We start from the raw sequence: 72089 nt of genomic DNA on the forward strand, positions 1-72089 counted from the left end.
ATGGTAAATTTTACGTTGTGTATATTTCATCACAATGAAAAAAAAAAAGAAGGCAGCTCTTGCTTCAGTTTGGATCTGCTGAGTAATAAGCATCGTTGAATACTTTGATGCTAAAAAAAAGACTATTATTTCAACTTTATGCCTTTATGACATAAAGCGTACATGTGTATGCAAATATAGTTGTGTGTACTCTATGCAAATACTGCTACTACTACTAATGAAGATAGCTAACGTTTATTGAGCACTCACCTCTTGCCAGACTCATTAAATGCTGCACATGTATCATGGCATTCCAAGTTCACAGGAACCCTGCAAAACAGGTACTTGGATGACCTGCTTTGTTTCATATGTATCGCCCTATAACGCATTAGAGTCCAGTCACCTTTTTTCCTTCTGTGTGGAGATTCCCTGGAGAACTCCAAGAACAAAAGACTGTAAAGAAAACGGATTCGAAGCAGAGGCTTGTCCTCAATAAATTTTTGTTAAGTGAATAGCCACATGACCCAAGAAGAGTTCCTCGGGTTTTCTGATTATATTCCTTAATGTTTGTCATCAGAGGTTTAAATAAGAGGAAGTGAAAGAAAAAAAAAAATCACAGTGAAAATTTCTGCCAAAATACATTCTGATATTTTTACCAAGTAGAAACATGACTAAATATAGTCTACAAAAGCTGGCTATATTTAGAAATGGCCTTTTTTTTTGTTTGTTTCACCCAAAGTGTAGTATCGTAAAAGGTCTCAGCCTTTTCAGATGAAGGAAATTTCATGAAATGATTTTGGGGGAGTCTGCCTATTGTTTCTGTGGGTGATATTATCGTCCCTCGCTACTCTCAGCCCAGGCTCCTTAGAAGCAGGACCGTCTACAGTTTGACCACAGGGCATTTTTAGTTCCTTCTGGCACGACTGGAACTGGGTTAGGATAGTCAGCTAATAGTTCTAATTGTCACACTTACTGCACAGAAACTAGGGGGGAAGAAATATGATTGAAGCTTCAGTCACAATCCTCCTGGAAAACGTGTGATGTCTGTCAGCTCTTCAAGAGTTAAGCAGCATATCTTGCACTTTCAAAGCCCGTTGTTTTGCAAGAAGTCTTAGGTGCAAACAATGAGACAAAAGCACGCTTTGTGAAAGACAATGACATCCATTCAAATGCCTCTCATTATATGCTCTGATTTTGCAGAGCCTTGTATCCAGAATTATCCTGTTCTATTAACTAGTCTGGTATAGTCTCAAAAAAAAAAGATTTTTTTTCTTAAATGTGGAGTTAGTGGGTGGAGAAAAAAATTAAAGCAGAAAGATATCTCTTTCAAGTCATTCAGTTCCACCGTTCACTGGTCTTGTCACACGTCCCTTTTAGCTCTTTATGGAAAGAGCTCAGATCTCAGAAGCGTAGATCCCCAAGTGCGCACTTGAAGTTTACAATAACTCACTTCTCTACAAATGGAGTAATCCCCACAGTAAGAGACAAAGGGAAATGTCTGTGTCTTTTCTTCCCTCCTTCCATCCTTTTCTCCTTTCTTTTTCTTTCTTTCTTTCTCTGTCTTTCTCTTTCTTTCTTTCTCTCTCTTTCTTCCTTTCTTTCTTTCTTCTTTTCTTTCTGTCTTCCTTTCTTTCTTCTTTCCTTCCTTTCTTTCTTTTTTGCTTTCTTTCATTCAACTTGTTGAACACGTTTTGTTACAAAAATCCTGGAAATTGGGGAGGAAAACATCTCATTAGTTCTCTGGTCCACTCTGTTTCTGTCTCCTTCAACACATTCCTCAGAGATGAATTCCATCAGATCTTAAATCTGGTGAACAAAGTCATGCCCACCACTTCCCAAGGAGCTGAGCCAACAATTTATGAGATTCTGTGGTCAGGATGTTTAGGCTTTTGGTCTGTGGTTCAAGGTTATTGCAGTTCAAGTTCATAGGGCTCAGGGTGTGAGGGAAATGGATGGCAGGAAGGAGATCTCTGGGCAAAGCTGAAGGCAAGGAGAGGAGGCGGGGCGGGACTGGCTGATCACTGGCTGGGGGCCTGGGTTTGGGTGAGGGGAATGATGCTCCAAGGCTTCCTGGATGGGTGGGGGAGTTGGCTGCAGCCTTTGGGATGCACCTGCCAGTGGACAGCCCATCAGACTGGGGAACTCTGAACTCAAGGCCCTTTACAACAGCGGTCCCCAACCTTTTTGGCACCAGGGACCGGTTTCGCGGAAGACAATTTTTCCATGGACCAGGGGTGGGGGGATGGTTTGGGGATGATTCAAGCACATTACATTTATTGTGCACTTTATTTCTATTATTATTACAATGTAATATATAATGAAATAATTATACAACTTACCATAATGCAGAATCAGTGGGACCCCTGAGCTTGTTTTCACTTGCCTCTCACTGATAGGGTTTTGATATGTGTCTGCACGCAATTGATTTATTATGGTCTCAGTGCAGTCAAACCTCTCCGCTAACGATGATCTGTATTTGCAGCTGCTCCCCAGCGCTAGCATCACCACCTCGGCTCCACCTCAGATCATCGGGCATTAGATTCCATAAGGAGCGCGCAGCCTAGATCCCTTGCATGTGCAGTTCACAGTAGGGTCCACGCTCCTATGAGAATCTAATGCTGCCGCTGATCTGACAGGAGACAGAGCTCAGGGTAATGCAAGTGATGGCGAGCAGCTGTGAATACAGATGAAGCTTTGCTCACCCGCCGCTCACCTCCTGCTGTGTGGCCAGGTTCCTAACAGGTCACGGACAGGTACCGGTTCATGGCCCAGGGGTTGGGGACCCCTGCTTTACAAACTTCATCAGCAGGGGCAAACATAAGCAAGCAACCACAAAACAGGAAGCTCTGTGTGAAAAGGCCCAGGTTGCTGGGCCACCTGGCCCTGCCCATCACGGGGGATAGTTTCCTCCTGCAGTAACATCTTTTCACCTAAATAATTAGAGATTGTATTTATCTATCTAATTGCTGTGCCCTGGTTTCACCAACCTGCAAAAAACAAAAGAGGTCATATTTACAATTAGGCCTAAATGACAAGGGCTTCAAGCCCCCGTTGCTTCCAGCAAGAATTCCAGTCTTTTCCAGAGTAGCTTTCCAAATATTTCAGAACTTCTCCAGAGCTGTCTGCACGTATCCATGAACAAGTCTTCATTATCATCCCCGGGCAGTGGCTGCAGAAACCCAAACAGAGCCTTCTATGCCAGATTCCCTGATCGCTGGCCCACTCCGGGAGCCTGCTCGGCCAGCATTCCGTAATGCTACGGTTAATGCTGTAACCGTAAGGCTACAACCAAGCTACCTGTTCACTGACCCTCATGCCTTGCTGTCACCACTGTCACCATCTCCTCCAACACACCACCACCCCCCTTCACCAATCCCAGGGTAGAGCTTTGACAATTTGCCTGGCTAGTGTGGTCCCTGATGATGAGTGGAGATGCTTCTTCCTGTTGTTCTCTCCAGAGCAGACCCACAGCACCACTGCCTGGGCCCCAGATATCACAGCGCTTCGACTGAATATCACAGCTCTTTCAGTTGCCATGTTTGCAGCCATTTCCCCAAAGCTCTCCCTCGGCACCAGGTGGCTGCTTCTGCAGAGCTGCTAGTATCTTTCCCGGGATCAGCCCTCACAAGGTGACCAGCTCACCTCTTCAGACCTGCCCTCCCTATGGTGAGCCTCTCGCCAGAGGCCCTACTATCCTCTCCCTCAAACTCATCTGGGACGCTGCAGGCCAGCAGTCAGTTTTATGTCTTCATTTCTCCTTTGTAGAGCCAGGGGTAGGCCCCTCCATCCCTATGTAAATTTGTGGTGGGACAGGGCTCAAACACAAATGGCTATATTGGGGGAGAGATAATGCTTTTAGCATCTGAGCCCCAGACCCTGAGTTAGGTCACATTATCCTGATGTGAACACAAACTGAATCAGATTCTCTCTGTGCCCGCTCAGACTGAGGTGATCAAATGTCTATGGCCATTCATTCACCCATTTATTGATCCAGCATTTATTGAACACCTCTTATGTGCCTGGCACTGTACTAGGCTTTGGAAACACAAAGATAAACAAAACAGAGTCCTTTAACTCAAAGCAGTCTATGAAAAAAGACAGATACATAAGTTACTTACAATGTAATGTTGTAATGTTCTCTGTAATAGGGCTAGTCCATGCTATGGAGAGCAGAAAAATGGAAGATTCCTTCTGTCCGGCAGAATCAGGGATCTCAGAGGCAGCTTCTGAGAACAGAAGACATTTAGGCTGGGTATTGAAAGATGAATAGGAGTGCTTTAGGAAGGGAGGTGTAGCGAATTGCAGAGATAGAGCTGGTAATGAGCATTGGCCGAGAGGCATGGAATTTCAGGGCTTACTTAGGAAAGCATTGGAATTAGGTGTGGTTACGGCACAGGGACAGAAGAGAGACTGAAATAGCAAGAAATGAGGCTGCTCAGATTCACTGGGGCAGCTCACAGAGCAGTTAGTATGCCCTTCTAAGAACCTGTGCTTTTGTTCCATTCAGAAAACATTTATGAAGCACCTACTAGACACGTGACCTGCTGGGCACCAGGAGTGGAAAGATGACTAAAGCACGGCCCTATCCTTTAGGAGGTTAAGTCACCCGGGGAGACAAACTTATAGAGATAATTTCAATATGATGCTAGGGCATGCATAAACATAGGGTGCTCTGGGGCACAGAGGCTGGAGGGAGAAGGGGTGGGAGCATGTCGGGGGTACACTTGCTGAAAGCGTTATTGCTGAAGTTTAATCTTGAAGGATGAGTGGGTATAACCCAGGATGAAAAGGGAGGAAGAGCTTTCCAGGCAGATGGAAGAAACACAGTGAGCAAAGGCATAGGGACACCAAACAGCATCATTTATTGTTTTTATTTACTTTGGAGGAGGAGATAAGCATCTCATTGTTGATGACATAAGAAGTGAGAAGTTGGAAGTGGCGGGAGGTAAGGATGGGGAGAGAGGGAAGAGCTAGGACACTGCGGGCCTGATATGCCAGGCTAAGGCCTTTAGACTGTGTCTTGTAGGAAATAGGGAGCTATAGAAAAGTCTTAAGCACGTAGAGAATGGACTTGAGGACACAGGGAGGGGGAAGGGTAAGCTGGAATGAAGTGAGAGTGGCATGGACATATATACACTACCAAATGTAAAATAGCTAGTGGGAAGCAGCCGCATAGCACAGGGAGATCAGCTCAGTGCTTTGTGACCACCTAGAGGGGTGGGATAGGGAGGGTGGGAGGGAGACGCAAGAGGGAGGAGATATGGGGGCATATGTATATGTATAGCTGATTCACTTTGTTATAAAGCAGAAACTAACACACCACTGTAAAGCAATTATACTCCAATAAAGATGTTAAAAAAAAAGGGAAATGTAAATAACAATAAAGTGGATTTAAATTTTTTTAAAAAGTCTTAAGCAGAGGAGGGATGTGATCAATTTTGCAATTATATAGATCACTCTAGTGGCAGTACAAGGCTACTGTAATGTCCAGGCAAGAAATGAGAAAGCCCTGAAGGAAGGGAATGCACAGGGAGATGACTTGTTTGTTTGTGTTGATATCTTCTATTGAGCTAATTTCTAAATGACGCTATTAGGCTAAATGTGACACTTTAGGTCCCTATCTGTTGTTAGATCCTATCCCCACTGTGTAGCTCCTAGACAGAAAGAAAATGACTGCCTTAAGAGTGAGTCTAGAACCCATGTTCAGAGCTGCACTAGTCACAATAGCCAAAGGTAGAAGCAACCCAGGTGTCCATCAACAGATGAATGGATAAAGTGTGGTATATACACACAATGAAATATCATTCAGCCTTAAAAAGGTAGGAAATTCTCACACATGCTACAACATAGATGAACCTTGAAGACATTATGCTAAGTGAATAAGCCAGACATATAAGGACAGTATATGATTTCATTTATATGAGGCACCTAGAAAGTCAAATTCATACGGACAGAAAGTAGAAGTGTTGTTGTTAGAGGCTTAGGGGAGAGGGGAGAATGGAGAGTTAAATTTTTAATGGGTACCGCATTTCAGATGAAGAAGATGGAATTTTTCTGGAGATGGATACAGGTGATGATTATACAACAGTGTGAATGGACTTAATGCCACTGAACCATACATGGTTCAAATGGTCGGATTTATGTTATGTGTATTTTACCACAATTGAAGAAAAGAACACTGAAAAGAAGATAAAGCTGTGCAATATTTATGGTAGGTATCGATGTTTTTTCAAATAACTAATAGAAATGAAGAAAATCTAAGTGGTAGGATGATACTGGCTGAGTAATCCAATTCATGGAAAACCTTCTCAAAACCAAGAATGACCTCTGACATCTACCTTGAACTGTGAGATTTACTAACTCTAAAATATAATCTCGCACTAATTCTTAAAAAAAAGAGTCTAGATCAGCCAACCAGATTTTTTTTAAATTAATTTTGATTGGAGTAGAGTTGCTTTACAATGTTGTGTCAGTTTCTACTGTACAGAAAAGAGAATCAGCTCTACGTATACATATATCCCCTCCCTTTTGGACTTCCTTCCCATTCAAGTCACCACAGTGCATTCCACCTGTTTTTGTAAATACAGTTTTATTGGGACCCCATCACACCACACCCGCTGTGTTATATATTGTTTGTGGCTGCTTCTGCTTAACCACAGCAGAGCTGAGTAGCTGCCACAGAGACTGTCTGACCTGCAAAGTCAAAAATGTTTACTATCTGGCCCTTTATAGAAAAAGTTTGCTGAACCCTCTTCTAGACATTTGAATATGGATTGTATATTGGATAACAGCTATTGGATAATAGCTTTGTGCCAACGTTAAATTTGTGGTTATTGGTGAGAATACTGTTGTTCTTAGGAAAGAAATGCTGAAGATATATAAGGGAACATTCCAGTGGTAGGCGATAGACAGACAGAGAAGCAGGCACGCAAGCAGACAGACAAACAAATAGAGACAGAAAAAATATGACAAAATATTAACACTTTGTGCATTTTGCTGAAGGGTGGAAAAGTGTTAATTGTATTATTCTTGCAACTTTTCTAAAGTTTGAAGATTGTCACAATAGAAGAGGAAAAAAGGAATTAATCTACCTCTAGAGCTGAATTCCTTCTGTCCTCTGCAGCTTCTTGGACACTGGTGAATTTATGACTTTATAGGACTGCAGATTAGAATAAAGTGTGAAAACCAAGTACAAGATCATGCCCTCTCTGCCTTGTGAGGGGTGTACACCAACCAGTCACAACCCATTTGTTCCTGGATTCTTTCTGGTGTTAATTTCTTCTTCTTTTGGATAATTGTGTTTTGGACTCTCCACATGCCGTACAAGTCATGCCAGCAAATCCTCTTGTGGATGGGCTATAAAAATAGCAAGTAAGTGGCATAATTTCCCTACTTGTATTTCTATAGTCACACAGAAGTGGAATGATTCTTCTTGTGTTCCACATGCCACTTTGAGTCTCTACTTATCCCAATGTTGGACCTGATTTCTCTTTGCTATTTTTTGTTTTAAGATCTAAAAGTTGACCCCGTAGCTCACAAGCTAATTAGGGATATACAACACATACCCAGAAGGAGATACTGAAGAACCATTAACAAGGAACATACAGTTTCATTCTCTATCTTAATAATTCCACTCCTTGAAACATAGCCTAAAGAAATTTCCAACACAAGCTACAAAGTGACGTGCATGGGGGCTTTCTTTGCAGTTGCTGGTGGGGAACTGAAGGTACTCTGGGAATCAGTGGGGGATTGAATAGGTAAAATGCGTAAATGCCCACCTTGGAGCATCCTTAAGAAGCACAGAGTAGATACGTGCATAGCAACGGGTGCAAAGCAAAAAAAAAAAATGGTGCTTGGTGAAACAAATGTGAGAAACAGAGTGATAAATAACAACACAGAAGTACATGCACACAGACTAGTACACATTTTATAAGAATACTTAAAAGCTAAGCAATACACATTAAATATTTTAGAACAGTTGCTAGTGGAAGAGGGAACTAGGGTAGAAGAGAATATATGATTAAACTGAACATTTCTTAATTCTTAAAAAGAGAGAAGGGCATGGCAGCACCAATGATGACGTTTAAGGAAAAGAAAAAATAACTTCTAGGAAGAGCCAAGTACCAACATGCCATATATATGTGATGAATGCATGAAGCAAAGAAGTAACCAGAGCGGGTGGTGATGGGGAAATCTTCCTGGAAAATGTGACTTTTAGGCATAGTGCTTTATCTCTCACCACCCCAACACTTCTTCTGTTCATCCCACAAAATACTGCCATCACATAAACTAATAATACTTAAGGATAACACTAACCAAATTTGGAACATTCAAAACACAGTAACAAAATACAATTCTAAATAATTTACACACATTATTTAATTTAACCTCCACAAAACTCTTCTGAGATAAGGATTATTATCATCCTATTTCACAGATGGGGAAACTGAGGCTTAGATTAACTTGTCCCAAATGACATAGCTAGAATGTGGCAAAACAAGATTGATATCCAGTCCTGTTTCATTCCAAAGGCTGTGCTCTTAACATCTTTTCTGGTGAAGACACATAGCAGACACTCAAAATAATGTCATGACACACAGCAAACTCACACACAAAAAAGTGTTGCTTAATGCCAAACCAAGGAAGGCAATATCGTTTTTAGAGCTTCCTTTCAAATTTGAAGCCACACAAATGGCAGCCAAAACAAATTCCTGTTAATTAACATGCTTGTTACAACATGACAGGTAGCCCCAGCCTTGGATCTGTCCAGGTTTACTCATTCATTGAAAAATTTTGATTTGATCAAGAATCTGTATTGTGCCAGGCACTGTTCTGAGGTTACAGCAGTGAACAATTCAGGCTAGCTTCCTGCTTTCATGGAGTTACACTGTAGTGGAAGGGGACTGAAAATGGACACAAAAATGAACAAGAAAAGTTTCTGAAAATAGCTCAGAAATGAACAGTTAGTGGTAAAGTCCTATGAAGAGAATAAAACAGGGGTGGGACATGTCTTGGGGGCTGCTTAAATTGGCTGGTCAGGGAAGGTGATGTCTGTGCTGAGATTTGAATGACAATAATGAATCAACCGCGAGATAATGGGGGAAAAGAGTATATCATGTGCTCTATTAGGTGATGCAAAGTCTTAAAGCAGGAACCTTATTCAAGGAAGAGAGAGAGAGAAGGCTGGTGTGGCTGAAGGTGGAGAGGAGTTCCAAAGATTCTGACGATTGCAGAGAAAGGCAGACCTTAGGTCGTGGTGGACTTTGTAGGCTAGAGTGAGTGTTACGATCCAACTTAAATTTTTATGAGACCACTCGGTTCTGGGTGGAGAATAGATTGTAGGGGCATGACTGGGGACAGAAAGCTCATTTGAGGGCTTGTTAAGAAGCCCAACCAGGCTTCTAGTTTTGCTATAAAAGAGTAGCTGATATTGTACTCATCCTCCTACCATAAACAGCTATAAACCCCGAACAAATACAACAACTCTTTTCAGACATTGGATGGCAACTAATACAGAGAAACACACAAAGTGCATCTAACATTCACCCTAAGAGCACTTTCCAAACTGGCACCTAGAAATCAAGCCCAAATAGAAATCAGTGATGGTCTCTCAGGGTATAGGAAATAACAGATGGAAATTTGAGGCTGCTGGAATGGCCAGAATTTGAGAGGTACTGGAAAGGACCTCTCACACAGAAAAAGAGACTTCAAAATTTGAGTGATGATTCCTTACGTTCTTAGTTGCCCCCTTGTGATGGTTAATTTTACGTGTCAACTTGTCTAGGCCATAGCACCCAGATATTTGGTCAAATGCCAGTGTAGATATTGTTGAGAAGATTTTTTTAGATGAGGCTAACATCTAAATCAATAGACTTTGAGTAAAGCAGATTACCCTCCATAATGTGGGTGGGCCTCAACCAGTCAGTTGAAGGCCTTAAGAGAAAATAGACTAAGGTCCCTGAGGAAGAGGGAATTCTGCCTCCAGACTGTCTTGGGAATTGAAAAGCAACATCAGTTCTTGCCTGGGTCTCCAGCCCGCTGGCCTGCTCTTAGATTTTGGACTTGCCAGTCCCACAGTTGTGTGAGTCTCTTAATCCCTCTCTCTCTCTCTCTGTCTCTCTCTGTCTCTCTCTCTCTGTCTCTCTCTCTCTCTCTCTCACACACACACACACACACACACACACACACACACACACTACTGGTTTTGTTTCTCTGGAGAACCCTGACTAATACACCTCTTAAGCTGTCCATGCACAAGGTAGCAGATATGTAATAAGTCTAGAGAACAACCAGTCCAGCTGGAGCAGAAAGGAAGGAACTATTAAGGATTTTCCAGATAAATAATGGAAATAAAGATTATTCAGATGGTCGAGCCATATAGAAACTATAGGAAGTTGTAGGGAAATTAATCCATCAAGTTCAAAGAAAATGAAGCCAATGAAAAATTGAGGCAATTATGTTTAAATAAAAGAATGTAGCTTTCTGGGGCTTCCCTGGTGGCGCAGTGGTTGAGAATCTGCCTGCCAATGCAGGGGACACGGGTTCGAGCCCTGGTCTGGGAAGATCCCACATGCCACGGAGCAACTGGGCCCATGAGCCACAATTACTGAGCCTGCACGTCTGGAGCCCGTGCTCTGCAACAAGAGAGGCCGCGATGGTGAGAGGCCCACGCACCGCGATGAAGAGTGGTCCCCACTTGCCGCAACTAGAGAAAGCCCTCGCACAGAAACGAAGACTCAACACAGTCATAAATAAATAAATAAATAAATAAATAAAAGAACGTGAATTTCTAAAAAAAAAAAAAAGTTAAAAAAAAAAAAAGAATGTAGCTTTCTGACTCAGCAGCGAAAAATAGTTACAAAGTCATAAAATGAAAACACTAAATATGGATTTAACCATAATTGTAATACAAATATATGGGGGAGGTGGGAGGGTAAAGGGGTTATATGAAAGCTAAAACTATCATCTGCCATAGTAAGTCAAAAGATAATTAAAAGTATTAAGAGGTAGCTATATACATCTATTATTTAAAGGAAACATACAGGTAAATATCAAAAGAAGCAGCTAAAAATATTTAATATAGTTGCCACTATAATTTAATATAATTGCCGCTGCAGAGTGGGATTGGTCTGTGTAGTGTATGTGGCAGTATTTTTTTTTCTAACCTTTTAGTATCATGTGAAATTTTAAACTGCACACTTGCATTACTTTATTAAAACAAAACACACAACAAAGTTACCATTTACCAAACCAGGAAGGACTTTGAAAGATACAGGCAGATAAGACAAATGAGTCATGCTTTTTCCAATTTATTCAGAACCTTGAAGGTGTCAGAGAAATACCCCCTTCCTCCAAGTGTTATATCACAAAATTTCAGAGGATTTACTGTCTATTCAATAGATAATAAAAGGATTTGAGGCCCATGATTTCAAGAAAAGTTGGGAAAATCTGTAAAGTCATAAAGCACATTTGCTTGCTATTTGGATATTTACCAAAAAAAAAATGTGTGTTCACAAGAAGCCACATTTAAAGAATTTTTAACTAGTTCAAATCACTAACTACCAACAGAGTTAAATTCAACAGTCACAGGTGAAGTTTTGCAAACACAGGCAGGAAGACTAAATAATACTGATAGGTTACACAGAGCTAGCTGTATATTAAGAATGACTGGGGAAGATCTCAGATTACTTTAGATATGAAAAAGAAGATTAAAATCAAAATTCAAGTTCACCTTTTAAAAAGAACCATGTACAAAGAACATAACATGATGGAGGAAATTGCCCATGGTTTATGTGACAATTACGTGAAGCCAAGTAGGCCTGGTGTGCGTCAGACTCTGACACTGATGCATCACCTGCCCTGGACTGTTATCTCAGCTAAGGCCGGGGGAATAACTATAAATTTGGCAGCATTTACCACTACTATTTTCCGGATTCTTCTGTCTCCAACTTCACTGTCATTATTTTCTGCCGTAATATTCAATTACAGTACTTGATTTGAGGAGATTCTAGAACATTTGAAGAAAGATTCCAAGATGCTGACAGTTGGGTAAATAATTCCTAAGAGAAAAACTAAAAGATCTTGATCAATGATGTCAGAAGTAAGATAAGAGAACATACACATTTTTTTCTTCAGTTTGTATCCAGACCAACAAAAGAACATAGGCATGTGTTCTGTCAACATGAAACTAGAGGTCATTAATTTTTTTTTTTTTTCATTAATTTTTAATTAGTTAACTTTTGCTGCTTTGTCCTACTCATTTCCCAGACTAGGTTCCCAATGGCTTCCTAATAAGTTAGTCCTAATGAAATCAAATAAATTCTAAAAGGAACCAGTCTTCTCTCTCCTAGGATTATCTCTAGGTCATTAAAGACAGTTGACAGAGAAAAATCATAGGTTACTTTCAAGATTTAATCTGTATCAACCAGCTCAAATATTATTAGTTTTCAGGTATTACATTTCCCTGAACAAATAGCACTCACTTTCTCGCCATCTTAAAATTAAGCGATGCAGGCATGACTTTGAACTAGACAGGGGATTTCCACATTTTCACCATCTTCACTTTTATAAAATTCCTCAGCTTTATCCAGCTGTACTTAAAAAATCCATACTCTGACTCTAAGAAAGGAAAGAGTAGAGTATTCAGTAGACATTTAAATTAAAATTTCACGTATTATAGGCACCGTTCATAAAACTACATATGAATTTTAGAACTTTAATTAGTTTATCATTTATCAAAAAAGTTGGAGGAGAGGGAGGAGTAGGAAGAAGAAACAGATAAGGCTAGAGATCTGGTGACTTGAATCAGGATCTTCGGAGAAATAAAAATTGAAAGCATCCAGTATATGTTTTGGAAGTCAATGAATAATAACAGGTAGCAAGATGATGGCAAGAGAGGTGGCAAGGATGATTCCTAAGTTTTTAGCTCAAGTGACTAGAGAGTTGGGGTGCCATTTACAGGGATGTGTAGACTAGGGTCAGGTGTAAGGCTGGGACCATTTTAATTTAGTGGGCATTTTAATTTTAAGGTGTCTAGTAGACTTCCTAATGAAGATGGCAGGTAGGATGTTAGATACGTGACTTTGGAGTTTCTGGGCCAGGTCAGAGCCACTGGTACAGATTTGGGGTTCACGGATATATAGACAGTATTTAAAGCCATAGGTCCCAGGGAAATTACCTAGGAACACAGTGTAAATATAAGAGGACTGGGACTGAGGACCTAACCCTCAGACATGTCACAGTTTAGAGGTTTTACAAAGAAGAGGCAAACGAAACCAAAAAGTCGTGAAGAGAGAGGAGGAACACCAAGAGTATGAATGATGTCACAGAAACTGAGAAAAGAAACTAACACTTCCTGCTGAAAGAAGTGGTAAAATGAGAAAAGAAAATGACCTCTCACTTTGGCTACGTGAAAGTCAGTAGGTCATTGGTGATCTTGACTAGAACCTTGACATGACTTCATGGAATAGAGGGGACAAAAGCCTGAACGGAAGGTGAGGAAGTGGAAATTGTGTCTGGAGTCAGATCTTTCAAGAAGTTTTGCTGGGAAAGGAGACCCAGAAACGGCATAGTGGTGAGAGGGAACTGTCAGGCCAAAACATTTGCTTTGTTGATGCTGTTGTTTTTACTTTTCACTGCGGATATTTTCATACTTAACGTATGCAAAACCAGAGGATAAATATTATTTATGTGCCTTCAGGAACTCATCACTCAACTTCAACAATTATCCATTTTATGCTTGTTTCATCTAATGCCCCATTTTAATTTTTTTAAAACATTAAGATATAATTTACATATACTAAAATTCACTCTTTTTGGTATACATTTGTATGAGTTTGCATAAACACATACAGCTAAATAAACACTACCAAAAACAAGATATAGAACAGTCCTACCACCCCTAAATTGTCCCTCATGCACCTACGTAATCAAGCTTTCCTTTCACCCACAGACTCTGGCAACCACTGACGAGCCTGTTTCCTGCCACCATAGTCTTGCCTTTCCAGAATGCCATATAAATGGAATCATACAGTCTGCAGCCTGTATGATCTGCCTTCTTTCACTAAGCATAATGCATATAAAATTCATCCATGTTGCTGCATGTATTCGTAGATTGTTCTTTTTTATTGCTGAGTAGTATTTCACTGTATGGATGTGTCACAGTTTGTTTTTCCTTTCAACAGTTGAAGGACACTTGGTTTGTTGCCAGTTTGGGGCCATTATGAATAAAACCTCTATAAATATTCATGTACAGGTTTTGGTGTGAACATGTTTTCTTTTCTCTTGGTTAACAGGTAGGAGAAGGATGTCTCGGTCTTATGGTAAGTATATATTTAAATGTATAAGAACCTGCCTAACTATTTTCCAAAGTGGCTTATCATTTGTAATCCCTCCAATAATAAATGAGAGTTCTGGTGCTTGGCAGCCTTGCCAGCTGTTGGTAACGTCATGTTTTTTTAAATTGAAGTACAGTGGATCTATTATATCATATTAGTTTCAGGTGTATAACATAGATATTCAAAAATTTTATAGATTATATTCCATTTAAAGTTATTTTAAAATATTGGCTATATTCCCTGTGCTTTGCAATATATCCTTGTAGCTTACTTATTTTATACATAGTAGTTTGTACCTCTTAATCCCCTACCTCAATCTTGCCCCCTCCCTTGTTCCTTCTTTCCATTGGTAACCACTAGTTTGTTCTCTATATCTGTGACTCTGTTTCTGTTTTGTTGTATTCATTTATTTGTTTCATTTTTTAGATTCCACATGTAAATGATAACATACAGTATTTGTCTTTGTCTGACTTATTTCACTAAACATAATACCCTCCAGGTCCTTTCACATTGTTGCAAATGGCAAGATTTTATTCTTTTTTATGTCTGAGGGTAATGTCTTTTAAAAAAAATTTTACCCATTTTAATACATGTGCTTGCAGGGGTATCACATTGTGGTTTAATTTGCATTTCTCTAATAACTAACGAGGCTGAGCATCTTTTCAAGTGCTTTTTTTGCTGTCTATGTGTCTTCTTTGGTGAAGTATCTTTTACCCATCATTTATTTGGCTGATTGTTTTCTTATTATCAAGTTCTGAGAGGATTTTTGTTTTGTTTTGTTTTGTTTTTACGGTATTCTGGAAAAAAGTCCTTTGACAGATATGCGTTTTGCAAAAATAATATCTCTTGACATGTGGCTTATTTTCCATTCTCTTAACAATGTCTTTTGTAGAGAAAAAGTTTCAATTTTGATAAAATCCGATTTGTCAATATTTTCTCTTATGAATCATGCTTTTTGTGTCATATCAAAAAATAGTTGCCAAACCCAAGGTCACAAAGATTTGTCTCTATGTTTTCTAAGACTATAGTTTTAGATCTTACATTTACATCTATGATCTACTTCCAGTTAATTTCTGCATAAGGTGAACGGTATGGGTTAAGATTTTTTTTTTGCATATAATGTTCAATTGTTCCAGCACCATCCATTTGTTGAAAAGCTTATCCTTTCTCCATTAAATTGCCTTTGCACTTTTATCAAAAAAATTAACCATAGATGTGTGGTCTCCTTATACTGTTCCATTGATCTATTCATCTATCCTTCCACCAATTTGATACTCTTTTAACTACTGCAGCTTTACACTAACTTTTGAAATAAGGAAGTAGGGATCCTCTTTGTTCTTTTTAAAATTTTTTTAGCAATTCTAGTTCCTCGGTCTTTCCATATAGATTTTTTTTTTTTTTTTTAGGATTTTCTTTTTTATTTATTTATTTATTTATTTATTTATTTATTTATTTATTTATTTTTGGCTGTGTTGGGTCTTCGGTTCGTGCGAGGGCTTTCTCCAGTTGCGGCAAGCGGGGGCCACTCTTCATCGCGGTGCGGGGACCGCTCTTCATCGCGGTGCGCGGGCCTTTCTCTATCGCGGCCCCTCCCGTTGCGGGGCACAGGCTCCAGACGCGCAGGCTCAGCAATTGTGGCTCACGGGCCCAGCTGCTCCGCGGCACGTGGGATCTTCCCACACCAGGGCTCGAACCCGTGTCCCCTGCATTAGCAGGCAGATTCTCAACCACTGCGCCACCAGGGAAGCCCCAGATTTTTTTTTTTTACCATCTTTATTGGAGTATAATTGCTTTACAATGGTGTGTTAGTTTCTGCTTTATAACAAAGTGAATCAGCTATACATATACATATATCCCCATATCTCCTCCCTCTTGCATCTCCCTCCCTCCCACCCTCCCTATCCCACCCCTCTAGGTGGTCACAAAGCACCGAGCTGATCTCCCCGTGCTATGCGGCTGCTTCCCACTAGCTATCTGTTTTACATTTGGTAGTGTATATATGTCCATGCCACTCTCTCACCATATAGATTTTAGAATCAACTTGTCAATTTTTTTAAAAGCCTGCAGATTTTCATGGGGATTGAATTGAATCTTTAGCAGTCCTATGACTTGCACTTGAGAACTTTTCTTAAGTGATAAGGATGGTGATCCAATGAGCCAGAGCTTTTCTGTGACCCTTTGGAGACAGAACCATGTCCTGTATGCAGCCAGGTCACTAGAAGGCATAAAAGACTTGAGTTATTTTGTAGCCAAGTTCACATACCAAAAGCAATGCCCCCGGTGGAAAATCGTACTAAAGTTGCTTTCGTCTTACTATTCAGTGTTGCCCTGGATCACCATTCAGAAAAGGAACTATTTAAATCAGTTCTGGATTGGAACACAATGCTTACTGGGAGGAAACAAAGTAGATATATTGCCCTGAAAGAAGAGAAAAGAATGAAGACATGGGAAAACCAGGAATCCAGGAATGTAGTAAATAGAAATTATAAGAGAACTTAAATAGGAAAAAAAAAATGAATGAAAGAAAATAGACCAAACCATTGAAACCAAATCAGTTTGGTTTCAGACAAGGAGAAAGTGCAGTAAAGGAAGTAGGGAAAGAAAAAATTACAGACAATGTACTACACGGTTTTTATTGCTCTGCTTTATGTGAAGATTTTCTGCCAAAATATTAAACACATGCAATCATGATTTACATGCTGTGTATAAAACTAAATAAAATATACGTAACCTGCAAATAAATGGTCATTATATTTTACTTGTAATCAATAATGCCCCGTTATAGAGGCATCTGGAATACCATATTTAGACACTTTTTTTTAAAAAAATCAATTTATTTTATTATTTTATTTTTTGGCTGTGTTGGGTCTTCATTGCTGCGTGTGGGCTTTTCTCTGCTTGCGATGAGTGGGGGCTACTCTTCATTGCAGTGTGCGGGTTTCTCATTGCGGTGGCTTCTCTTGTTGCGGAGCGTGGGCTCTAGGCACACGGGCTTCAGTAGTTGTGGCATGCGGGCTTAGTTGCTCCGTGGCATATGGGATCTTCCCAGACCAGGGATTGAACCCGTGTGCCCTGCATTGGCAGGCGGATTCTTAACCACTGCGCCACCAGGGAAGCCCTAGACACTTTTTGAAAGCAAGAAACAACAAATGTTCTTTGACATATGTAGAACAGATATTAGTGTATTACTCATATAAGCGTGTGATTTTAACTTTCCACTTTATTTTATTTCTGGGGCATTTTCAAGTATTGTCCTTAATATACCTCTTACATGGTGGTAGGGAAATACAAGCTGTTTGAGAATCAATTGTAAGAAATTAGGGGGAGTGAGTTATATGGAGTGGTGCTTAATTTTAGCTTCTCAACCCTAAAACTACACATCTGATATTTAAAAATGAAAATCAAATACAATTCTCTTGGATGCCTGCCTCAGCTTCTGCCTCACATGTGATCATTTTGGCCACAGCGCTGCTCTCAGCATGTCTTTACATGACAGGTTTTTTTCTCCCTGTTTTCAAGCATCACCTACTTCCCCACTCTCTCTGGACCCCTCCAGGCATATTGTGGTCCAGCCCTCATCTCACGCCCTATAATTATGTTGTGGGCAGGAAGCAGGATGGAAAGGATGGCAACTGTAGACTTGTCTGCCAGCAGATGAGTGAAAATGTGTCTTCACTTGTCTTTATGCACTGGGAATATCTCTGATAGAAAAGAAAACACACACACACACACACACACACACACACACACACATATATATGACCTCTGTCATGCTGTCAGGGCAGCCAAACCCATTGTGATCTACTATGTAGATGTCAACTCCTCCACTTTCTAGTGCCTGGAGACAGACTTAAGCTCAGGAATCAGATGCAATCTAAAGTCAGCTCTCTGAAATCTAAGTGAAATGCACCTATTTTCCTCCTTTCTCCATTTATTAAGATTATCTGGAAATTTTCATCTGTTTCTATTTATAGAACCTCATTCTGTATTTTATCATTTTGAAGTTTCCCCTAATCACCAGGCAATGGCTCAACATAATATTGCTGTAGCTTGAACAGTCACTTCTAGCAAGATGATTTGTCACCTTAATGATCCTGTGACCTTTAGGAATAAGGAATATATAAACACTCACTGTTTCCATTAGAAACAGTGTTCCCTTCCACCTTAAAAAGATATATATATATCATGTTCATATATTGAGTATAAGGTAATAGAAACCCCATTCTAAACTTGGAAGAAACTGCCGTACATTTGTTATTATAATGTCTTAAGTTATCCATTGAATTTACCCATAAAATTCTCTGTGGCTGCAGTGGACTAACCCGCATGCTCTCTGAAAATACACTGGTATAGGGCTTCCCTGGTGGCGCAGTGGTTGAGAGTCTGCCTGCCAATGCAGGGGACATGGGTTTGAGCCCTGGTCTGGGAGGATCCCACATGCTGCGGAGCAACTGGGCCCGTGGGCCACAATTGCTGAGCCTGCGCGTCTGGAGCCTGTGCTCCTCAACAGGAGAGGCCGCGATAGTGAGAGGCCCGCGCACCGCGATGAAGAGTGGCCCCCGCTTGCCGCAACTAGAGAAAGCCCTCGCACAGAAACGAAGACCCAACACAGCCATAAATAAATAAATAAACAAATACTTAAAAAAAAAAATACACTGGTATAATTTCTAGTAAATATGGTAGATTTAACTGACATGTTCAGGCCAACTTCCTACTTAAAACACCTAGATGAAATAAAGGTGGATGAAATAAAGCAAAAATTATTTATTTAATGCATAGTTGAATTCAAACTAAAGAACGTTTCCAGGGGCTGAAAAAGAAGCAGTCACCAAAACCTACAGTGGTAAGAATTGTAGCCAACAGGCCCTGGCATGGACTTTTTGGGGCTTGAGACTAATATTTTAATGCCTTTACGGGAACAGAAGAGTCAAGGCCTTAGACTATTGAGAGGCAAGGTGGGGGAATAGAACACCATTTTTCTCCAAGTCATCTGTGAAGTAAGACCCTGGCCAGCTCCACCCACAAACATGAAGAAGCATCTCCTATGTGTTAGGTAAAGAGAATCACCTGTGAACAGTCAAGAGACCTAGGCCACTGGCTGTGGTATCTGAATGCGCAATACCAGCATGGTATAGGAATTGACAATAATTGGTCCAAGACAGACAAGAATCCTAGGGTCTCTGCAGAGGAAGACATAAAGACAACCCAGCTCCAATGAGGCTGCTCAGAAAAGAACTTGGAGCAGTGACGTTCACAGTGAAATATTACACTCACAGAAGTAAAGAAACTGCCATGAGGGCATGAAGAACCAGGAACCTAAGGTCATAGAGCAATCCAAAAAGGCTTATAAAACAAGTATGATTAAAATATTTAAATAGAGTTTAAGGGTGACATAGAAAGCAATTGGCTAAGACTTTTACTTGTGATGAACTAAGATGGGATGGATACAGGTGGAAGGGGATACAGTAGCTGGTGCAATATCTCAGGCCTATGAGGGATGTGATAATTACAAGGACTGTGGAATTGGGTGGATATTGCTAAGTACCACTGATTCATCAAAGAGAGAAATTGACAGGTTCAGACTTATTAATCAACAACTTAAAGCGCTAGAGTTCGGGGGGTTCCTCAGCAGCCTTTAAAGAGACTCTGACTTCATGCAATCAGAGGGCAGATGCAGCAAAGAAACAGGTACAGGGTTTAATCCTAAGAGTAACAGGATTTCAGGGAAGGCTGAATTCTCAGCCTTGGTCAGTCTCCTGTGCCAAAAGCAGGGCCCTGATGGGGAATGAGAGGAAGCCTGAGAGTTGGGATGAAACATCTGGATAGATTCGGTTGAGAACCTTGAATCTCCAAGTTCTCCTGAAACCTCTGGAACCATAGAAAGATTGAGTCCCCCTCCTCCTGCTTTCTAAAAAACTTCACAGAAGCGCCAACCAAAGCAGGAGCCTTACACGACAATGCTTGCCCTCCGGGATCTGCTCCCACCTCTTCTCCTGGCCACTGGATCCATAGTTGGGTGTACAGACACATGTAGTGGTCATTTCCTTGGCTCCCACACATACATTCTGAATGGACTTACTTAGAACTTGGCAGAAACCTGACATTTGTTTTTTGACCCATAGAATAGAGCTCTGGGCGTAGGAAAAGCCAAGTAGAAATCCCTGAAACTGTCCCTTGGCTAAGATAGTAAATAAAACAATATCAGTACTGGAGGGGATGGCAGATATTACTGTTGCCCCCAAAACTTAGAGGATCCAGGGTGGTGATCCTTGTTACATAGCCCCATCTAATTCACCAGTCAGGCCCTACAAAAACTGAATGGATGAAGGCCCCTGACAGCCAACTTCTACAGCTTAAACCAGCAGTGCCCTGACAGCAGCTTCTGTGCCCAATGTGCTATCTTTGCTATAGCAGATGAACACAGCCTCAGGTACATTGTATGAGGTCACTGGTTTGGCATGAAGAAGGATCAGAAACAGTTTGCGTTCGCATGGGACAGACGACAGTAGACACTTATGGTTTTATCCCAGGGCTATGTTAACTCTCCTGATCTGTCACAATATAGTCTGAGGCTATGATGTTAGGTCATGTGGAAGGCTGCTAGCTTTGAGACCAAGAAAGGGCTCTGCAGCAGGTCTTAGCTGCAGTACAAGCAGCCTTGCCACTTGGTCTGTGTGACCTAAAAGATCACTCATTACTTCAAGTTATCTGTGGTAGAGAATGCCTGTGTGTGGAGCCCGTGGGCAAGTGTTAACAAGAGACTCATAGGGTTCTGGGGTGAGACCACGCAGTCTACAGCACAGAACCATGGACCATTTGAAAAGTAGCTCCTAACATGCTACTGGGCCCTGGTGGAAACTGGTTTCTGACCATGCAACCAGAAGCTGGATAATATCAGACTCAACAGGGCCTAAAGTTGGATGGGCCCTGACACTCCATTGTAAAATGGAAGTGGTATATCTGGAATAAGGCTCAAGAGGGTCCAGAGGGCACAAGTATCCTGCATAAGAGGGTGAACAAGGCCCCTATGACACCTTTCTCTGTTACATGCCTGCCCCTCCTCAGTTCATACCTATGGCAACATTTGAGGCAGGGGTCCCCTATGACCCGCTAATGGAGAAGGAAGAGTTTGAGCTTAGTTCGTGGTGGATTGGCTTGGTATGAGGGTACAAGATGAAAATGGAATGCTTCTGCACTACAGCCCAATGCAGGGTATCTGAGAAGGACAGTTGTGAGGGAAAATTGCTCTGATGAATAGATTCAGACGATGTACTTCATCACCCACTTTGTGTAGAAAGAGAAGAGTCCCAACATAAAGATATACATGAACTCATGGGCAATGGACGATGGCTGAGCTGATTACTCAGGGTCCTGGAAGGATTAAGACGGAAGTATTGGCCAAAGGAAGACTGGGAAAGAGACATGTGGATTGACCTGCATGAATAGGTTTACAAAGTATGAAAGCATCCACTTCTGTATGAGAAAGTACACCAAAAACAAGAGACAACCAACAAGTTGGAGGACGTATTTGCAAATCGGTAGGCCAAAAACACTTGGAAAATCCTACCTTGCATGCCAAGGCTGTCAGATATTTATTTGCCATCTTACAATTCTTCCTTCCTCTGGGAGGAGATAAAACACTGGCACTAGCATTTTTAGAAGCACTGTACACAAAGCCCTCGCCATTTCATTCCAGGAGGTAATTCATACAAAATACAAGCAGGGAAAGACTAAGGGCATGTCATTTTCACATCTCACTCTTTATTCAGAAAAGTGGTGTATGCTTGATTCTTTATAATATATTTTCTATTAATGAGAGCCCACTTCTCAGTGCCCTTAATAAGAAAAGAACAGTTATAATTGGATTCCATATCTGCCAATCATTCTATCTTATAAAAAAGGCATCCAGACACCTTCCCTGACTAGAAACAGTTGCAAGGTCATGTCCACAGAATGACAATGTTTCTTTTAATCCAACTCTTTTAAGATGAGTTGGGGCAGAGGGGCTGGCTCTTAAGTATGCAGAGTTTTGAAATACAAGAAGGAACCTGAGTAGCAGAAGCTGAGAAAACATTGTAGTTAGTAGCTGTTATGATCTAATATTATCTTGGTTATAAAACAAAAGAGATTTGTATGAAAAACCTTTGAGTTGACATTTGTCTCCTGTGTTAATTTGTATCTCACAGTTTTATAAAAGAACCAACTAATTAATTTGTGTCTGACATAGAGAAGGGCATCATTCCTGCTCTTGACAAGTAATCCTAAAATATCCATATAACCAACAATGTATCACTGCCCAGAGTACTTGAAGATCTCTTACAAATAAAGAAGATTAAGAAAATCCAAAAGAGAAGATGGGAAAACAATTCACAGAAGAGGGAAACCTGAATGATCAAAAAAACACATAAAGGGATATTCATCTTCAATAGTAATCAGAAATGGAAATTAAGACAGTGGCAAAATGTTACTGATACTTTACTGAGTATTGGCAAGGTTGTGGGGAACGAGAATTCTCATAGTTCTGATGGGTATGCAACCACCTTGGAAAGCAATTTAGTAATAGCCAGAAAGTGGAAGCTTTGTACACCACACTAGAAATACCATCGCACAAGTGCGCGAGAAGACATACACAATATTTTTAGTCTCATTGTTGTCATAGAATAAAAAATTGGAAGCAACCCAAATGTCCGTCAGTTGGGGAATAGAAACATAATTACGATGCATTCCCAAATGGAAAACTCTGTCGTAATTTAAAATATGAATGAACTAGTTCTACAAGCATCAAAATAGGTAAATCTTGAAAACACCATGTTGAGGGAAAACAGCAAAATACAATTTATGTAAACATTTTAAATACCTGAAACAGCACTATATTCAGCGCTGTTTGTGAATCCATACGTATGCCATAAATATGAAAGCAGGGACAAGAAACAAGAACCAATTTTAAGAGAGTGGTTCGCTCTGGGAAGGGAGAAAGAGATTTCCATTCTGTATGTAATTTGTTTATATCTTAAAAAGAAACAATCTGAAGCAAATAGAGCGAAATACCAACATTTGTTAAGTCTGGGTGGTGTATACTTTTATGATGGTTTGAAATGTTTTGTCATTTAAAAAATAAACATATTTCAGTGGATTAATTAAAATCGGAAATAAAGCAGAGGAGACTCCAGGCCTGTGCCAGGGTGACTGTGCAGCTCACCCTCGGCCAGAAGACATGGGTGGAGCTCAGGAGAGCCAGGCCCCCAGCGCAGTGTGGGTCCAGGGCCCCGGCTGCAGCCACAAGTCAGCCGCGGGCAGCAGGGGACCTGGTGGGAGTAAGGCGCCTGGGCTGGGTTGGGTCGTACTCAGTTGGAGGAGGACAGAGATGGGCCCTGAGTCTTGGGCTCTCCGGTCCACCTGAGTCAGCACTGGTGAAAGGGATGACATTTGGGCTGAGTGTCAAAACCCTCCAGGGGAAGGTTTGGGGGCTGACTCATGGGGACACTGCTCCTCCCCCGCCCCCTCCCCCTTCCTGCATCTCTCTCCTGCCCCCTCGCCTCCCCATCCTCTTCCTCACTCAGGAACCCTCTTTCCCTTTCTCCAGGTCTCCATCATGGGCACCTCTGTTTTGCCTATGCTATAGCATTGATGTCTATATTAACGTATTCGCTCTATTTAGTAAGAAGCTGAGGTTCCTCGTGGTAACTTAAAATAAATTGGTTTAATTATTTTCACATCACTAAAAATTAAAATAATTTAAAAAATTTTTGTGACTTCTAATAGACAGACCCTCACTCTAGCCCTGCTCAGTGGCCCTTGAGGGAAAAAAGGGGGGTTTCTCTCCCAGTATACTTCATTTCAAGTCTTTTCTAAAAATAGTAATCTGTTAAACATCTACTGCGTGCCAACCATTGTGTGGGCTCAGTGTTTTACATGAATTATTTCATTTAATTCTTTTTAAAAAAATCCACAAGCAATCCTATGAGGGAGCTAATCCCCATGTTACAGGTTATTTCCATCTCATAAATGTGAAAACTAATGTTTGAAGAGCTTAGCTAACTTAGGTAAGTTCTAGAAAATGGCCCAGCAGAAAGTTAAATCCAGTCAGCTTCCAGAGCTCAGGCCGTGAGGGAAGAATTGTCCCTGATGGGAAGTCTGGACAGCACCCTTGAGCATACTATTTCCCTCAGTATTATAAGTTCCAGGAATTCATGTTTTCTGGTAAATTTAGGACTTTGTGCCTTCTCAGTGTAAGTGCTCAGATGATTCAATTTTCAACAACAAAACAGAATTTTATTTTGAGGGTGTCACATCACCCTCAAACATGGAAAGCTATATTATAAAATAAATATCAAACATCTAATTTGGGACTTCCTTGGTGGCGCAGTGGTTAAGACTCCGAGCTCCCATGGCAGGGGGCCCGGGTTCAATCCCTGGTCCAGGAACTAGATCCCACATGCCTGCCACAACTAAGGAGCTGGTGAACCACAACTAAGGAACCCTCAGGCCGCAACTAAGGAGACCGCCTGGCACAACAAAGACCCGACGCAACCAAGTGAATGCATTAAAAAAGAAAAAAAAAAAGACTCTGGCCTTAGTGATGATGAAAATGATGATGATCGTCATCATAGTTGAGGCACATTATTAAGGTCTCACATTAAAAAAAAAAAGCATCTAATTAAAAAACCCATTTCTCTCTGTCACACACACACACACACACACACACACACACACACACACACACATGCACTCACCTTCAAGCACCCACACTTCTGGATCGACTAACCTAAATCAGCAGGCTAAAGGGTTTCTCAGACTCCCCTCAGCATGGAGGTTGCTAATTGCTACCCTAGCAGCTACTGGAAGATCAAAGAGCTGCCCGCAGAGCAGAGCTGCGCTGTTTCATCTTCCACAGACCAAACGCTAACACTGCCCATGGCCCACCATCCATCTCCCCTCCCGAGCTGCCACACTGGACCAATTCCCCTTCCCCTTCCCCACATGCTCTCCCCGACCCTAAAATAACTGTGTCAAAAATAAACACTCCGAAAAATGCTTGCGGAATGAATGGAGAAAGGTCACTTCACTATCATTGTTTCCCTTCTAATTACCATGGTTTTGTCTAAGGATGTGCTTGCTTGTTGGTGGTAGCGATTCAGAAACCCACCACAGGGAACCCTGCCTGGTCTATCTCCCGGGAGCTGGGGCAGGAATGCTGTGGCCTGTCATCCCACCGGCACTGAAGGCTCTGGACCCAAACCATGCGTCACCATCCCATCACCCTGCCCCTGGTCCTCAAGTGCGGCATGAAGTCAGGAGGCTTTCACTCAGGACAGTTCTGCATTCTGCTGGCAAGCGGGGCTAGGAGAAAGGGTCCCCTTTCTGGAGCAAGACATCCCCCCTTGGGGGCTGGCACAACGGAAGGGGTCTTCGGTCACGCATTGCAAAGTGGAGTTGGAACAACCAGAGAGATTCGATCCCCCTCATGATGCAAAACGTCTGACCTTGAGTGGATGAATGAGGCCCTCTCCACACTCTCGGGGCCTCCAGAAAAGCTGTTCCAAGTTCCCTCAGGAGGAAAAATGAGATGCGACTATATAGCAAGCCAAGGAGCCCGTCGGAGTGGAGTGAAGAGAGAGAGAGAGTCTCAGGGGAGGGTCTCCCTAGGGAGCCTGGGTCAAGGTGACTATGAGTGAGGGGTCCCTTGTGCATCAACTCATCAGGTGCCCCCAACCAAAGATGGCGCCCTGTGCACCGCAGTGGACAACTTGAGTCTCCAGGGAGATGTCGTGTGGCACCGAAATGGGTCCCACTCATGCAGGGATCCGCTTCCTCCTCACCCTCTGGACAAGGGGCCTCTCTCCACTGCCATCCCAGGCAGGCAGGCTCAGCTCCTCCAGCTCCAGGCACTAATGGATCCAGCCCACGTTCACACTTGGGTCCCTGCCCTGGGCTCCCAGAGTCAGCTGAGCCCCGTTCCCAGCCCTACCTCCTCTGCCAAAATGTGGGCTTCATGTCCTGGAGCCCCAGGTTTCCAGGCCCTCCACACCATGCTTAGTTTTCTTACTCTGTTCTGGCCTGTAGAGATTTTAATGTTATTTTTCCTCCCTCCCTCCCTCCTTCCCTCCTTGCCTCCTTCTCTCTTTCTCTCTTCTTTCCATGGTTTTCCCCCAAAGAAGTGCTTCTAAAACCCATCCCCACCTTTCCACATCTGCCTCAGTCCCTCTGGTTTAGGGTTTGTCTCCCCTGGACCCATCAGTCTCCTAACAGTTCTCTGAAGTCTATTGGAAACCATGGCCACGTTCAATCTTCTCTAAGCATGGCCTGTGCATTGCACTCCCTTGCTCAATGCCCTCAATGGCCCCTATCAAGACTTTATTATTTATGCTGCATCAAGGATCCCTGCGTGGTGGTGTGTAAGGGAACTATCAACCTTGAGTTCTAACTAGTGCAGTCTTTCTATCTGGGCAGCTGGGCCTGGCCCACAGAAGTCCGAGCTGCAGAAAAGTCCTAAGAGCCTGAGAACAAGATACAGACTAAATGACCTGGTGCTGGCTTTTGGCCACCAAGATCGAGACCCCCCAAGCTGTTGCTGGGTAGGAAAAGGATGTACCCCGGGGGCTAGAGATTCAGGACGCACATGTTTGTTCTGGGAACAATGGTTACAGGATATGTGAATATATACAGTGCAGAGTCACCTAAATGGTCTTCCATCCAAAATTCCTCATCTCTACCCTCCCTTCTAGCGCCAGCTTCCTGGGATAAAAAGCGAAGGGAAGATAGGATGAGAAACGGGGCAAGTGCAAGATGAGAAACAGCTGAGCTGCTGTCACAGACGCGATCATCTGACAGGACCATTCCTTCGCTGAAGTCAGCGAGAAGGCAGGGTAGTCAAGTCCTCACAATGGAGGTGGCAGCCTGAGTGACAGAAGCAGCCATGAGTGGTGACATGAGCACTGCAAGCCCAGGCCACTCAGAGAGTCACAGGAAAGACCAAGGCTTAATGTTGAGCTCCCATGTGACACACCCCAGGGATCCCTTGGGTGGAAAGGCAAGAGTATATGGAGGCCCCTCTCCAGGTGGGATCTGAGTCAGCTCCATTAGAGTGACAGCCATCCCTCACTTACATACTCAGCCCAGTAACCTGAGGGTATGTTGGTTGTAGTTGAATAACTTGTAAACTGAACAAAGAAAGTCCCTTTTCCTTAGCTAGCATTCACTTTTGGTCCCTAATCCACAGACCAAATATGAACTGTTCAACCCTCATTGAACACACCCGAAACATCACTGCTGCCATGCTTTTGTTTATGCTATATTTGGTTGGGGTGCCCTTCCTTCCTCCACTTCTCTGGATTTAGTTCTTAAAATTTTATGCATCCTTTAGGGCCCAATGCCACCTCTTACATGAAGTCTTCCTTGATTACCTCAGTTCTAAGTGATTTTTCTCCACTGAGTTCATATGGCCATTTCTACTTGCATGATGACTCATCACATCCCACTTTGTGATGGAGCTATCCGTGTGGGTCTCAGGTCACAGTGACTCCAGGTGGTTAAATCCCATGGGCATTTTTAGTTGCCATCTTACTTGACCTTTCAGTAGTATTTAATACTATTGAATATATTCTCCTTTTTGGAATACTCATCGCTGTGGCATCTGTATAGACATCTGGGGTTTGCCTGCCTGGCTTCTCTGCCTTCTTCAGGTAACAGCACCCTGATTTTCTTTTCAGGAACTTTCTGGCCACGAGGTATGGGCAGGATTGATTCCAACCTCCAGCTCAGAGACTAACATGTAACCTGAGCCGCACCAACAAGAGTGATACCTGGTGTCTTGCTGAGACCAATAAAAGAGAGAGGTTTTCTTCACCTTAGGTAGGATGTAAACCTGAAGTTTCTGGCAGTGACCTGATCAGGCCACCACATAGAATGGCCCACTCAGCAAAGAACTGAGCAATGGAGAGAGAGGCAGGTTCCTGAGGACCTGTTTAAGTACTTGGATCCAGACACATCTGGCTAGTCCCGAGTTTAGTTTATAAGAGTCAACAAATGCTTCTTCTGCTTCTCCTTCCTTTTTTCTTAAATCAATTGAAGATGGACTTCAGTAGCACATATTTGAATATTTGAAAGCGTCTAGTTCAGCCTCCAGGACAAAACACCCTCTTGGCTTTCCTCCTGCTGGGTTATTCCTGCTCAGTCTCCTTTGCTGATGAATCCTCCTCTACCCAGACTTTAAATGTCACAATCCATCAAAGACTGGTCCTAGTTCCCCTGTTCTTCTGTTCTTTACGTCTCCCTTGGCAATCTCAGCCACACCTCTGGCTTCAATCACCGTCTCAAATTTGTAGCTTTAACCCAGGTCTCTCTTAGGACTCCAAATATATAAATTCACCTGTGTACTCAGTGTGTCTATTTGAATGCCTCAAAAGCATCTTGGGCTGGTCCCATCAATCATGAATTGTGACTTTTTCTCCCCAAATAGCTTCCCTCCTCTGTTCCTATCACAGCAAACAGCACAAGACAAAAAGCTGGGGTCATCTAATCTATCCTCCACACTTTAGCCAAAGTGATCTATTTTTTTTTTCTTTTTTCAAAGTGATCTTTTTTTAACACAAATTAGATCAAGTCTCTTTTGCCTAAATGTTTCCAAAACCTTCCTATGGCTCATGGGATATGTCCAGAACCAGGAACGTGGAGCCCGAGGCCCTGCCCAGTGTGGTTCCCGCCCATCTTGTCTTTCAATGCTCTTCGCTTCCTCCCCGAGCTCCCTCACTCTGCCTCTTATCACTTCCTCAAAAGTGGCATGCTCAGGCTCCGTCCTCAGGGCCTTTGCACTCACCCTTCCCTCTGCCTGGAACCTCTCCCCCATCTCCAGCAAGTTCACTGCCATCATCCTCAGGTCTCCGCTAGAAGATCCGAGAAGCCGTGCCTTACCCGTCCAGATTGCATCAGGCCACCGTAACCCACTTTCCTAGCACCCGGTAACTTTCACTCATCATACTCATGATATCAGTTTTAGTCTTTAATTCCCCAGGAGACTAAGCTGCAAGGGGCAGAGACCGTGTCCATTTTTCTCATTCATGTTTCCTTAGCACTCAGGCCTGCTGAGGGATGGCCAGTGGGCACCAACGAACATTTGGAGAAGAAAGCGCTGGATCCTTGGTGTCTCCCGTTACATGAATAAGGTCTTGGAGACAATGAGGAAGCAGGTGGGTATGCAGGCGGACAACATCAGAGCAGTGAGACCGATGGTGATGAGGAAAGAGCGTGGAAAGGGGAATTTCCAAGGGAAATAGCACCCCAATGGGTAGATAGAAGCCTGCAGAGCAGCAGGGCGAGACCATCCTAATTAAAGTCATGCTGATAAGGGGAAGTAGGATGAGACACTATCATGGGACAGTGAGTTTGTAGATACCTATTTGCTTGGCTGCGCTGTTTAGTTGAGAATGGAGTGGAAAGTCCCAGGTGACATTTTCTAATACAGATGCATTTTGAGGATAAGCATGTATAACTTAATCAAAGAGTTTCTAACATGTGTGTGATGTGTATCATGGATAAAATTAAAGACGTGGTGTGGGCTTGTCATGGATCGTTCTGTGATGTAATTTAAGGTGTGTGATGTACACGCTACCGTCACGTGTTAAAACCTTAGAAGGAAATGTGACCTAGCACTGCTGAAAAATTCATAGGCAGGGGCAGAGAAGCATCACTCTCTATAAACTCTCTGTGCCAGGAGATTTTTCTGTGCTGCCAAACAGTGCATGTCACCTGGACACGGAAGTCAAGAACAAAAAATGAAAGGTTCATTTTTTAAAATTTAACAAAAATGTGTTGGACACTTAATTTATGCCATTTCTGGGACTTCCTAAGTCTATGATCTCATTTAACTTCTTTGCGCCTCAGTAAAATTGGGACAATAAGGTCTGTTAGGAAGAGCAAATAGATAATAATACATTGAGGGTCTTAAAAACAGTGCCTGGTCCAATATAAAAAGTTAGCTGTTATTATTTTCTAATGTTTTATTATAACTATATCTGGTGTCCTTTCTAAGAACTGAGGTTACAGTTGTGAAGAAGACAGATGGGACTCTCATGAAGCTTCTATTCCAGTTAAGGTGGAGGCCAATTAGAAAGTAAGCTAGTGAACAAGGTCATTTCAGAGAGGGACAGATGCAAAGAAGGTGAGGGGGTGGGGCAGAGGCCACTTTCAAAGGAGCCAACAGGAAAGGCCTCTTTGAAGAGGTGACATTGGAGCTGGAACCCGAACAGTGGGAGACAGGAGAAGAATCCTAGCAAAGGCAGTCCAGGCCAGATGCACAGCAAGTGCAAAGGCCCTGAGGCAGAACTGAGTTGAAGTATGAGAGGCAGGAAAATGCAGCGTGCCTGGGGTATGGTGAGAGAGGAAGAAAGTGGTATGAGATGAGATCAGATGTGATGAGATGGAGAAAACCATCAGCACCAGGCTGGACTGACCAAGGAACAAATGGCCAGAATCATGATGGAACATTCCTGCTTGTAGGAGACTACAGTTCAGCAGAGTGTGACCCTAAGGTACCCAGGAGCCAGGGCCCTGAGCTTAGAGGAAAGAACGGCTGAGGCAGAGCCTTGCCCCTTGCCACAGGTCTTGGCCTCCAAGGAACCGTGGTCTCAAGAAGGCAGGGCTTCTCTGCTGGCCATCAATCTCCCTGCCTACCTGTTACAGGAAATAAAGCGAGTTGCTTAACCTGTGTCCATTCCCTCTCCCTTCCTTATTGGCACAAGTTTGATTTTGCTCATGGCAGCAACAGTCCATCCCCAAGTGAAACCGGATTAGTCTAACCCGGTCAAAACCAGCCTGCAACTTGAAGCCTGTGGTAAAGGGGTGCTTAGAAGCCCAGCCCCAAGGAAGCTTCTCTCTTAGGTCTGAGAACCAAAACCATCTCTCCTCCACACCCAACCTAGACACAAAACTGCAACTACTCCCTGGGGTCTACACTCACATAACTTAGCTATCCCACTGTCTTCCTTAGAATGACTGTACTTTTCCAGGACTATCTCACCTGAGTTTCAAGATTCATGAACTCTTCAGTGGAAAGGATCAACAGTACTCACCCTAAGCTTCTTTCACGCCTTCTCTCAAAATCCTTACCTTGCTGTTTCCACTGATCTTACCTTTAATCAACTTCTAATTCTCAGTAAAATCTGATGTCACCTTCCCTGCCCTGAGATACTGCCCAACCTCTGTCGAGGTGTGTTTTCTGTTATCAAAAGGTGACGTTGGTAATGCTCGGGAAGCCAGGCTTTGACAAGCCTGTCGGTCAGCGGAAACGCTGCCTAATGTAACCTAATGCAAGTAAACACATACAAGTTATAGGTGTATTTCAAAAGCTAAAGATTTCCAAGGGGATAAAGAGGCCTGATTTAAAGGAGTGCAGGTAAACATGTATCAACTTTTGGATATCCCTCTGAAATTTGTTCAGATGCCTTTTACCAGAAAATCAGTTTATAAATCTAGTGCAGTTTCCGGAAGTTCTCAATTAGAGACCAGAGGCCACAAGTCCGTTTTAAAAAAATATTTCCCTTAATGTTTGAAATCATCCATTATGTAAGCTCTTATCTTTCTTACTAACAAATAAAAGATACTACATAATTAATTGATCTTTATTATTTTCTGTGCTATTAGGATCAGAAAGCATGATAATATCCTATTTTTTAAAAATCATTTCTGTGTTTGGAGTTCTGGACAATGGTTCATTATTATTACCTATATATAATCATTCTTTGGTTGATAAGTAATTCATTAAATTGTTTGATTTAATCAATAGACCAGGCTCCACGGTGAATGGACTTCGCAGGTTTTACATTTCTTTGTAAAATGAAGCAAATTGTCACCTACTGTTCTGTGAAAACAAAAAATTCAAGAGAGAAGTCTTGACAACTGCTTTTACAATATGCAACAAACTCACATCTTTGAGTGTTTTACTCTGCGAGGCAGACTCACGAGTGAGGGCCTGGGGTGAGGGAGAAAGCACGGGAGACTGTGGGCCGAGGTGCAGTCCTGGGGCTACCGCTAACCAGGGGCCAGAACCCAGGCAGGCGACAAGCACATTATTTAGATCATCTTATCACCAACACTCTGTGAACTAGGTACATGCTACTTAATGTGCCTTTACTGAAGAAAAAATTTAGGCACAGAGAAGTTAAATAATACACAGAAGATCACACAGCCTCGTAAGCACCAGGACCAGAATGCAAGCCGAGGCCATCTGTCACAGCCTCTATGAAATAACACCTGTTAGTGGAGGTGCCCTGGCAGAGGCAGAGGAGAACAAGAGAGAGCCAAGTGAGGCAAGGCTGGGAGCCTCTGGGGAGCCGGTGAGTAGGCTGGGAGGATCGTATTACACATTGCATCAAACTCGAGGCCAAACTCGAGGAGCAGAGATAAGATCCTCCCTTGTTTCCAGCTGTGAGACTTGGGCCAGACCCAGAAGCTGCCGCCCTTTCCTGTAGCAGTCTCATCTTGAACATTCAATGTCAAGGAGGTCTCGTTAATAATGCAGGCTTGTAACACAGGGCAGGATGGCAGTTTTGAAGAGATGCCTGCCACTGCCCAGCTCCCCTCTCTGAACACGGGCAGAGGGAGAATGACAGCAAGACATCCAAGATGCTAGATGAGCTGAAGGTAGCCAGCCAGAGAGTGAGCTGTGGATTCCATTAGGATGTAGTGAAGAATAAGGTCCAAGGAAATTGAAAAGCTGAGGACATGAGGACGTGGCAGAGATTGCAGAGACATGTCAGTCAGAAACGGGCTGCCTACTGAAATGAATTAAAAGAAAAAGGCAGAAGAGAGAGCAGTAGGTAAATACAGGGGAAGGAACATGAAGAAAACAGTGTGAAAACAGACGATCAGGGATCACAAGAGGTGAAGTTGTAATGGAGCAGGACGCTAAGGGGCCTTAACGGGACAGACCCCCCCCCAGGTCCTCTGCCTGCCTCTTGTCTGTAGAAAACCTTCAGTTAAAGAATAAGTTTAATCAGAGAAGTGAGAAAATACAGAAGCAAAGGGAAACAGTCAAAGAAGACAAAAGGATAATAGTTTAGCCATCAAACAAAGTCAAGGACATTTAGTTCCTCCTCAAGGGCTATAGATAATATTCTGAGCCATGTCCTTTGAGCTGTTTTGCAGATACTGAAACCCACACCAGGTGGAAGAAGTTAACTACATGATGACCAGACTGTAGCCATGACATAAGCTGCCACAATTCTGAGAACTGGCTTCAAGGAGATGGGAACAAACCCATCCTGGAACCGAAGACTAACTGTACTTAAAACCATCAAGATGTTGCTGCTCAGACCACGGCATGACCAATTTCAAGATGACTGTCTTGAAAGATTCGAGGAGCAGAGATAAGATCCTGTCTTCAAGATGACTGCGCTATTCTGCAGGTAGCCCCTCCCTCCACCTATACACCCCTAAAACTCCCCTTTGAAAGCTCTTGCCCCCTGAAGCATAGTGGGGAGTTGGCTTTTGGACATGAGTCTACCTTCTCCCCAGATTGCTGGGCTCCTGAATAAAACAAACTTTCCTTTCCTACCAACACTTGTCTCTCGATTATTGGCTTTCGAGCAGCAAGCAGCCAGACCTGAGTTTGGTAACAATTCCTTTGAGGGGAAAAAATAATTACTTGGAGATGAAAGTTATTAGGACAGAAAAGAACCCCTAAGTGGGGTCTGCTTGTGTGTGACATGGTTCTGACGTGACACGTGCACATGATTATTGGGGAACACTCCTTAGCCCTTGTTGGGAATATGATGGGATGCTTCTGCGGCCAACATCACTGGCCTCATATCTGTGAGGATGACCAAGCTATGCCATGGTCAAGACCATGATGATGTTACTCACCACTGTATCTCCAGGACCCAGCACAATGCCTGGGACGTGGTACGTGCTCAATTAGTATTTCTTGAGTAAAAAAAGGAAAGAAGGAAGGAAAGAAAGGAGGGCAGGGAGGGGAAGTTGTACCCCAGGGAAGCTATGCCTGGCTAGCCAAACTGACCACCTTCAGGAAGGCTACATGCAAATGGCTTCCTGCCTCTTCTTGCCTCCCTGCTTCTTCTTGCCTCTCCACCTCCTCTCCCAACACACACGCAGCAGCTCCATGCCTCCTGCTCAAACTACAAAAGGGGGCCAAACAACCCAGGGCATGCATAGCAAAGCACTAAGGAGGCTTCGGGGAGCCTGTGCCCCCATGCCCAGGTCATCCCAGTGCACTAGGTCAGTCTCTATGGCTGCCCTGGCATTGACCTCTGAGCCTTGGGAGTCTTCAAAGCCCAACCCAACCAGTGAGCTGGTTTAACACACGCTCACACTGCTCAGTAAGCCCAGTGCCACGCCAGGAGCTTGACGGGGCCTCCTCTCTTCAGACAAATACTGCCCCTGCTCCCACACTGGGACACCCCTGCTATTATGGTCAAGGGGAAGAGGGCTAAACCTTTCAGTCAGCATAGGCTAGCTCATGCTGCAGTAACAACTCCAATAGCTCAGCGACTGAAAAACAGGTGCATTTCTCACTCACACTACCTATTCATCAGCGGTTGGCTGAGGCTCGATCCTCCATCCCTTTCCCTGGGATCCAGGCTAAAAGAGCAACCACCCTGTATCTATGGTAGAGGGGAGGAGGACTGCGGAGGTTCTCACAGTGGCATTTAGATACTTCAGTCTGGAAGTCACACACACATCAGTCACCTTCACGCACGTGCACAGTCATTGACTGGAAGAGTCACTCACACCCTCCCCCGGCCCCCGCCCCAAGGGGTCTGGGAATACAGTCCTGCCACAGGTTGGGAGGGCAGAGAGCTGGAAATAGTGACCCCAGGCTGGAACTGAGCCTTAGACGTGCGACCCAATTAATCCTAAGCCCCTTCCCCTTAGCAAGGTGCCAAGGGCTGGACACCCTCCGCAGAGGAAGTGTGGGAGGCCCAGCCGAGAAGGATGGAGGTGCTTTCTAGTCAAGCCTGACGCACAGGGGGACCCCGTTCCATACTTTTCTATCTGAGGCTCCTCTCCTGCTCGGCAGTCTCAGCTCTCCCGAGGCAGGGACAGCCCAGAGGGGGACAGTGCGGAGGCAGGCCTGCCGTCCTGCCGTCCCAGCTGGCGGAGGACGGACTTCTCCATGCTGCACTCCCAGGAAGGGTCCAGTGACAGCAGTACTGCAGTAAACAACAGCAGCAAAGGGGCGGGCTTGAGGATGCACTTTCTTTTTTAAAAAAATAGCATGGACGTTTTCCCCTCCCTCATTTCAGGAATCGAGCACCATTGTTCCTTACCAAACAGCCCACATGTCAAAACTGCCGGGATGGGTTTCAGGGGAAGCAGGGTGGACGGGGGCAGGGAGGCAGAAAGGCAAGGGAGGTGTCGGGAGAGATGCACAGTCAGGCAGGGGGTTGGGGAAGGCAGTGGCTGCGAGCAGACAGGCTTGGCTATGGGGAGAGCGCGGGACGTGGAGAAAGAGAAGGTCACAGAGAAAGCGCTCTTATCACATCCCTTCTCAAAGACATCCCAGCGGCTGGAAAGGCGAATTCGCTCTTTACCAACGGTTCCTGCTTCTTCAAAAGTGGATCAGAGGGTCTGTGATTGCGTGAATCAAGAGGAGGACGCACATGGCGCCTGGGCTGAGGATCCCCACCCCTGGGACAAGGCCAATGCAGAACACTTAAGGCTTCCAGGAGAGGAAGACATTTGGAAACCAGAGGTCCCAGGGGAGCTGGTCACTTGCACTGACTCCTATGCCAGGGTAGATAAGAGTGCGGGGTAGCTGAGGAAAACTGAGAGCCAGATGTCTTAAACATATCAAATGAAGCTCCGTCTAACTTCTGGTCTAGACCTCAAAAGAGCTGAACCAGATGACTTCTGCCAGTTCTTTTGGTTTGGGGGTTTTGTTCTGTTTTGTTTTTCTGTGTTTGTCCTATGAAAAGCTGGGTGGTCGCAGCTTGCCCGGGTTCTGGAACCTTCTGGAACCTACATAACCAGTATGGGCCTCAGAGGGGAGTGGAGAAAGCAGAAATCTCAAAATATAGAGAAAGAAAGAAAAAGAATAAAAAGGAAGGGAGGGAGGGAGGAAGGAAGGAAGGGAGGAAGGAATAGAGAAGAAAAGAGAAAAGAAAGGAAAAAAGAAAGACACCACCCCCTTCACTTCTCTTCACTGCCCACACAAAAGCCGGTGATGCTTTGCCACTGCTCCCCAAGTAGCCAGGCTGCACCTCACTAACCGGGGTCATATCTTTCTTTTTATTTATTTATTTATTTATTTTTGGCTGTGTTGGGTCTTTGTTGCTGTGCACGGGCTTTTCCCTAGTTGCTGCGAGCAGGGACTACTCTTCATTGTGGTGCACGGGCTTCTCATTGGGTGGCTTCTCTTGTTGCAGAGCACGGGCTCTAGGAGCATGGACTTCAATAGTTGTGGCACTCGGGCTCAATAGTTGTGGCACTCGGGCTCAATAGTTGTGGCTCGTGGGCTCCAGAGCGCAGGCTCAGTAGTTGTGGCGCACGGGCTTAGTTGCTCCGCAACATGTGAGATCTTCCAGGACCAGGGCTCGAACCCGTGTCCCCTGCATTGGCAGGTGGATTCTTAACCACTGCGCCACCAGGGAAGCCCAGGGTCATATCTTTCTTGACCTAAGCTGTGCTCTAGGCCCAGTGACAGCAATCAGAAATAATCAGGCTAGATCAAGCCCATGCCATCCTGGAGAAGGGGTACAGTGATTTCCGATTTCCGCTGAGGCCTCCCTAGTAACTTTCCCTCTCTGAGCAGGGGAAACACGCGGGCGGCTGCTGAAACACCAAGGGAGGCTCAGGAAAGATGCGCGACTCTCTAACAGAGGACAGCCGGAGGGTGGTTAGCCAAGAAGGGGGCCGACAGCACAGGGCAGCCAGCAGGGGCGAGGCCGCGGCAGGGTGGCTGGGGAACGCCCCCACCGGCGGGGTGAGAAAGCTTCCGTGGCCCGTGGAAATCTTGATAAAGAGATGACTCGCCCTGCAGCAGCATCCTGAGGGCTGCCCATCCGCCCACGCGCCCACGGTGGGCAGGCGCGTCCCACGCTGTCATCGTCTAAGTTGGCAGGCACCGGCACACTTAATTACCAGGGAAGCAGAATCAGATCACACTTCCTATGCCAGCTCCTGATTTCATTTGTGTTGTCATTTTTTTTTTTTTTGGTCCTTTACCATAACTCAGCTGAATGGATCCAAAAGATGTCCAGAACACTGGGTTATCATCAGGGATACAGAGATGAGGAATTTCATTCATGCATCCTTTCATTGACAGAATAAATATTTATTGAGTGCCTGCTGTATGCCTGGCACTGTGCTTGGTGGTAGGGAGATTCTCATTTTTGTGTAGCGGTTGAGATTTGGACAGCATTTGCCATCCCTTTCTATGTTGTGGAGGGAGGGGCTGTGATATTTGGACACCACAATGGGGCAAACCGGAGGTGATCCCTGCCCAGAGGAGGCCACCTGGCTCCTGGGAGCTGAAGGGATTGGTTGCCATTTCACAGGTGAGTTACTCTGCCTTAGAGCTGGGCTTTTGCGTTGTTTCTATTAATGAAGTATAATGTGGTGCCTCTAATCCGGTTCTGGCAATCTCCTCAAATGCCCTTGAGGGAAATCTTCCCTCCCATGGCCTTTTCTTTCTTGTTTGAGTTTTGAGGGCTTGTCAGAAGGGAGTTTGTACAGAGAAATGCTGGCCATTGGGTTAGCCACATCATGAAGGTAAATGATTTAGCATAATTTTTTCTGCAGTTGGGAATCTTACGTCGAGTCTGTAGGAGTCCTTTAAAGAATAGGTATTCAGGGACTTCCCTGGTGGCGCAGTGGTTAAGAATCCGCCTGCCAACGTAAGGGACACGGGTTCGATCCCTGGTCCGGGAAGATCCCACATGCCATGGAGCAACTAAGCCCGTGCGCCACAACTACTGAGCCTGCGCTCTAGAGCCTGTGAACCACAGCTACTGAGCCCATGTGCCACAAGTACTGAAGCCCACACGCCTAGAGCCCGAGCTCCTCAACAAGAGAAGCCACTGCAGTGAGAAGCCCGTGCACCGCAATGAAGAGTAGCCCTCGCTCGCGGCAACCAGAGAAAGCCCCAGCACAGCAACGAAGACCCAACAATGAAGGCCCAACACAGCCAAAAATAAATACATACATACATACATACATAAATAAATAAAAATTTTAAAAAAAAGAATAGGTATTCAGACTCTAGTTAGTGTTTCTCATAATCATTAATACAGGATTATTTAGAAAACTGACTGGAATGAATATTCCCAAACTCTTGGTCCTCCTGGACAGAAAAGCCTCCCTCTTCTTTGACTGGTGAGACTAGGAAAGCAGCTTTCACGGGGCGTATTTCCTATATTAAGAGAAAGAAAGAGAGAGAGAAGAAAGAAGGACAGAAGAAAGGCAGGAAGAAGAAGGGAGAGAGAAAGGGAGAGAGAAAGGGAGGGAGGGAGGGAGGGAGGAAGGAAGGAAGAAAGAAAGAAGGATCGAGAAAGAAAGGGAGAGAAAGTCCAAACCACACATTCACCAGAGGAGGAGACCAAGGCCCAGGAAGGCCACAAGACTTACCAGGCTCACACAGCTTCACAGAACTAGCACTGGAGTACAGGTGGACTTCCCGCTGCACACCTAAGTTATCTTCTCTCTTTAGCCAAAGACACCAAGGCCTTTGACTTCAGTCACAGGTTTCTAGGGAACACGTAACATACTGGGTTTTGCTTACCTTTTATTTAGCAATTTTCCAAATGAACTTCTATCAGACCTCTGCTGATTTGCTTTATTTAATTAGAGAGATTCTTGAGGAAGAGAGCCCCAGATAAATATTTTTGTCTGGGTAAAGATAAAGACAATCTTGTTATGGCAAAGCTGAGGTGCTGTGATGAACCCCGTCTGTTGGACTCCTGCTGTCTCCTCGTTGGGGGCGGGACACGTAAAGCAGGCAGTCTGGGAGAGGCAGCTATAGCACTAATACAGCCCTCACCTTTCCTCCACAATAGTGTAGAAGATAACCTTTGGCTGGGAGAGGAGGCAGATGCTTGGGCTAAACCAACATATATAATGACAAGGTCTCATCAAAACAAATTATTTCCTTTTCACCATCACCTTAGTAGTCAACTTTTCCATTATTGCCCAGCTTTATCTTTCTGTCAGCATAAAAAAAATACCATCATGAGGTAAAATGTACATGGTATCCACACAAAGGCATACCGTCAGGAGGTTTCACGGATGTAAAGGTGCCCTTGTGTTCCCCCCATTTCCTCCTGCTTGGTGCTTGCATGCGGGTGCCTGGCAACCCGGTGCCTGCTGTGGTAGCTTACCCGGGGCGGGGGGAGGGCAAGAGGCGATAGCCCAGGCGAATGCCCGGCAAAAGGGCAGATCCGGCCAAGGACCGTTATCAGATGAGGTGGAGGGGTGTGAGGTGACTCAGACACTGTGAAAAGGCATTATGCATGTATAACCATACTTCCCTTTATCAGAAAGCATGCCCTTGAAATGCTGCGACTAAACCAAGGTCTGCAAATCCAGTCCTGTGTTCAAGGAGCTGGGAGAAACTTGCTATTCACACGATTCCTATAAAGCATCCTTTATCTACCAAAGCTACCATTTGTTTGTTCATTCATTTGTTCATTCCACAACTATATATTTATTCAGGACTTTGAGCAGGGCACTGGGTCAGGTACTGGGAATATGGGGGAGGCGGGGAGATAAGACTTTTCCTGTGCTTGTGACCTTCAAATCTTTACACAAACATTACCAGAGAAATATAGGTGTGCTAATTGATTTTTTTTTTTTTTTTTGCCAAAATGGGTCTTCAGAAATATCTGCTTATCAGCAGACTAGTGACTAAATAGAACTGTGTTCTGGGGCACCTGCCCCTCCTCCCTGACCCATCCACGGCAGTTTGTTCCTCCAGGGCAGGACTTCCAACCTCTTTCCCCAAATGTTTTAGTTTTAGTTTTGCTTTGATCCAAATCTTTTCTTGCCAGCCTATGTGAAGTACAATGTGATCCGTCAACTTGAATCCCAAGCGCATCTGGGAAAATGACCCTTGGAAGAGAGAGAGCCGCTTTGGAGATAAGAGCACCTAGTTTGGGAATAAAGATCATTTGAGACGTCTCATTAACACATAGGTCTCTGCCTGCTTATGGTCAGGTACCTAAGAGAGTGACAAGAGAGCAATTAGCAGCAGGTGGAAAGATCAAGCACCAAGGCTGATCTGGCTGCTGCGCTGCCGAGTGTCTGATCTGTCACCAGCGGAAACCAACATGAGGACCTGATATGATACCGTCCCTGGAGGAAAAAACCAGCCACTTAGTCGAAAGCTGATTTCACCCCCGGGGTGGGGTAGGGCAGTAGTTTGTCCCTGCTGAGATTGATACGGGTGCGTCTTCCTGCCCACAACGCCTTGGCCTGCCCCACCATCTGACACCTTCCAGAGTGTCTGATTTGCAGACTTGAGATCACACAACCCATCTCCTCTGACCCAGGGACCCACTTTACAGCCAAGGAGGTGCCACGATGGCCCACGACCTCAGGATCCAGTGTCCCTTCCGTACACTGCACAGTCTGGAGGCTGCCAGCTGGGGAGGGTCAGAAAGGCCTCTACAGGGCCCACATTTTGTGCCAGTTTTGGCACAAAGTCTTCCTTTAAGATGCACAGTATACCTTGGACACTTTGAATAGGGGGCAGAAGTGGCCCCTCTTCTCACGTATCTAAGTGGTCTAAGTCACTTATCTAAGTGACCTGATTGGGAGCTTTGTGCTTCTTATTCCTTAAAGGCACAATAACCGGATGCAATCAGAGCCTGACAAAAACCTGGTCACCGGAGAGACTAGGATTCTTGGGCGGCGGGGGGATCTCAGGGTTACCCCACAGGACCAGCAACCTAGACCAGCAAAACTGCCATCTGAGAAGGTGAGCATCAATCTTGCCTCAGGGGGCTTCCCTGGTGGCGCAGTGGTTGAGAATCTGCCTGCCAATGCAGAGGACGCGGGTTCGAGCCCTGGTCTGGGAAGATCCCACACGCCGCGGAGCAACTAAGCCCGTGAGCCACAACTACTGAGCCTGCGCGTCTGGAGCCCGTGCTCCGCAACAAGAGAGGCCGCAATAGTGAGAGGCCCGCGCACCGCGATGAAAAGTGGCCCCCACTTGCCGCAACTAGAGAAAGCCCTCGCACAGAAACGAAGACCCAACACAGCCATAAATAAATAAATTAATTAATTAATTTAAAAAAATCATGCCTCAGGGTAGCATCAGGGACTGTAGTTTGTCCAACCAACCTCCCTGTTGTAAATCTTTTTTTTTTTTTTTCATTTAAAGGAATTGAGAGAAAACCAGCTGAGTGTGAAGTAAGCCATCACCTTGAAGAATCAGTGATGGGCCAGAGTGAATTTAATATGAAGCGTGAGTGGATTTGAGCAACGTAAGAGGTGGATGGGGGCCAAGGCTGCTGGTGCCTCATCCGTAGGCCTTCAGGGCCCACGTGCCCTGTGCACACCCAGTGCCTCTTACTGCAAGTGCCTGCTGCCGGGAGCTTTGTCTGGACTTCGGGGGTACTTGACCTTGCGCAGGGCAGGCCAGGGGCGCTGGGGAATTGATGCACTTGGGAACAGGTCTCATTAAAGCACAGCAGGCGGTGTGACTGGGAAAGGGGTTTGGAGAACATATAACAGAGAAACCTAGCGCCCAGGAATGGCCTCTCTGAGACGTGAAGGATGAGCGGGGGTCAGCCAGACAAAGAGAAAGAAGAAGAGTGCTGACAGGCACAGAGATAAAGGGAGGCCATCGTGCATACAGGGAAACGGCAGGAGCACAGAATGGACAGAAACAGGCAGGGGTTGTACCAGAAGGGTCTTAGCATCCTTGTTTTGGAATCCCAGTTATTTCCTAAGAGCAACAGAAACCCACTGAAGGGTTTTTTTCACAGAAGGTGACAAGATCCAACTTATGTGTTGGGAGATTACTCTGGCATAGTATGGAGAAAGGTTTTGAAAGAACAAGGCTGGAGACTGGGAGACCAGGATTCCCTTTGGCATTTGGATATATGAGTCTGGTGTACAGGGACATGGTGTGACTAATGATACAGTAATTAAAGCCCACTGTACAGGGCATAAGATGTTCCAAAGGGAATGTAAAAAATGAGAAGCGCGGACAGCCCAGGCCTAAGCCCCGTGGACACAAACATTGAAGGAAAAGGTAGGGGCAGAGGAGACCCCAAAGAAGACCAAGGAAGAATAGCCAGAGAGGTACGTGAAAAACTGAATAGGATGGCAGCTAGGGAACCCTAAGGGAGAGAGTATCTGGCCAGCGGCATCTAATGTTTTTAAGAGGATAAGCGAGATTAGTCTCATTCACTGCTTCTGACAAAATAAAATACAACCTTTTAGGAAAATAATTGGAGGTGTACCTCGAGCACAATATCCCGACTCCTGAGAATTTATTCAGAGGAAATAATTCAAGTGGAGGGAAAAAAACCTACTTATGTAACTATGATGATATTATTTATAATGGTAAAACAAACAGATAGAAAAAACCTTTCATGCCTCTGATAGAGAATTGACTCAGAAAATTATGAGCCATAAACTTAATGAAATATTTTGCAACCATTAAATATTACAATTATGACTGCCATGACACCACATTAAAATGTATATAAAATAGCATCAAGTGAAAAAACAAAATGCAAGATTCTATGTAAAAAGTAAAATATGCATAAGGGTAAAGATAGAAAAAGCATGGAAAATATAAATACTTCAAATGTTAGAGAAGTAGAATTGTGAATTTTTAAAATTATTCCCAGTATTATTGTTATACTCTTTATAGACAATAAATTACAATCAGGAAGGGAAAAGAAAAACATACTACAGAGCAACTTTACAATAGGTAGAAAAACCTCGTACAATGCCAAACAACTTGCTGTCTGTGTAAGGATGAGAAAACAAAACATAAATTTTGCCACCTATAGCAGGGTTTTGTGGAAGTGTTTATTGCTTTCTGGACCAAAGAGGGTCAGACAACTGAGTATATACTTAATGCTCATCTAGAGAGAATAAATGTCCAAATAACCCTTAGTGTGAAAACTGTTTACTCTTGGAAGCCATGAAGATAAAAGGAAATTAAGTTAAATGCAGCCTGATATTCACTATATTCATAATATTCACTATAAATTCTACACACTCTCCCGCTTACAGGGAGGAGCAAGGGAATTCACATCTTTTGAGCACCAACACGTGCCAAGAATGCTGCTGGTCACTTACACACAATGGTGCGCACCCCCCGAGGGAGCATGAGGACCCCTGCATCTTCTTACGTTCTCCAGTCAACAAGCATCAAAATCCACAGAGTCTGCTCCTGCTTTGTTCACCCCCTCTCAGCTCCCAGTGGAGAATTCAGTGAATTTCAGTAACCATCTTGTACAACTGGACAAGAGTGGAGATGTGGCTTTGTTTCCCCAGCTTACTAAATTTCAAAGTCACCTCTTCCCTTTCCATTTCATCTCCTCCTTTCTCTCCTCTTAGCTCTGCCATCATAGTTCTGAAATTCATTCATGCGTGAGCCTAGGGCTGAATCGCTGTTGTGTAATGTTCCTTTATTCTAGTAGCTAATCTTCTTTTCATCTCACCCACGTACAGCATTTGAGCTCCATGCCTACTACAACGTTGTGGAACGTCGGGGCACTCCCTTCTAGTTGACTTCTAAGGAGGATTTCATTTCATCCCTTGATAATCACATCCTGGGTTTATTCACTTTTCTAATAATTCTATTAGAATGTTTATAAGATGACGTGCTTTTAATTGTTTCCCTCACCTCAAAGGTACAGAGAGTAAGTTTCTCTAATGGTTTTGTAACTCCCATCCTTTATTTTTTATTGCTAATGGACTCTCCAGTAATATAAAATGACTGATGAGTGCAGTCAGAGAAAAGCAGAAAAATCAATACCTGCCCAGACTCCACGTTAGTTAAAAGCAAGTGAGGAGCTGAGGCTGGCAGACAATAGAATTTTCTCTGGCTCTTAAGTATCTGAAAGAAGAAAAAATTAGCTCAGATGGGCTGTAAAGCTCTCAACAAAGGAGACTTCTCTTTATAAACACAGGGTGTTGAAACAAGAGAATAATACCAAGGTAGGTCGGGTGTTCCTTAGACATCTGTTGTGCTCACTGTCTCCAGTAGAGGGCAGTGGTAGACGCAGACACTGACCCCAGGCACCACCAAACCAGCGCTGCCTCTCCAGAGCGCCTCTCCTCCCCTTGCAATAGAAGGTCATGCTGCGGTGACTCGGACCAAATCCAAACCACACCCTTGCGCAGATGTGGTCATCGTTAGCAGAGCCTCAGAGACTGCAAGTTCTTATTTGATAAACTAGGGTCCGCACAGCAAACGTACTAGGCATTGTACACGCATCACCTCGAGTCGTCACAACAGCCCTATGATATGGGTACTATGATCATCATCATCTCCATTTACAGATGAGAAAAATGAGCTTGGTCCGCTTTCCCAAGGACACCCAGCCAGTGGATAGAGCTGATATTGGAAGTGGTTCCAGTCTACAACCCAAGAGCCCAGCCACCATGCTATGAATGGCTGGCCTTACAACCTGTTCTATTCACATGCACCATTTATCTTACTCTGGGAACTTACTTGACAGCAGGAACCTTAGGTAACTCATCCTTTCATCCACTCACAGCTAGCAGAGGGCTTTGCACATGGTAGGTGGTCAGTAAATAAGTCTGATTCATCATTCAGAAGTGCTTTGGTGTGTCTTTTGATGGTATTGTGATGGGTGGAATAGGTTCAACATATTCCTCAGTTTGTCTTCATTCACGATCTAAGGCAGCGGACAGCAATGACACAGACGAACCTGTTGAAGACACAGACAAGTGAGAAATAAACTTGAACTAATACCCACCTGGATGCAGTATTTAGGTTACAAATATAAACCAAGGACAAAAGGCTAAGGTGATCTTCTATGCTTGTTTCTTTAACCTTCCCACTCTGCTACTCCCAGGTTTCTTAAAAACTTCCATGAAAGTCCAGATTAATTACAACTTTGGATCACTGTCTCCAGAATTTTCTGCCAGCTGCCACCCCCAGAGCAGAGTGGGTGTGGGTGGATTTCTGCTCCCAGAAATCTTTTCCTTTCAAGATTTCAGCCAACTACCCCTGTCCTGGTATCGCTCAGAGTTTAGTACCACTCATCCCAGAGCACTCGCCCTCATCACCATTCCTATCAAAGGCAATGAGACTGGGACTTCCCTGGTGGCACGGTGGTTAAGAATCCGCCTGCCAATGCAGGGGACATGGGTTTGATCCCTGGTCCGGGAAGATCCCACATGCCGCGGAGCAACTAAGCCTCTGTGCCACAAATACCAAGCCCATGAGCCACAACTACTGAGCCCACGTGCTGCAACTACTGAAGCCTGCGCACCTAGAGCCCATGCTCTGCAACAAGAGAAACCACAGCAATAAGAAGCCCATGCACAGCAATGAAGAGTAGCCCCCACTCGCCATAACTAGAGAAAGCCCGCACACAGCAACAAAGACCCAATGCAGCCAAAAATCAATCAATCAATAAATAAAAATTTTTTTAAAAGGCACTGAGACTAAATCCATGCTTATCTATAATTTCTCACCTTTGTTAGGACTATGTAGATAAGTACATTTTAATGTGTCTACATGTCACTCCTTTTATCACCTCTATTACTAGCAGGGCTTTTATACTAATTAATTAATACAGCACTGTAGCCTTGATGGTTAACTAAGGTAATCATGGATAGAATCAGGACATATTTTTATACTTTAAAGAATTAAAGAACATTATACTGTAATGATGTCTAAGAGCTCGAGAGTAGAGAATTAAATGACTTTCTCAAACTGGGGCTCACAGATGATTTCTCAGAGGTCCTAGAGCTCTCTGGGAGAAACTTTTGTGTTGCAATTTTATTATATTTCATGAAAAATTAATATAAGCATATTGTGGGTTATGGTTACCTTTGAGAGGCTGTAGAACACAGTGGTTAAGCAGACTGCCTGTGTTTACATCCCGACTTTGCCTTTACTGGCTGTGTGACCTTGGAAATACTCAGCACCTCAGTTTCCTCATTTGTACAATAAGGCTACTTCATAGGGTAATAGTAAGGGTTACATGGATTGAAACATATAAAGCACTTGGAGCAGTGTCTGGTACACAGTAAGGACTTTATACATGTTAGTCATTATTTTAATTATTACCAAAAAATGCCTTATGATTTCAAGGTTTGTGTTTGCCTGTGTATTTATAGTCACATAGTAACCAATACTACTTGAACTTCAGAGCTAAGAGGGGAAAAAAAGGAGCCTGGATACATAAATGATGTGTTCACATGTACTGAAGTCCAAATGCTATCACAATATGCTATACGGTGGTGGATTTTTTAAAAATTAATTAATTAATTAATTTTTTTTGGCTGTGTTGGGTCTTCGTTTCTGTGCGAGGGCTTTCTCCAGTTGCAGCAAGCGGGGGCCACTCTTCATGGCGGTGCGCGGGCCTCTCACTGCCGCAGCCTCTCTTGTTGCGGAGCACAGGCTCCAGATGCGCAGGCTCAGTAGTTGTGGCTCACGGGCCCAGTTGCTCTGTGGCATGTGGGATCTTCCCAGACCTGGGCTCGAACCCGTGTCCCCTGCATTGGCAGGCAGATTCTCAACCACTGCGCCACCAGGGAAGCCCCGGTGGTGGATTTTTAGGAGAGAAAAGGAGTGGGAGAATTGAGTCATTCCCAAAAGCTTGCAGTGGTAGAGAAACACTGAACTCAAAAGAATGTGTATTATAGTGGAAAACACCATATTCCATGGCAAGAGGCATTATGTGCTCAGCAAAATCTCATCTGTCAGTATGAATTAATGGTGTGAATTTAAATTTTCTTTACATTTACTTTTATTTTTACTTAATTTACCAATTTTGTTTTAGAATTGTGTAAGAGCTTTAAGCAGGAGTTTATGTCTCCTTTTTGTTTTACATATATAAATAACATTATTCTAGATTAATACTGGGACTCCAGAGGATTTTTTTTCTTTGAAAGAATTTCTAAACTTCCCAAGCTTAAAAACACTGTGCCTAATTGTTCTAACAGCCTTGCCCTTTGGTTTGGCTGGTGGACCAGCAATGAACCAAGCTCATTTAGGTCCAAGTTTTGCTCTGCCTCTAATATTCCCTCCTATTCATGTGACATTGGAAGCATATATATCCCCCCAATACCGTAACCACTCCCTTATTGTTATTATTTACTTACTTAACTTCAAAGTCTCTTAACTTTTAATGTTTAAAAATGTTCTCAAGGCTTAGAATAGCTTGTCCTACACTAGTGTGTAGGACTACACTATAGTCACATATATAAATAAAATATATTTCTTCAAATATGCAAACATACACACACAAAGCAGCAAGCAGCAGCACTGTAGAGCATGGTCCTGAGGAAATAAAGAGCCATCTGCACAGCCAGCAGACCCTATGCTTTCCATGAGGAGAATTCAGCGAGGAAAGCCCCTGAAAAGACTTGACTTCCAGCTCCAAGTGGTGTGAGAGTTTGGCCAGAGTTGGGCTGAGGTAACAAGTCCAAGGTCACAGCCACTCTGGGGCCTTCCTCATGCTTCACAGTTTGCCTTCACTTGGAAGGCCCCCGGCAACATAAAGGGATGGTCCACCTCCATTTTTTTCTATACCTTTGTGCTTTTTCTAATTCTCCTACCATGCATGCATACCGAGTGTTCTGGTGCTGCAGAGGAAGAATTGTATTTACAGAGGCCATGAGGTTTTAATTAACTGGTCTAAATTGTTGAATAAATGCCTGCACCCCTAGGGATCAAACCCCAGCTGAACAAGAGGAAAGAAGCTAAGTGTATCAACTGAGACAAATTCCTAGGAGTAATGTCTAATTAGTGGCTCTTTCTCTACCCAAGAAGCAAAGGACTATTGACGTCACCCTAAAATTTAAGAGTTTTCATGAGATCTTGAAGGTAGATGTATGATCAGTCATTTTCAACATGAAGAACGCAAGGCAGGGGTGCTATTCAAATTAGTTCACAACTGGGAGGAAAAGGGGTTCCAACAACCAAGCCATTGCCCTGAAGGCCCAGCTACACCAGGTGTTAGCCGTTTGGCTGCTACATCCTGGGGGGTGGTCCAGGAGGTCCCAGAGGAGGGCAAGGGAGGGATACCCAAGGGGCTCAGAGCACAGCGATTTACCAGCCAATGGAGAAATATTACACTACTTCATAATAGCTACGACTACAGCAGTGTTTGCTGGCTAACTCTCAGCTTGAATTTACCACTCCTTGGGTCCCAAGCTGGGGAAACAAAGAGGCTGGTCGTCAGCCTTAGCTCAGGTTAGGAGTTTAGAAATTTGCTTATTTTCCATTAGGGCATGAGGACAGGAGCACCTTTCAACACGAGGCAGTTGTGACTAATTGATTAAAGGTGAAGAAGGAGACCTCAACATGGGTAGGGGGTGGGAGTGTCAGAAGCTACCTCATTTTGAAGACAAGATCTTAGATTTCCGCTGGTGTGTCATCACTCCTGGACAGATGGTGGGTTTTAAACCACATTCGAAATGTACAGTTAGTGTTTCAGTGAAGGTTTCCTCTTAGATGGGAATCAAATTCCAAAGCATTTGCTTGGTGGATTTTTTTAAACGCATGTTCTCTAGCTAATATCAAGCCAGTCACAAAAAGAAATGCTCATCGATCAATGGAGGATGTAGACCCGTATTTTTCTGGGGTCGTTTTAATTTGCTGCCGGCCTAGGGCATACTGTTTTTTTCACCTCTTCTGCCAACACAGCCATTTTAGGTAGAAAGGGAGAAGTCAGTATACTCATGAAAGCGAGAAGCCAAGGTAAGCTTCTGTGTGAAAGCAAAGTCTGTGCTTTTATGAATGGCAGGGTGGGTGTTCCAAAGATAATTGCTTTTGATCTGAGTGATTGAAGGAAATGACTTTTCTGAACGAACCTTGCACGGAATTCAGTCAGTCGGGGCACAATTTCTTTCACATGCCACAGTTCACCCATCAATCCCACCCCCAGATCCCCCGCTTCCCGTGTGGACTCTGCTTGGTGCGCAGAACAGCCCACACCCGCTTTCCAACCACCATCAAAGAGCAACAAAGGAGAACAAACAAGCTCTCACCATATCTGAAGCTGTAAACTAAAATCATTATCCCCATTCCCTTGTCGCCTACAGAGTTTTCAGTCCAGGCAAAGTTTTTATGCTTTTTTAAATGAAGTTCTTCGAGGCAGGATGTTTGAAGCAGTCATCCAAGCTTGTCATTTAATGGAAACTGTGTGCAGGAAATTGCCAAGATGGAGATATTTGAGTCAAGCAGCCCTCTAACTGGGGGGAGGGAAGTGAAGCAAATTCTCCCATCTACATCTTCTGAGTTCTATGGGGGAGGGTTATTAAGAAGACCAGCCCCCCTCCCAGAGGATGGGGGATTGGGAACACCGGCTTTAGTGTGGAAAATCTCTCTCTCTCTCTCACACACACACACGCACACATAGACACGCACACACACACCCCAAATTGCAGTTTGTCAGAGCTACACATCACCACCTCTCCCCTACTCCCACTCCCTGGGAGAGAAGGAGGAGAGCACAGCTCAAAAGCAGTGCCTAAACCCAGGTCTAAGAATAAACTGGACCAAATCTTTCTGGTGACTGTAATTGTCAACATTTATGATCCGAGAAACAGGTTTAATTGTCTTCTGGAAAATGGGTGGTCTTGTGTTGTCACCTAGACAAAATGACGGCTGTCTTATGCCCTTATCTGGGCTCAGCTTTGCCAAACATTGTGTGTGCTAATTAGCGGGTCCTCACACCCGCCTTGTGAAGGCAAGTGAGGGGCCCGTTCAGCAGCCCTGGGAGGTGGGAGTGAAAAGCTGGCACTTTGTGGCCACCACCCCTCCTTCCATGGCAGCCAACGTGCCCAGCTGAAGGGCTCCCCTGAGCACTGAGCCCGAGCAGAGGAATTGTGTGTTCTGAGATCCTTTGCTAATGACCCCAGATGCCACGCCATTAAAAAACCCTATAGGTTTTTCCTCTGATAGCAGTTTTGAAAGGAGAGAAAGGGAAATGGGTGTTAAGTGAATGCCTCTTCTATACCAGGCAGTGGCTGATTTAATTTTCCCCAGAGCTATTATACCATTTTCCAGATGAGGAAACTGAGGCTCACAGAGAGATAAGATGGATTAGGAAAAGGGGATTAGGTTAGAGAGGAGAAAGGGAACCTCCCATCCCTACCACCAAGAAACAAAAACAAGAACCAACTCTGAGGTCCAGGCAACTCACACTGACCGGACCGAAAGTACTGTTTTCCTAGTAGCACCAACCAAATCTAGGCTGGCACCCAGAAGGTGGTGGCAACCTCCCAGGATCTCCGCCCCGTCCTTTATCCAGTAGATTCTAATCCTAAAGGGAACCAGTGACTGTCATAGTCTACCTGGCATGGCTCTCACCAGTCCTGCTCCTTCCTTACACCTCTCCAGGTGATTTCTCTGTCTTGTCCCATTTCCCTTCTTAATCACAGGATCCCTCACCCCACGAAATCCAATCCCTAGCTGATTACTTGCCTGGCAGACAACTTTTAAGTACTCTCCATGGCAGTCTGTAAAGCCAGAATAGTAACCCCCAACACTCACACCTGGAGATTTTGCACAGTAACTTGTCAGTGGTTTGGAAAACATTAACCCCACCATAAAGGCGCAGATAAAACCCTGTCTTCCCTCTCAGTTCTTTTTTTCTTAACTCAAGCACAAATCTTCCTGCCCACTAGAAAGCTGATATTTTCTTTTCGATAACTATAAAAGTTAGCAACTTGGATGCACTGGGGAAAAAAAGATAAACTGCATATGTTCTTGCTTCTCTTTTTATCTAACCGAACAGTACAGTGTTCCTGGGACACAGATGCCTGCTCTGTGTAAGTGATCGTCATATAGGGCTTGGCATCCCTCATCTATCACACTGCCCTCTGTGTATCTACAGGGCTTTGAATAATCAAATCTGGGGGGCTGTATACCTTCTTGTTGTCCAAGTTCATTTCACAACACATTGGTTAAGCTGGATTTTTAATATGTCATCCAGGTCAATGTCAGTGAGCAACTCTGAAGGCCTAATGAAGGTGTTTCAGTAGACAGAAGACAGGCAAAGTGGTGCTATGTTCCCCAGGGGGCTCTCTCCCTGAGCAATTCCACCCGACCTTATAAACACACATTCTTCCTTGCTAACCTCCAGTGAGTCAAGGCTGTCAGTCATTCCCAAGCCAGCAGTGGTTTTATAAAATGCACAAAGGATAATTACAGAAAGACACCCCCACGAATGTCCACATGTAATCTTACCCTAAGACTTGAACCCAGGCTCCCACTTGAACTGTTTCCTACATAACTTCAATCTGGCAAACACAATAGTACGCAACTGCTTGGAGGGAGAGAAGGAAGCAGGGGTGGAGGTGGGAAAGGGGAAGTTCAGACTAGCACAGCCCTGATCTTGAAGATTACTGTAAATCCTTTAGCACTGTTGAAACAATTAGATCACTTGATTGGCCTTAACGTTCCAAATCCCATAAATTAGCCTGGTGGGCACCTCATACTGTTAAGCAACGCATTATACTGTTCCCACACCAACATCTGGCTAAAGGAGAACAGACCAATTTTAATTTTAGCACTAAGAAATTATACCTATTCCAGGCCTTGTGACAACGTCTATAATGATACGTAGAAATGTGGTTTTTGTTCCTAACATTTTATTTTTAAAAATTACTTTTGCTTTAGACATCGCATGAATAAAAATTTTAAACTGCACTCAGTTTCAAAAGTTGTTTTCTTCCTCAAAATTTGGAAGTAGATATTTTGAAATGGTAAATTTCACTCAAAAGAGTTTTTTTTTCAAACACCGTCTTTTACAAGTTGCAAATACTAATACTTCTGAGATGCAAATATTCACACAGCATGAAGTACTGTGCTATCTACCACTGTCACACTAAAACAAATAGAACATATGGTCCCTGATGTTTTATAAGTCTCCTGAATTATAAAACCAAATAAAAAAATAAGCACGTATATCCATCACAGAGCCCATAAAACTAAAAAGATACATGTCAAGTTCATTATTAATTCTCACGCATGTCTCAAGAAAGATAGATGAGACAGACAGAAAGAGATACAGAAGAGAGAAAGGGAGAGGGAAGCAGAGAGGGCAAAAAGAGAGAAAGAAGAAAGTACAAAATCAGCCCCTGGGGCTCCAGAGCAGGGTTGCCGCGGGGGGAAGTCGGGGGCTCCTCGAGGATGGGGCGGGGAGGCACCTTTTCCCATTACATCCCAGGATGGCAGAGGAAGCAACAGGCTCTGACAAGATGGGACCAAAGATGGTTGATTATGTCACAGTAATCAACCCTAAAATAATGCTAACTATGTGCCAGACACCTTAAATGTATTAACCACCTAAATCTTCCTAACAACCTGTGAGATTTAAACCCCTATTCAGATGAGTTTAAATACAAGGAGTCTAAGGAACTTGCCCAAGGTCATGCAGCCAGAAACTGGCAGAGTCAAGATTAGAACCCAGAAGGCAGGCTCCAAGAATGCATGCACTTAGCAGCCGCTGGGCTCTGTTGCAAACACACTAGAACTCACCCCACCATGTGCGTTACTCCATCAGGCCAGGCGCCTGAGAGGCTTTGCCGATAAAGGACCCTGCCTAAAGACATGCTCAGCCTTTGGGTCGCCTCTGTCCGTGTGATACAGTCCTCTGACCCTGCTTTGGCACAGTCTTTAGCTTCTTGGAACTAGATTCGAGTTTTTGGAACTACCAAAAATCAGAGCCATGCATGGTGAACAGGGTGAGCTCTGGAAAATAAGTTTTTAGGTGAACAACAGTGGATGATGGTGACATAATGAAACTATTTTCCTCATGTGGCCCAGGAACTGCTTTGATAGAACCAAGAGGGGGTCCACGTGTGTTACAGGCAATTGTGCATTATTGAAATTCACATGCAGGGGTCATTTGGATCTTTCTGAGAAGTTTGCTTGTTTTGATCACTTTCCAGTCAATTCCACACTCTGTCACTTCTCACCGTGTTTGAGGAGCGTTTCCTTTTAAGTATAATATTTATCTTTAGTATAGTCTCTTGTAACTTTAGCTCTCCCACACAGGCATCTAGAGCACTCTTGTCTTTCCTGATAAAAAGTAGTAGGTGTAATGACTTTGGTAGGACTGAAATAGGAATCCTGATCTTTTTTTTTTTTAATAAATTTATTTATTTAATTATTATTTTTTTTATTTTTGGCTGCGTTGGGTCTTTGTTGCTGTGTGGGCTTTCTCTAGTTGCGGCGAGCGGGGGCTACTCTTCGTTGCTGTGCTCCTCGTTGTGGTGGCTTCTCTTGTTGCAGAGCACAGGCTCTAGGTGCGTGGGCTTCAGTAGTTGTGGCTTGCGGGCTCTAGAATGCAGGCTCAGTAGTTGTGGTGCACGGGCTTAGTTGCTCCGCGGCATGTGGGATCTTCCCAGACCAGGGCTTGAACCCATGTTCCCTGCATTGGCAGACGGATTCTTAACCACTGCGCCACCAGGGAAGCCCAGGAATCCTGTTCTTTTAAACTCTGCTATCTAATGAGAGATTTACCAAAAAGAAGTAAAACGACTTCAGTTGCCAGACCCCACAGGCTGCAGTGCTTGGGGAATTCGCCAAATCCAAGGGGTCAGTATTGCTGGCTCCAGAAGTTGAATTTATTAGTTCATGCAGAGTTAACTAACTAGAATGAGGGGGACTGACTCACACTAACTCTACACATTAGAAACTGATGTATAAACCAGACTAGACATTTATTTATTTGCCATGGAGGAATTGTCCTTCCCATAATTATACAACCTATTGTGACCAAACACAGTGTATTTCTCCAGTGCGTTAAAACTGATTTCTCTTTCTGGATTTCAAGAAGGCTCTTGATCATTTGTCACCATTCCATCACTTCAGACTGTAGACATTACAATAGATTAAGCTACTAATCCTACATTAGGTTATTTGTTTCAACCATTTCTTCGTATTATCTTCTATGCTTGGTCATCTCAAATGGACTGGCTATTTCCCAGCCCATCTACAACTCACCTCTTGATTTGGGCAACCATATAGAATTTCTCAGTTAATGATATATGTTCCTTACTTGGTGCGTTAGAATTCACTTGTATGTTAGTACTAAGTTTAAACTAAATAAAAAGAAAGTTTAACTGTTCCCTCCTCACTAAAGACAATTACAATAATAGTTGACATTTGTTGACTTCCTACTATTACCCAGGCTCTGCTATAAGCACTTTGCAGGTATTAACTTATTTAACCCTCACTACCCTAGGAGGTAGCTTCCATGATTCTCCACATCTCACAGATGAGGAAACTGACCTGAGAAATAACTTTCTCAGGGTCAAAGGGTTAATAAGTGGCAGAGCTAAGATGCGAACACAGTTTGATACCCACAGTCTTAACCACAACACTAAATTACCCTCTTAGACTCTTTGCTACTTGGGTGTTATGACTGTTACAAATGAAAACAAAACAAAACAAAAAAAGGAAGCAGCTGTTTTTCTCACTTGCCCTGACTCTAGCTAACTGTTCTTCACTTTTTTGCATTTTATCCATGCAGAACAAAGCTATATTTGTAATTAAACTCCAGATAAGTAAGTACCTGTTTTTAGCAGGGCCAAAAATTTGAGAAGGTTTAGCTGCAGCTGATAAAATATTTAAATCCGATGATGTTTAGGATGGAATGTAAAGATTCTTTCCTGTGTCATCAAAGCCTTGGGATATCCATAGATCATTCCATTCTGCACCTTCCTAGTCGTTCCCTCACAGACATCGCAACCCTCTCCTCGAGTTTCTGGGGCCCCCAGCTGGGGACAGCTACACCTGGGTGTGAGAACAGGGAGCATGATGGCTGCAGGCAGGACAAGCAGATAGATGAGAACAAAAGATAATGGAAATATTGGGCAGCTGTAACTATTGTCCACTTCTGACTGAGAAATCTTAGGCAGGTCATTTAATCGTTCTGCCTCCGTTTTTCTCCCTTTGAAATGGCATTAGCAGTACTTGCTTCTGCCCACCTCATGAGGGGAGTTTTGACACTAAAGAGGCAATGTTTAGAAAAGTTTTTTGCTCGCTTCAGAATGTCCAAATAGAATCCAAATTTGTTGTGTATTTTCTACTGCTGAACACCTGCATGAGACTATTTTTAAGCTACTTTCTTTTAGCCTTCTTATAGCAGCAGGTAGATTTGGACAGTTTGACCTTGGCCCAGCCTTAAAAAAATGATCCAGCAAAGCAAACGGCCCATGTTGGTGATGGCTGAGGTGTGGTGGGAAGGACTTGGAGTGAGGATGCTTGCGTTTGAGTCCTGAGTTCAGGCCCTGCCATCTGAGTTGGGTGAAATGGAGGCAGTCACATCCTCTCTGGGACTCAGTTTCTTCATCTGTAAAATGGGAGCTCTGTTTTAGAGTTGTGATGAGGACATAGGGGAATGAATATGAAGGGGTGTCATGATTGCACAAATCTAACTCCTAGTCTACTTCTCCTTTGTTTAGCATTGGAAGAGACCTCACACATTGTCTGGTCCCATCCTTCCATTTACAGGTCAGAAAACTAAGGCTCAAGGAGGTCAGATGACTTCTCCAGGGCCTTGTCTCCCGACTCCTGTTCTCACTCCCTCTCTACTTCCCCTGGTTTTTGAGTGGCTTCTTACAACTGAAGATGCAGGGCACCTCTGTGGACAAGCAGCTTCTGAAAGGACAGAGAGACAGAGGGCACCCTTCCAGGATGCTAGTCAGCCTGTACCTCAAGTGTGAAGAAGAAAAGTCTACACTCAGATGTCAGCCAGAGCTTGGAAGAAATAGATTCAGCCATTAAATTAATCCTCGCACACCTCAGTGAGTAAATACAGTCATCCATATAGGAATGAGGTAGGAATAAAACAACAGGTGCTTTGAGAGGATTACATGTATTTGTTACCGGGGACATGCAAAAGCCATTTCCAAGCATTTATTTTCATTTAACATTTATTCAATGAAGAGTGTTGCAGAGCACGCTCTCATAATCTGAGCCCCTTTTGACTGTGTGCACAGCTTTTCAGATACCTGCAATTTCTTCCTCTTACTTACAAAGATGTTTATTGAACTACAAGAGGTAAGTAAACACCTGGAGAGATCTCAGAGGAAACCTGTTGAATGGTTCCTCTCCCTAATAGAAGGGATCAGATAGATACCTGAACTTCAGTGCATCCCAAAATACTCCAGCAGAAGGAATTAAGCCTTTAAATGTCCATACTACTGGTAGGCAGAGAGAAGCAGAAAATTTCAGGGTTGGAAGAAACATTATGATGGGGTCTGGATGCCCCAGGATTTTGTTAAAATGTAGATTCTGGATCAATCAGTCTGCAGGTGGATTCTGAAGTTTTGCGTTTCTAACAAGCTCCCAGGTGATGTTGACACCGGTTTGGGACCACACTTTGAGTAACAACTCCATTCACTATGCACCTGTTCTTAGCTATTATTGGATAAAGCAAATAAAGCTTTGCAAAGCCTTTTGGGTGCTTATATTAAGAAAAAATATAAGTTGATCAAGATATCACTTATATGTGGAATCTAAAAACATGGTACAAATGAACTTATGTACAAAATAGAAATAGAGTTACAGATGTGGAAAACAAACTTATGGTTACCAAGGGGGAGGGGGGGAGGGATAAATTGGGAGGTTGGTATTGACATTTACACACTGCTATATATAAAATAGATAACTAATAAGAACCTACTGATAGCACAGGGAACTCTACTCAGTACTCTGTAATGACCTGTATGGGAAAAGAATCTAAAAAAGACTGGATATATGTATATGTATAACTGATTCACTTTGCTGTACAGCAGAAATTAACACAGCATTGTAAATCAACTCTACTCCAATGACAATTAATTAAAAAAAAAAAAAGATTGTCTCTAAGTAGAGGAGAAACAAGTGCTACCTCTACCACCAAAAAGAGATAACTGAAAATCCTAGTTAAGATTAAGGAATTTGCAATTTAATATATCACTTTCTCCAAGGGGATCTACCTTTGAATCGGGGCTGGAGAGAAAAGAGAATGCTGAACGTAGCGTTCCTCTAATAGCGCCATGGCAGGCCCAAGGGGCGGGTTGGTGGGAGACGTATCTGGGGGAATGTGCCCTTTCTAGCACACCACAGCACTTTCAAATATTCTGACTCTGGAACCTAAGTCTTTTGAATCCTATACCTGAAATAACCAAAAATAAATATCTGTATGTAATTTTATAGACATTTCAGCCAATTTCCAAGTGTAGAAGTTTAACTTAAAGGACTACAATCACCATAGCTTAAGCAACTTTGCATTTCCCATGGTATTTAGCACAATGCCTTGCTCAAAGTAAAGCCCTAATAAATATATTTTGACTGGAGGTGGGGGGGAGTAGAAATATATTCATAGCCCTGGGAGGTATGGTGACAGGAAAAACTACTAGTTTTTCATTGGTTCCCATAGGCAAAATTACTATACAAACTGGATAATTCAATTATTTTGCCCTCAATCAATTGTTCTCTTGTAATCAATTCAGTCTTAAACTTTACCGAGTAGGTCCTGGATTCAGCCTCTCTACACGGAGAACTTCTGGTGTTTGGGGGCTCATGTAGCAAACAGTTTGTCACCTAGGACCATAAAAATTCCAATACTCTAAAAAAGGTCTTCACATGACAGTTGATCCAATGTGACAGTAGATCAACGAATGTAAAGATGTATTGACCCTTAAAGGACTCCACAGTCACTGAATAAATGATATAAAGTTATTCTGATTATGAACAAATTTATTTCAACTTTCCTTTTTTCACCGAATATTTGTTAATACATTGAATTCAAAACACCAGTTTTTTTTTTCAGTTGAAGAACTTCAATCCTAAGATGACAGATTAGAAAACATTTTAAATCACAAACCTTTTTATTAAACGTGGGGGGAAATGAGTTAGGGTGAACTCAATAGAAGGTAAACATAGAGTTTTCAAATTGCAATTATATACAGCTCAGTCACAAAGCTCTGTACGCTTTTTTTTCCAAACAGCTTTACTGAGGTGTGAGTTAAAGTGTGCAGCTTGATGAGTTTTGACAAACATGACTGCCACTACCACCAAGATATAGAATACTTGTCTCATCCCCCAAATTTCCTTCAATCCCTTTATGATCAATGCCCACCAACCTTGACAACTACAGATCTGCTTTATGTCACTATGGTTTTGCCTTTTCTAGTTGTTTATATAAGTGGAATCACACAGCAGGTAGTCTTTTTGGTCCCGCTTCTTCCACTTAGTCTGTTGCTTTTGTGATTCATCCTATGTTGTTGTGTCTAGCAGCAGTTTGCTCCTTTTTATTGCTAAGTAATATTCCATTGTGTGGATATATCATAATTGGTTTATCCATTCAGCAGCTGATGGAGATTTGGGTTGTTCCTAGTTTGGGCCTATTGTGAACAAAACTTCTATGAACACCCGTGTACAGGTCTTTGTGCTGGACATAGCTTTCATTTACCCTGGGTAAATACCTTCGATGTGGGATTGGTGAATCATATAGGAAGTATATATTTAACTTTATAAGAAACTGCCAGACTGTTTCTCTGAAAATGGCTGTGTCATTTTGCATTTCCACCAGCAGATTATGAAAGTTCTAGTTGCTTTACATTTTCACCAAAACTTGGTACTGTTAGTCTTTTTCATATTTGCCACTCTAGTGGGTGTAGCAGTTATCTCGGTATCTTAATTTGCATTTCCCTAATGGCTAATGATGTTGAATATCTTTTTTGTTCCTATTGGGCATTCATATATCTCCTTTAATTCACAATTGTTTATAATGGTTTTAGAGTAAAGGTGGCCCCACTTTAAAGATCAATGAACTAAGGCCACAGAAAGAAAATGTAAATGCTCACATTTATGCCACAGAGCTCCTGAGACAATGTCCTCAAGGAAGAAATGAGAGGTTTTATTAAACAGAGTTAGGAAAACTGGTATGTGTGAATTTCCACGAGTACATTTGCTAGTCTACTAAATAGAGAGAGAGAGATTTTTAAACACAATAGTATAATTTTCAAGTGAGAAAAAAATTGAATCCTAAATTAAATGAGGGGAAAGAAAATACCTTAAAATGTTAATTCACAATTTTTAAAAATCTCAGCTTTAGGTAAGATTTTGACATAAAGTGAATATAGTATGGTAGTTTAGAGTGTTGGCGGTAAAGCCAGACAGTCTGGATTCAAATCCTGGCTCTGGCACATATGTGCTGATAAGCCAGGCTGTTGAGCACTCTGAGTCTAATGTCTTTAATGTATGAAATGTATAAAATGAAAATAACAATATTATTACTATAAACAATAATAATAAACAAAGGTTTGTTGGGATAACACATGTATTTAGAATGGTGTCTGGGGCTTCCCTGGTGGCGCAGTCGTTGAGAATCTGCCTGCCAATGCAGGGGACACGGGTTCGAGCCCTGGTCTGGGAAGATCCCACGTGCCGCGGAGCAACTGGGCCCGTGAGCCACAATTACTGAGCCTGCGCATCTGGAGCCTGTGCTCCGCAACAAGAGAGGCCGTGATAGTGAGAGGCCCACGCACCGCGATGAGGAGTGGCCCCCGCTTGCCGCAACTAGAGAAAGCCCTCGCACAGAAACGAAGACCCAACACAGCCATAAATAAATAAATAAACAAATACTTAAACAAAAACAAAAACAAAAACAATGTCATTATAAAAAAAAAAAAGAATGGTGTCTGGCATGTATTAAGTGTAATGTAATAAATATTAGTCATTGTTATTATTATGATGATATTATTATTATATAGACACTTGAAAGCATGAGATTGAAATACGTAGCCACTGAGCTAAACAAACAAACGTAATTTTCTCTATAAATAGACCCTTTACAAGATTGACACTTGAGATCAATCCAGGTCACCACTGGTTGGAATGAGGTCTATTTGCCACCTCAGAACACGTTTAAGGAAGACTCATTTCTGCGAAATCATCCCAGGTAATATGCTAGATGAATTGTCCTCCTTTCTAAAAGGAAGACTTCACCTCTTCCAGTACTAAGAAAAAAGAGCTGAGAGAATGGTTTCCTGAAAACAAACCCATAATTTGATGTTCTTCAACCCAAATAATTAGTCAGTGGCTCCTAAGGAGTTTCTTTGTAAGACATTCTGGATATGAGGCCAATCACTTGCTAGAACAGCAGCTTCTAACCTAAGCTATATTAAGGTAAAAATAAATTAATTAAAAATTATTACAATCAATTAATTATTAAAAAATTATAACCAATGAATTATAATTTTTATTTTTATTGAACTATAGCAGATTTACAATGTATTTGTTTCAGATGTACAGCAAAATTATTGAGTTATATGTATAAATGTATATATTCTTTTTTTACATTCTCTTCCATTATAGGTTATTACAAGATATTGAGTATAGTTCCCTGCGCTATACAGTAGGCCCTTGTTGATTATTTTATATATAGTAGTGTGTATATTTTAATCCCAAACTCCTAGTTTATCCTTCCCCCCATTTCCCCTTTGGTAACCATAAGTTTGTTTTCTATGTCTGTGGGTCTATTTCTATTTTGTAAATAAGTTCATTTGTATCCTTTTTTTTTAGATTCCTCATATAAGCAATATCACATGATATTTGTCTTTCTCTGTCTGGCTTACTTCACTTAGTATGATAATCTCTAGGTCTATCCATGTTGCTGCAAATGGCATTATTTCATTCTTTTTTTATGGCTGAGTGATATTCTAATGTGTATATATATATATCACATCTTCTTTGTCCATTTATCTGTTGATAGACACTTAGCACCAATAATTTGATACTGTATTTAAATTAACATTTTAGTAATCATTTCATTTTCTACCTACTTGTGAAAAATAGTACACATATATGTAGGGCAGTTATTCATTAAATCAACTAAAAATGCTTGCTGAGGACCCTTGCAATCACTCCAAGTACCCCTCAGGGTCTAGGGCTCACAGATGGGGAACCTCTATACCAGAACATACATGCAGATTTTTTCAGCCTTGGCTCTCCTGAGAGAATTCCCCTATGTTGTGTTCAGTGACATCTTCTTGCACTAAGATCGTAACAATTTCACCGAGAGTTTTGTGTTTATCGTGTAGAATGTGTGTACAAGCCACATACCGTTGTAAAGGCCTCTAAGCCCAGGAGAGACCGTCCAATTTCTTGAAATACTTAAATGTTCTCTGCGTTCTTGACTGTGGTTTGTGGTATCTTCCTTCTGATTCTAGCAGGATCCTTTCTGTAACTGGTCCTAACTGCTTTCTGTAAGGATGCAGATTGCAGAGACAGTTCCAACTTACTCAGTGAAGGCCCTCCAACTTCTGGACTTTTTTTCTTCTGCATGACAAAGATGAGACTTCTTCTCCGTAGAGATCACAGGTGCATCTGTACAGGTGTGAGTCCCTTGTAAACCCCTAGGAGAAGCCATGACTTGTGGGGTCAGGTCCCACCCATTCATCTCCTCTTCACGCAATGGTGGAAAGCCAATAGCGTTAACACAGGCAGGGAGGTGAGTCAGCAATGAATTGTTCTTATGCAGCAAAGACCAACTGGTGGTTCGCTTTTTCAGTGAATTCCAAAAATCTGGAGTCATTTGAGTCCAAAGGGGGAACTTGTGAGAGTGAGGGCAGGGCAGGGGGAACAAGGAAAAAATAGAAGCAACAAAAATATGCCTTCAGTGTTTGCCTGCTCATTAGACCATCACTGAGCCAGTAGTCCTATGGCCTGAATAACTGATACTTTTTATAAGTAACTGAAGAGCTATAAAAAGCTTAGCATTTAAGAAAACAACAAACAGCTGTGTCGAATGAGCAAGAAAAATCTAAAGAAAGAGCCTGTCTGAGTGGCAAGAGGTCACACTGCTTCATGAGGAAGTGCTAAAACATGACTAACATTTGCTACATCAGTGTGTTTTCCTGGCTGGTCATACTACTCTTCCTTTCACCTCAGCGCCACTTCCCCATTGAAATAGAAAAACAAATGCATGTCACCAGAACGCTCAGCAATATTTCCTGGAAACAGCATTTCTTTTCTGTGCACTTAACCATGTGTTAGGCAGTGGTACACATGAGGGGTTCCCGATCAGCAGAGTGAACAAACACCTTATGCAGTCAGGCTGAGCCTCACTGCCCTGGGACCCCTGGGCTTAGTTCACATGTGTCTTGAGGTCCTACACAGCTGCCCTTCACTTTAACGGAAAATGCCATCTGCAGGAACAACAGCTAGCAAAAGGCAGCAATAACCCTCCCTACTTCCTCTGGTAATTATCCATGAACTCAATAATGACGCAATTACCAGTGGGAGGCAGTATGGTAAAGTGATCAAATATATGGGCTTGGCGCTCTGAATTCCAACTCCTGCACTTACTCCTGGGTGACCTTGAGAAGTTAACTAACCTCTCTGCACCCTAGCTCCCTTAATAGTAATTAGTAAGTCATACAAAGTCATCTTCCCCTAGCCTTCAGCTGAGCCTTTGGTGGGCTTGTTAGACAATGGTCTTAGATGACTCTAAGAGGGCATACATCCATCTTCCCTAATTTCCAAGCTTTAGGTATCTTTTCTTAATGGTACATAATAAACGTTAGTTGGGACAAACAATAAGTGAATAGGAAAATGCAGACCTAGATCCAATCATATCAATAATTACATTAAATTTAGGTGGATTCAACACTATTATTTAAAAAGCAGAGATGGTCAGAACAGATAAAAAGTAAAACCCAGCTATGTATTGCCTATAAGAGATATACTTTAAACATAAGGATTCAGATCAGTTGAAATGAATTGGATGGAAAATGTGTGTCATGCAGACGATAAACATAAGGCTGGAGCAGCTATAATAGTATTAGATAAAGCAGACTTCATTACAAAGAGTTTGCCATAGGAAAAGAGGGACTTCTCATAATTCAACAGAAAGACATAATAATTATAAATGTATATGCACCTAATAACAGAGTTTAAAATACATGCAATAAAATAGGCACTTAATTTGGGAGAAAAGACAATTCTATAATCATAGCTGGAGATTTTAACACACACCCCCATAGCAATTGATAGAGTAGCTAGACCAAAAAATCCCTAAAAATGTAGAGGATTTGAACCATACTATTAATAAACATCAGCCATAATTTTCTTTTCCTTTGATACACATTTTCAGACACTTGCAGAGCTGCCAGTTCTGGCTCCCCACCAGCAAGGAAGCCACTCAGTCCATTGTCCCTTCAAAAGGCACAGAAGTGTGGATGGTGTCACCCTTGGAGGAGCCTTTCAAAACTTAGTCTACGGAGAAGTGTCTGGATGCTGCAAGGTGGCTACATCTTGTTGTTGCTTTTTTTTTTTTCCTCTTCAGCCTGTTTTATATGAACCAACTCTAGAATCACCAGTCTGTTCCCACAGCCATCCTGCCATCTGCTAGGCTTGACAGCCATTGCTGGAGCTTTCAGAATCCTTCCCTAAGATATCTGGAGTGTCGTCACAACAGATGTTTAGCCATCACATTTCATACATACTGCCTAGGGCAAGACCTCCCTCCGTATGAGGAAAGGGTTGGAGGTCATGTGGAATATTAAAATCCTTTGAAACTGTCCATAGCAAAAGAATTTACACTTTGGCTCTGCCCCTTAGGTGAACTCCAAACAAACACAGCCCCCATTTATCTTTATTAGCAATTACTCAGATAAAATTGAAGATTGTATTGGAAAGAAAAAATAAATAACAAAAAAAATCGAACTTTTGAAAAATGTAAAAGATCAGGTTGTACCTTGAAAATATTTGCGGCTGCCTCTTTTCTGCCTAAGGCTGTGAGTTACATTGCAGCCTTGCATTCCACGGAGTGTCTGCAGAGTGAGATATGTGTGATCCAAGGGCCTTATTATCCCAGGTGAACTGGGCAAAGACTTCCCCAAATAAGCAACTTATTTTTCTTTCACTTGAGGACATGGACCTCAGGTAGATAAAGTTTCAGTTAAAAGGTCTGCCTGCAGAGAATTAGACACTTCCAAGGCTTGTGGATTTCACATGTGTTGGCATCTCTAACCACCATAAATCTCCTTTCCAGCATTCCATTCATCCCAACAGCCCTTGCTCTGCCAAGGCCATGATGGAGGTTAGACAAAGTCTAGGGATTATGGATGTGGGACAAGAGGGGGCCTTTGCAAAGGTTTTCTTTAAGATCCATGATTTAAACAGTCCATTCAGAGGACTTCCCTGGTGATCCAGTGGTAAAGAATCCGCCTGCCAATGCAGGGGACGTGGGTTCGATTCCTGGGCAGGTAACTAAGATCCCACATGCCTTGGGGCAACTAAGCCCACACGCCACAACTACTGAGCCTGCGCACCTCCACTAGAGAGAAGCCCGCACACTGCAATGAAGACCCGCTGCAGCCAAGAAAATTTTAAAATTTAAAAAGAAAATTCATTCATTCATTCATTCATTATTTTTTAAAAAATAGTCCATTCAGTCATAGGCTAGGGCAACAGAAGATCATGGCATTGATAGAGGCAGAGAAACCATTTCTGAATAGTGAAGGCTTCTTGTCTCAGGATGCCCTCCCAACAAAGCAGTAGCTCCCAGAGAGAAGAATCTACTATTTTCAAGCCCTTTTGCCTCTAATCCCATTGGCAACGTCGGTATTCTCTCCTTAAGGAACATTCCTAGCACTTCGTCTCCCAAGTGGCAATACCAAAGCCCAGTCAGCTGCAGAAGACGTGGCCATCAATCATAAGATCTTTCCCCACCTTTAGGATCTTGTTTACCTGGACTCTTCCCCATGATATGGCCTGTTAAAGAGGAACACAATTATACGATTCTCCCCTTCTTCAACAGAGTATTATTCTTTGCTCAGAAAGAGAATCTGGTTCATTCCATGATTAATCTTTTCAGTGCTCTGGAAGGGCCAATAGGTGACAGGCATGAGGGGAAAGCACTTCCATGAACACATTTTTTACTGGAACTTGTCCTTTTGCAAAGCTCTTCTGCCAGATTCCATTAGGAAATTGCAAGCAGATTCATATATCCAAGTGCTTCTCTCTCTCCTCCTCATAAATATATAGACATCACATGGCAGAGAGGGAGAAGGCGCTGACTCTCTTGCATGGCATACCCTGCACAGCAGACGTGTAGGCAAATGCCAATACTGAACGCGGTAGTGCGTGCATATATGCATATGAATATATATCATGTTATTACTCCTTGGCAATGAGATTCCAAGTAGCTACAGAGGGGAGGGAAAAGTCATAATCAATACAGCTGCACTTCAGAATTTCAACTGAAGGCAGACAATGATAAGAAGATGGGCAAGGCTGTCCCTAGCAACATGAAAATAAGAGCCAGGACCACCTAAGGATTGACAAGGGACTGGGCCAAATTCCAGCCCTAAACTCATTACAAATTATGCTAAGAGCTCCCCAGGGAAGGCTCCAATTGGCATTTTTGAGCCACACATCCCATTCTTTTGATACAGACATCAGGACTGCCTGGGAGACTGTCGGAGAATAAAAACGCAAAGCAAAAGATGAATTCGGAAAGGGCTGCTCTCCCTTCCAAATTCTTTCAAGTTTCCCGAGAAATCCTTCAGCTCCTTTCAAACAAGCTGATATTATTATTCCACTTTGTCATTCAGGTCCCTGATGAAGGGCACAGCCAGCGCGCAGAAAGGTAAAGAGAACAGTAGATGAAAATGTCAGTGGACGGGTAGGAAGGCTGCAGCATGGCAGAGCCTTCCAGCTGGAATGAGAGAAGAACCACCCCCCAACCAAAACCTATTTTTCAGGGAATACACTTTAAGACTGTTTTCCTTCTTCTTCCAGGAACACTTAGGTCTTGTCTTTTTGTAGACAGAGACATACACTTAATCACAAGCATATTGTATGAAAGAAAAATGTATAGACCTTCTAGACCTCCAAATATATAGCAACGGTTCCAATTTTCATTACCAGAAATAACTAGAGGAAATGAGAAGCAGGTGTGGGAAGGCTTCCCTGAGCGATGCCAGGGCTTCGTTTTAATTCAGTCGTGTATGGCCTGCCACTACCTCCCGGCCCTGCGGCTCACATGCTCAGAGGTCAGGCTATTAAAATCAGCCAGATACACACAATTTCATTTCTTTTAGACCCCAGCTCTACATGCCTTGCCAGCAGAACACTGCACCAACTTCTGACAGAAGCATCACTGTATCTCTAAGGCAATAGAGGTTCTTCTTAGGTGACACAAAATGTTTGGGGCATAGCTTTGGGGAACTCAGAATTCATCAGAAGAGAAGTGCTCATATACAAAAGCATGGAACGTCTTTTGGGTGGGTGGTAGAAATCTAAAATAAGTTCCATATTTCTTCTATTGGTAAAGTAAATCTTAATGGAGTATGGAATATGTGGCTTGTTGGTATTGGGAACTGTTCAGATCACATACATTTTTGATAATGGCCTTTGTTTGAGGACTACTGCCTGGAGAAGAGGAAGGATGAGGTAGATCTGAGGATCTACCTTTTTTTTCCTTTTCATAAATAACCCACATTTGCTTCTTTTCTGTCTTTAGGCAGCCCTTTTAATGTTTCCAAAATTTAGAGCTGCCCACAAATTAAAAAGAGGACATTAGCATCTGCTTTGAATATATCTACCAGAGACCAAAGCCCACAGAGGAAGAATAACGGTTAATTTACTGGACAGGAGTCCATTGCAAGTGCCTGTTGTAGGATAGTTCTTTGTTAGTTTACAGTGCAGCTCTGGGATGATCACATATGGCAGTTTCAGTAGAGAAAGTAGGGTCAGGAATGGACTCAAGCCCTGGTTCTGCCACCTCCTGGTTGCTGACCTTTGATGAGTGACTTAACCTCTGTAGAACTTAATTTCCTTATCTATAAAATGGGGGGTTGAACTAGATGATTCCCAAGGTCATCCTCTGTTATAAAATTTAATGATTCTAAGTCTCCAGCCCTCTTGGAAAAAGCATATCTGGCTATGTTTGTATGAATTGACTACACTAAGCATTGTAATGAGCTAAAAAGATTCCAAAGTAACAAACCATTATAATTGACACTAAGAGGGTAGCCATGATCCTAATGAATGAATTTGCTCATAATTCATCTCCATGGAAAGAATGGAGACACAATAGGGGTCTTTAGCTATGGTAGACTGTTTGGGACCAGGCCTCAGCAAAAGAAGCTCCCACAAAGAAATGTCAGAGCCTCAACTTCAGTGCTTAAACTCACCTCCCCTGGAATTTCACCCACTGGATGTCCCAAGAATGCCAACTCTCCCTTCCTAAGCCTCTAATCCAACAAGGAGACAGGCTGTGACTTCGCATGTGGATGTATAGAGCTCCTGGACAGATAGAAATAAGTTCTTGCTGAAGGGATGGGTAATTACACTGGCTGGTCAGGCACTTTCAAAGCCAAAATGCTCATCTTTTGTGCTTGAGTCAGAGATAAAGGGCCTCACTCCAGAAGTCTGACACCATCCTAAGACCTAAAATTCATCCAGAACTGCATTTATTCTTAAGTCTGCATTTCTGCTCGTCTTGCTCTTTAACTATGGTAACCCCAGTGTTCCTCTCTCCCTTGACTGCCTACGTTCACCCTGATTTACATGATGGACTTCTAAGTGTTGGAAACAACACTGACACAAATATGTACACCGTACTCACAGCGGGTGGGTGTACATGGACACACTCACACAGGTGCACACTTCCTTTTCAAAGATTTTTGTCAAAAAAAAATTAAGCTCCTTGGGCAACCTCAAAGTTAAAGTCTTAAAGTCTTAAAGTGTGGTATTTGCATTCACAAATACTAGTGTATTTATAGGGCATTGTACCAAGATGATCCAAAACATGTTTGCTTAGTTGAATTACTCATTTTTTTAGGTTAGAGTGTCTCCCTCATTTTAAAATAATTACTCCTTATATATGTGAAATATATTCAAAGTTTTTTAGAACTCTGAACTTTTCTTCTGGACTTAATAAAGAAAATAACATTGACTACTGTGAAATTTTAAATGAACCTATTACTTTTGGAATAAGTTATCTCTGGCTGATAGGTAAGCAGCTGTTATGGGTTCAATTTTGTCCTCCTCCTCCAGATTCATATGTTGAAGTCCTAACCTCCAGTCCTGAGAATATGATCTTATTTGGAGATAGAGTCATTGCAGATGTAATTAGCTGAGATGAGGTCATAGGGGAGCAGGGTGGGCCCCTAATCCAATATGACTGGTGTCCTTATAAAAAGGGGAAATTTGGAGAAGGACACATATAGGGAGAGCATGCTGTGAAAATGAAGGCAGAGATCAGGGTGATGCTTCTTCAAGTCAAGAAACAGCACAGTTTGCCAGCAAAACACCAGAAGCTAGAAGAGAGGCATGCACCAGATTCTCCCTCACAGCACTCAGAAGGAACCAACCCTGCCAACACCTTGATCTTGGACTTCTAGTCTCTAGGACGGTGAGACAATAAATTGTCTGCTGTTTAAGCCTCCATTTATAGCACTTTGTTATGTCAGCCATAGGAAACTAAAACAATAACCAAATTTGGGCATTTTCTTTTCTAGGCTTATTTCTAAATTATCTAGACCGAATGCCTCTAACAATTTGTATAAGTCTGCTTTGTTCATTCTACTAACCACACACACACACACACACACACACACACACACACACACACACAGACGGCCACGTCCCTACACGGAGATAAGTGTCTGGACTCAGCCCTATTGAGAACGGTTGCTGGGAATGCCCCGGAGACCATGCCGTAATGGTAGACGTCAACAGGGGTTGTGTTTTCTTACTCTTAGTCTTGAATCAGTAAAAGACGAAGAAAAAAAGCACACTTGCGTATTCACTGGTTTAGGCCCAGTCATGATTCCTTTAAAGACGCTGCCAATAGATTTTAGTCATTCTCTGGCAAAGGTTTCTCTTCAACCACAAACACTACACATAGTTGCGGAATGAGTCACCACCTTGAGTAATCTAATTCCTTGACCAGTACACGTCTGCTGCTCACAGCACAGAGTGTCTTTCGTCGTGTATTTTGTTTTGCTCTGTTCTCGGGAGCTTCTTTAATACTTTCTTAAGGGTACAGTAAAGGATTCACTCTGAATCCTCAGTTTCCTCAGCAGCCTGCGACCTGCCTAGTCATCAAGAACCAAAATGTTAAGTTTTATTACACTTTCTCATACCTTCAGTTAAGCTAGAGGGGGCATGATTACTGCAAAAAAGCAGTAAGTGTAGGTTAAAAAAAAATTTTTTTCCCCCAAACTGGAAGCCGTTTGCTAAAGAATCCAGGGGAAAAACAAAAGGGAACGAACTGAATGATGATCCAGGGAAGATGGGGGAGTGGAGTCCACACCGTGTCATCAGCCAGGTTCCCACAGAGGCTCAACTTACATCACCAAATAACACCCAAGAGTTATTTCTATCAATAAAGTTTAAAGCAAATAAACCTCTGAGCTTATTTTTGCATGGTTTTTTTTAAAAAAAGTATTCCTTAAAGATATTTTCCAGTCCAACATATTATAACCACAACCAGGAAATATTTTTTTCTCCAAGGCTGATAGATTGAAACATTTTGAATATTTGTAACCTGTTCTTTTAAGAAGAATTTTTTATGAGTATCTGTTGAGCACTTTTTTAGTTTTTTTCTCTTTCTTTTCCCATGAGTGGGTACCAATATTATGGAAATACAAATTGGAGAAATGAAACCAACAACAAAATGAAAAAGCAACCTACTGAATGGGAGAAAACATTTGCAAATTGCATATCTGGTAAGGGATTAATATTTAAGATACATAAGGAACTTACACAACTCAACAGCAAAAAAACCAAATAATCCAATTTAAAAATGGACAGAGGATCTGAATAAACATTTTTCCAAAGAAGACATACAGATGGCCAACAAACACATGAAAAGATGCTCAATATCACAAATCATCAGGGAAATGCAAATCAAAACCATAATGAGATACTACCTCACACCTGTCAGTATGACTATTATCAAAAGAACAACAAGTAACAAGTGTTTGCAAGGATGTGGAGAAAAGGGAACACTCTTGCACTGTTGGTGGGAATGTAAATCGGTGCAGCCACTATGGAGAACAGTATGGAGGTTCCTCAAAAAGTTAAAGATAGAACTACCATACGACCCAGCAATCCCACTCCTGGGTATTTAACCAAAGAAAATGAAAACACTACCTTGAAAAGGTATCTGCACCCCCATGTTCACTGCAGCATTATTTACAATAGCCAAGACATGGAAATAATTTAAGTGTCCATTGATGGATGAATGGATAAAGAAGATACACACACACACACACACACACACACACACACATACACACAAAGTGGAATGTTATTCAGCCATAAAAAATAAAATCTTGTCAAAAGATAGATAAAATAAAACCTTGTCATTTGCAACAACATGAATGGACCTTGAAGGCATTATGCTAAGTGCGGTAAGTCGGAGAAAGACAAACAGCACATGATCTCACTTATATGTGGAATCTAAACAAGCAAACAAACAAAACCAAGCTCATAGGTACAGAGCACAGACTGGTGGTTGCCAGAGTTAGGGGATGGGAGGTGGGCAAAAATGGGTGAAGGGGGTCAAAAGATACAAACTTCCAGTTACAAAATAAATAATTCATGGGGATATAATGTACAGCATGATGACTATAGTTAATAATACTGTCTTGCATGTTTGAAAGTTGCTAAGAGAATAGATCTTAAAAATTCTCATCACAAGAAAAAAAAGTTCTGTAACTATGTATAGGGACAGAAGTTAACTAGACTCATTGCGGTGATCATTTCACAATTTATACAAATATCAAGTCATTATGTTGTACACCTGCAACTAATATAATGTTGTATGTCAATTAATTATACCTCAATTTTTTTAAAAAAGAAAGAAATTGGAGAAATAAAAGTACTTTAAATTCATTTCTACTATGCTGCTCTATTCCATAACCAAATGCAGAAGGGAGAAAGACACATCTTAAGTGTATGCTGTAAATGAGGGAGCTTTCAGAACAAGCTGAAGAGTGGCTGTTTAATAGTATTATTCATAACTTATATTTGCATGGCAATACACAACTCTCACAAAACTCACTTCACCCTCAAAACAGCCCTGAGAACTAGATATATTACCATCAAGGAAACAGAAGTTCCCAGGTTCTATGGAAGGTGGTGGAGCTAGGACCCTCAGCTTAGTGCTCTTTGTTCAGCATTCTCTAAGGCAACTTGCCCCAGACAGGAAGCGCAGCCACCTGCCACAGAGAATTCTCTAGTTAACGTAGGGTGAGACTCCTCTCCACCTAAGGACAGTGAAGTGAGCCACAAAACTTCTCTGAGCTTCTGTTTTCTCATTTGCAAAATAAGGACAATGCCACCCATCCCCACAAGATAAGGTGAGAGTAAAATCAAATGATGCCAGCGAAAGAAGTTTAATAAACCATAAGTGTTACGCACATGTTATACAAATCCCTTCTCCTGTCCCGGAGCTATATCGCAGAGTGAATAAGGGCGCTTATTTACTGTTTGACCTTAGGCAAGTTTCTTAATATTTCTAAGGCTCAGCTTCCTTACCGGTAAAACAAGAATACGACAAGGACCTTGCCCATGAGATTATGGTTGAAGCGTAGAGGAGATAATCCATGCCCAAGCACTCAGCACTGGTC

At 42.9% G+C, this 72089-nt stretch overlaps 1 long non-coding RNA gene across 1 annotated transcript; it reads right to left on the reverse strand.

Moving 5' to 3' along the window:
• Nucleotides 1–553: 553 nt before the first annotated feature.
• On the reverse strand, nt 554–45161 carry LOC130704704 (uncharacterized). The gene is made up of 3 exons (XR_009005140.1): nt 44965–45161; nt 4098–4205; nt 554–1684 (listed from the first exon to the last, which is right to left on the reverse strand). It is a non-coding gene; the product is annotated as an uncharacterized LOC130704704 (long non-coding RNA).
• Between the last annotated feature and the right edge of the window lie 26928 nt (nt 45162–72089).

This window comes from Balaenoptera acutorostrata, chromosome 14 (assembly GCF_949987535.1).
Source record: "Balaenoptera acutorostrata chromosome 14, mBalAcu1.1, whole genome shotgun sequence".
NCBI lineage: Eukaryota > Metazoa > Chordata > Mammalia > Artiodactyla > Balaenopteridae > Balaenoptera > Balaenoptera acutorostrata.